This window comes from Scleropages formosus, chromosome 10 (assembly GCF_900964775.1).
Source record: "Scleropages formosus chromosome 10, fSclFor1.1, whole genome shotgun sequence".
In the NCBI taxonomy this organism is placed as follows: Eukaryota; Metazoa; Chordata; class Actinopteri; order Osteoglossiformes; family Osteoglossidae; genus Scleropages; species Scleropages formosus.
In genome coordinates this window covers 21,398,033-21,460,698 of record NC_041815.1, presented here as the reverse complement: position 1 = coordinate 21,460,698, position 62,666 = coordinate 21,398,033, and the positions used below count along the sequence as shown (strand labels likewise).

The following is a 62,666-nucleotide window of genomic DNA, read 5'->3' as shown; positions in this document are numbered from 1 at the left end:
AACCCCTAAATTACTGTGATTCCACTTGGCCCGAGCAAGGCCAGGAAGGGTCACTGCAAAAGAAAGGGGAAATATAGACTTCAGGGACAGATCATAGCTGCTTGCACACAGCACCATCACTTTGTGCGGCGTAGATACAGCCGTGCAGCACATCCACGCAGCATATCCACCAGACTCTGGATCTAATATATATATATATATATATATATATATATATATACACAATATCCTGATTTTCCCAAGAGTTCATCTCTGTTAACATAAGGGTAAACTCCAGCACATACAATCCACAGACAACCTGACAAAAATCAAGCTCGGCTCCGTTGACCACGGCGCTCATTCTGCAAGTGCCCAGAGCAGCCCAAGCATTTCCTGTAGGCAGAAACACGTCACTCCTAGTGCTCTGAGAAAAATTCTGGGCATATTTTCCTGATATATATTCTTGAATAAAAATCATCAGTTCCTCAACACCAAAATGAGTTCATAACGCGTGATGGGTACAGTAATATATTTTAATTCCAGACCCTAATATGTTGTTTCAATTATAAGAGCTTAAATATTAAATGCTACTTCTGATGTCCTGCAGTCAGCAGGCAGATCAGTGTGTTTTGTTTTTAATTATATGTAGATATGGTATTTTTCGTTCTTATTGCAGTTTATTCATGTCGACTTTATTTATTCCTGGTTATCAGTGAGGCAGTGGTGTCAGGATAAGGAGCAGGCCAGTTAAGTGAATTGAAATCAGGGACGTCCTCCTCCAACCAGTCGCACAAAAGAGCTATGTGGAAACTGGACGGAGCCAGGAGACAATCCCCTTTATCTACCCACATCACCCTGCCCGTTTTCTTTTCTACAATTAGATCCTGCTTCTCTCCGCCTCTTCCCCTCTCAACATTATTTATAACCAACAACTAAAAACTTGTGTACATACAAAACGGTTTTGTATAAATAACTATTTTCGTCATCTCCAGAATAAACCAGGGCGCAGCTTAAGGTTTCGTGTATCTAAAAACGTGGGGTATGAAAAAGAAATAAAAAATAAGAAAAAGAATTTAGACAATAATTTCTGAATGGGGTAGAGTAACCCAGAATAGGGAATAATGTCTGACTCTTACTTTTCTCTTTTTTTTTTTTTTTTTTTTGATAATTTTATTGCATTTCTTTTGATTTTATGTTACTGACTGTTTTTTTAAGGTCTTTTATTTACATTTTTTTTGCTTTTCTTGAAGAAAAAAGGCATTGCATGCACTGAATATTTTGCTGGTTAAAAAAGAAAAAGGAAAACAAAACAACAAAAACTGATAAAGAAAAAATACAGAAGGGATTCCTTAACTTTTATTGAAAAGTTGCTTCTGTTTGCAATTGCTTGTGTTTAACTATACATTCTTTTCTATAAAACCAAACAAAAAGAAAAAAAAAGAGTATTCCAACACCTTGTGCAATAAAGCTATCTTTCTATGAATGAGGTCTTTTGTCCCTCTTGTAATTCGGGATGCACTGTGTGGAGGCTGATAACACCGTGTCTCAGGTCCAGAATAAAACATAAACCAGTCATTTTGGGAACACATACTATGCGTCCCTCTCTTGCCTATCCAAGCAGCTGACAGCATGGGAATAAATGTGGGGTATGAGGACCATAGCCCCCCCCCCCCCCCCCCCCATAGACAATTTTTACACAGCAGATGAGTATCCTAAGATGAAGTTAGCAGGTAGCACAGTGGACAATGTATGGTATGAAATTACATGTTGTGGTGCCTTAAATAAAACCAATAGATCATTTGAAAAGACTTCTATCGATGTGAATATTAGTACCTTTATTTCATTATGTCTTTCACGCCTCCCCATACTCCAATAAACTGAAATCTGGAGTTTGGACACGATAGGTTATATGTTCACCAAGATCATGTGCTCATGTGGAGTCTATAAGTATGCTGTTGGCATCTCGCTCAGGGAGAGAACTGCTGTTCTGAAGACCTGATGCAAGCAGGATTGTTGATGGCTTTATTTAGGACGAAACCGAAGGTCTTCACCTGATGCGAAAGCATCTTTCCTCTACACGGCAGCAGGGCCGCACTTAAAAACAGCGCCCTCGGTCTTGTAGAGGTAGAAGATGTACACACGCTCACACCTGAGCATGGAAAAAACACTGCGTTGTCACTATGAACCTGCACTGAGAAGCACGATGAAAACATGCATCCTTTACCTGTTCAAGGCGCATGTGGGTTCTTTCTTGCACTTGTGCATGTGGACAGTTGTGTGTGTGTGTGTGTGTGTGTGCATCTTCCATGTTCAAATGTATCTATCTATGTGGAACTGTGAATGTTTGCATTTGTGTGTCAGCATAATGGTGAGAGGAGTTCTGATCCAGGTCCTGGTGTCCCCCAGTGTATGTTGGTCTTCCTAGCTGAGCTGTTAAGTTACCTTGAAAGACCTGGTCTTCAAACAAATCACACAAATCACAGGCAAACTGAATACATTAGTTAACAGCTTCCTAAGCTTTTAATATTGTTAAACAAAATTTATACTGAGAAACATCCACGATGGGTAAGACATGAGAGAACTTGCTGGTACATCTGTGCCAATAAAATATGTTCCTTCTATTTAAAGGAATGGTTTATTAAAATTAAAACAATAAATTAATTCTGAATTAGGAATAAAGTGCTCGCTTGTGTTTTCAAATCATGAACTCTACATTGGACGCATTTTATGAGGCAGAAAGGGAATATAGAACGTGTTCTTTTGCTATTATAGGTAGTCTAGCAGGTCCTCTGCTAGAGCTGTTGGGTTAACGTGATTTAAACTGTCTCATTAATTTACTGAGCCGCTCAATCAAAGCTAATTAATTACAAGTTCAGCTGCAACAAAAAGCCAGCATGCACAGGGCTTGGTGTGTACATGAAGCGAACGCGTGGGTCCCAGCGGCAACAGACTGGCGGGCGCCTCTCTTTCACCACTGGTTGTGGTTCTGGTTCTGTTTCTTCTGCTGGTACTTCCTGTACTGGGTCTGGATGGTGGTGGCAGCCTTGTCCTTGCAGCTCGGCCCTATAGGACACTGACAGGTGTTCGATGACGAATCTGTGTGAAGCAGGCAGAGAGTGGAGACCGGCTGTTTAGTGATGCTCGCTCTTACAGATTTCAGGTGATGCACCTCGCTTAGTGAAATACCAGGTGCCCTGAGGTGCACACACACACACACACATTTTCAGAACCGCTTGTCCCATACGGGGTCACGGGGAACCGGAGCCTAACCCGGCAACTCAGGGCGTAGGGCTGGAGGGGGAGGGGACACACCCAGGACGGGATGCCAGTCCGTCGCAAGGCACCCCAAGCGGGACTCGAACCCCAGACCCACCGGAGAGCAGGACTGTGGTCCAACCCACTGCGCCACCGCACCCCCCCCCCTCCCCCCGAGGTGCAATCTCGGTCAAAAGTTAGAGTACACTTGCTTGGAACTGCTTTTTTTTCTTTGTTGGCAACGTTTTACGTACAGGTCAATAGCTGGGGTTATCCTTTACTTTTCTTCTTTGCCACATAGCTCTTGTGCACTTCTGAGGTGTGCACAACTAGCTGCAATCCTGGTGGAAGGGAATGCCTCTGAAATATGACAAAACAGCCAAGCTAATTGAGATCACAATGGTCTTGGTAAAGATCGCCAACTGTGTGACCAGCAAAGCAACCCCAGACCATGACAATGCCCCCTCCATGCTGGACAGTGCAAACCACACAGGGATATTTCATGTACTCACCCTCTCTATGAGTTGCAAGTAGTCAGCAAACATGACAAATTTAGACTCATGCGCCCATAAAATAAGTCTGGTTTTAAGCATATGTACTCAAACTTTTGACTGGCATTGCAGCATACAGTTAGGTTGACTTTCATACAGCACTTAAAAGCTAAGGCTCAGTGAAAAACCTCTCCAGCTTTTAGGGCTGGACCTGTGCAACCTTTCTGTAGGCTTTTGCAGGAGTTCTCGATGAACATTTGTGTTGCACAGCTTTACTCGATCACCCTGATAACTGTTCAGTGCCTCTATTTGTCTCCATTTGGCTCAGACTCTTTTATCATAGTAGCGCTGATTTTCTTTCAACATTTCCAAGATCAGGAAAATATGCTGGAATTAACCTTTGTAATTTGCTGTATTGTCTCTCAAACCTGGAACCGCAGAGGTGTTCAGAAGCGAGCTCATTTGAGCACTACTGCAGATGCAGGAAACCACATGATAACACGTATAATCCTTTGGTGAGAAATCGGCAGGGGGAAGCCGATCATTTTAGTCCAGCTGTGAGACCTTGGTTCAGCAGCAGGGTTATTTTTTCCGAAGAACAATTTCAAAGACCATTCTCCATTGTTTTATTTTAGCGGCTTATTAAAAACTCCCATCCTATAGATGCTTTTCATTGTTAATGTCATAAACCTTAGGGGGGCTTGCTGAGCTTTAGAAGCTGTCCACTAAATTCTGCAATTTATGGGTTTGCTTTCAAATGTTCAAATGTTTCAAAAGACTACAGGTTAAGAGATCAGCAACCTAGGGCCCAGAGTAAAAAAATCCTTACGACTAAGGTACTTTGTTAAAACATCTAGTTCTGGTCTTACATTGATGCTCATGTGATTTGTCGCATGACTATGTCCGTAAATGACTACTATGGATTAATCAGCAGACCTCATATGTAAAATATTTCATGAAGAAGATGTTACAGCACACGTAGCTAGTAGCTTCACCGTTTTTTTTTTCTTAGCTACATCTTTTTGGACGAGCTCTGACATTGGCATTTGTGTGTCCCCAGCTAAGCCAGCTGGAGCGCAGGAGTGAGATCACAGCCACAGGGCCGCAAGGAGGGGAGCCGAAGGAGACAAACCGGGAGACGCTCAATCCAATTAGAACCCGTCTTAGTGCAAGCTGCTTGACTGCTGAGGATTACGCGCCACACGCTGGCCGTGTCTCCTTTTAGGTTGCAGCCAAAGCCACATTACCGTAAGAGTGACCATGCGCTCAAAGTAAACATGTGACTTTCCTTGAAATCCAGTCAGAGATAGTCAGACACAAATTGTACCACTTATCCACGCTAACTGCTCAGTGACAGTCATGAAACTGCTGTTACTACTAATACTTTTAACTACTACAACTGTTACTAATACTACTACTACTTCTTCTGCTACTACTATTCTTCCACATCCACTATTATTATTATTATTATTATTATTATTATTATTATTATTACATTTACATTTGTTCATTTAGCAGCTGCTTTTCTCCAAAACAATGTACATCTCATGGAAGATATGATGTGTGCATTACATTAGCAGGAAGAGAGACTTAGATGCAGGCGTGTGATTCTAAAGAATAGCTTGTTACTTTTCACCATGTGAACCCATGTACATCACACCAGTAGCTGCGTAAAACTTTATCCGAATATAGACAATTCCTAATCACATTCCCAATTTTATATAGATATAATAAACATTTACATTACACGAGTAACTGCGTGAAGGTTTATCATGTTCAGCAGGTATGATCTCAAAGTTATAGAGCATGAACATTTACACATTACATGAACTTAAGAGATCATGGGAGAAGTAAATTATTATATTCACTATTAATAATTAAGGCAACAATAATAATAATAATAATAATAATACACACACATTTTCTGAACTGCTTGTCCCATACCGGAACCTAACCCGGCAACACAGGGCGTAAGGCCGGAGGGGACACACCCAGGACAGGACGCCAGTCCGTCGCAAGGCACCCCAAGCGGGACTCGAACCCTAAACCCACTGGAGAGCAGGACCCGGTCCAACCCGCTACGCCACTGTGCCCCCTACAGTAATAATAATATCATCTTGCAAATGGTACGCATGCAAAATTTTATCTGTGGGATTATGGAACTTAATCATTCTCCATCTTAAAACAGAATTAGACATTCTGCTTTTTGTCGCAGATGTCTTGGTTCTTGCTGGGGTTTACAGTAAGGAAGTGAATCATATCCCTTTTGAAACCCACCCTTCCTGAATCCACTCCCACTGTTCCTCCGGAGACCGTCAAGCTGAAAAACACAACACACACTGTTAGCACTGAAGGCATGGGTTACAACAGGGTACAGCACATTTTTCTCCATGCGTGCAAATTTCCTCTTGAAGTATGTGCACTCTCTCAAAAATATCACCTAGCAGAAACGATTATATCAATGTGAGATCATCAGCTCAGACCATCAGACAGAAAGCTGGAAAAGTGGCAACTGAAGAGTGATTCAGACGATTGAAACACTCACACCTGCTGTTACGTCACGCCACCCGCACACATATGTGCGCAGGAAGTGCTTTTATTCACGTTTGCTCTGCCTCGTGCGCCTTATCACAGAAATGATTAGTGTTTTCCGGGAACAAACATCACACTCATACTTCTCATCATTAATCTGAAAACCATGACTTCTTTGCATACCAGCAATACATCGAGGGATCAAGAATGTATGCCCTGACTTTTACCTTCATGCTTCTAATGTCTGAAGAGCCTCACAGTCAGTAGAGCTGTATTTTATTTCTTGGCCAACTGTGAAATTATATCATTGAAATATAATTGATCATAGTCCAGTTCATGGGTATTACTGCAATGTATTTGTCAGTCAAGAAGCCACACGTAGAAATTATGCCTATGGTACATTGCAATACACCTTATACTGCTGGAGACAGATAGCTTAGATGATTTTATTCCTAGACACACATTCTTATAAATAACCCTCCGGGCATCTGTGTAGCTAGCAAAAGGTGACGATTAACAATTTTGCGTGGGGGTGAAATTCCTCTTGGATAAAAATGGTTTTATGGCCCATCTTCATTTGAACATTTTTGTTGGCTGCAGGAGATGAGAGCAGGTAGCTTGACGGAGACTGGAACCTTTTACTCTTTCAGTCTTTCTCAACTCATCTCACACACACACACACACACACACACACACACTACATATGTAGTATGAGACAGCTGGTAGTGCTGTGTTTAGAGGCGTTGCTTTATCATACCCTATGATGCTCCAGTAAAAAAAAAATTCCCAGCTGTATAAACAGGTGAACATTTATAAGTAACATTACAAAACATTATAACATCATAACTTGCTTTAGAGAATAGCATCAGCTAAAAGATTAAATTAAAGTTACCTGAGCAACATGCAAAAATTAATTTCAGATCATAAGTGACTGCAAGAATGGAAGTTGTGTTGATCAGATTTGAAAAAAGGTTTGGAAAAAACTATTAGTCCAGAGATGTCCGATTATGATAAACTATACCACTGCTTAGTTGATGATCATGTCACGTCTTAATTCGTCAACTTGTACAATGGATAGTCAAGTCATACCTTCGATTGGTCATCTCATGCCTTTGTCTGCTCAACTCAAAGTTTACACCTTTAATGGGTTAAATCATGACATTGACTGCTTAAGGATGGTCATGTCCTTGATTGCTCAACTCATATTCTTCAGTGGTTAATTTACACTGGTCATCTCATCTTCCTCACTGATCTGTTCAATTGGCAACGATAGTCCATTTCAACTACACTGTGCAGCACAGACCAGGCTGAGCACACAACTAAGTATCAGTCTGAAGGAACTTCTGAAACATGTATCTATCGCATAAGAGGACACCTGATTTTTTGCTACTGCTTTGCCAAATGACTATATGCTCCTCCTACACTCTGGCTTAAACATTTTGGTTCTTGAATCATCTGGCCCTACATGCTGAGCTCAACACTGATCTGTTCCCTTCACAAAAACCTCCTACAACAGCTCCACAGACTCCTACATGAGCTTTCATAACAGCAGTTATTTTTTTCTGTTTAAATAGACATGGATGGATCTACAGAAGAAATCAGTGCTTGTGCTCACCATTGTATACAGCTCACCTTTCTTTAAGTCTCATTTATTAGTTGGACCTGAGTAAAGAATGATGGCACTGACCTCTTCTGTCCGGCTGGTACGACGACTCTGGGAGACATAATGTACCTGCCAAGGCATTGGCTGGGACACCATGTAGGGCAGCCTCTCTTGACGCACCCACCGCAAACCAAACTGGCAGAGGAAAGGAAAGAGAAAAGTCGCAGTTTGAATCCTTTTAACTAAAAAGTCCCATGCGAAAGAGCACCAGAATCAAATGCTAGAAGATTATCAGTTTTGACTTCATTGTGGTGGAATGAGCTTTCTGTCGCTCAGAACTGCTGAATCCCTCCTAACTTTCTAAAAAAAGGGTCTTAAAAATGCCACTCTTCCAGATTCACTTCTCTCCTGGTCTCTTCTGCTGCATAAACTTGTACTACAATTTTCTGTTGAACAAACTGTATTCTGTATTAGTTCCATGTGCAACTACTTGTGTAATATGTGCTGACAAAAACAGTAGTATTAGACAAACTGACCGAAGTTTGAGAATCAAGTGCCCAAGACAATCCATTAGTCAAGTACAATTTTGTTTACTCCAAGTTGCTGTACGTTGCTTAGGAGAAAAGCATCTGCAAAACAAATAAATGTAAATGTAATATATTTCTCTAGTTGGCATTTTAGAACTAATTCAGATGTTCTCATCAAGAAACTTGTTCATGGGTGCAGTATCAAGGTATCTCGTGGCTCTTGAGTCAGCGACACTATGTTCCTAATTTACTAAGCAACCAAGTAAAAATAAATTTTGAGGCTCCTTAGAGCGATAGCCAGTACAGGACAGCTATTATAATTTAACTGAAGTGATGTGACTAGACAGAGTGCATCATGAGGACAGTACATGTTAGTGCCCTACGCTGTATCGACATAGCCTCTTACCTAACTCTATGGTCTGAGAATAGCTCGTACAGCTTCCTGGACACTCAAGTCTCCATGAGGCTTAAAGCGAAGACTCATTTGTAGGTTATTTTGAGGTTTTCCGGAACTTCTTGTTTCTATGTGTGTGCACATTCATGTGATATAACCTTCTACGACAGCTCCGCAGACTCCTACGTGAGCTTTCCTCGGAGCTCTTTTTTTGGTTTTAATGGACATGGATGGATTTATTAAAGAAATCAGTGCTTGTGCTCATCGTTGTGTACAGCTCACCTTTATTCAAGTCTCATTTATTATCGGGACCAGAGAAAAGAATAATGGCGCCGACCTCTTCTGAGGTTCTGCAGAACTCCTTGTTTGTATATATGTGTGCACATTCATGTGATAATGAGGTCTGTCGGGATCAACTAAAATTTAAAATAGATTGATCATTGTCATAATCATCATAATCAATACTGCTGTCGTCATCATAATCATCACCACCATCATTATCATCATCATAATAATACATATATCGTATATGTGAAATTAAAGTGTTTTCAGACCCTTATTTTTGCAATGCAAAAATATGTAAATTCTTTATAGGAAATGGTGGCCATATAACAGGAAAGAAAACATAACAGAAAACATTTTGTGTCGAGTCCTGCAGATTCTGATGGGCCATTTTTAACGAAAGCACTAGAACATGAAAATAGTGCACTGACATGTACAACCCAGCAATGATTATTTCTGTGTAAGAAAGCATTTCACTTAAGACAGTACAGTAAATATCATAATGATAAAATGTTAAAAGCAACAGATCTGAGCTCAAAGAACCCAGCATATGTTCTGCTCCAGCAAAGCCAGCACCGGGTGGACGTTCTCTCAGCATTTCACAGCCCATGTGTAAAAAAAATCATCTCTAATACCCAGCTGACCCCTACAGTACTCTACTTTGAGCATTTTTACCAAACACCAGGTGTTTCCAAACACCAGCTTCAGTGTTATTCTCACTTATGCTCAGATCTGGTTTTCTGGGACTTCCCGCGAGCATGTGCCGGCCGATGTGGCCTTGAGACCATGCGTGCCTCGTGTGCCTCGTGTGCGGCTGCCTCTGTTATTCCCATCCAGCTTCCTGCGCATGCCGTGCTTTAATTAGTGTTAAACCACCATGTCCCCAACTTCATTAAAGCGCTCTCGTGTGGTGCAATATTGCCGAGTGAAGGAACCCAGTGAGACAGCTGGTACCCAGTCATCTGACCTCCCCCGGTGGGCAATGACCTGTGTGCTCATGCAAAATAGTCATAGAACTGGGTCCTTCTCCAGCTCTTTGAACTTTTCCAGAAATACAGTGGCACAGTGAGTAGCGCTGGTCTCACAGCACCTGGGTGGTGCGGAAGGATGTGAGTTCGATCCTCCCTCAGTCTCTGTGGGTTTCCTGTGGGTGCTCTGGTTTCCTCCCACAGTCCAAAGACATGCTGTTTAGGTTCCCCCATAGTGTGTGAGTGACAGAGAGAGTGTGTGTGTTCCACTGATGTATGAATGAGTGACCCAATGTAAGTAGGGTATCTAGCAGTGTAAGTCACCGCGGTGAATAAGGTGTGTGGGCTGATAACACTATGTAGAGTTCATTGGAAGTTGCTTTGAAGAAAGGTGTCTGCTAAATAAATGTAAATATATAAGTAAGTTGCGGAAAGTAACACTACTGATAATCAGGTTTGAGTGGCATCCTGACTTCTTGAGAATGAAGGAAACCTGTTTGACCGGGAGCTGTAGGACTTCTAATGGCCCTGTAATAGGAGCTTTTTCACCTCATCGCTCTTTACAGTACACTAACTGCATCTATCAGACTGGTATAACTACTATAAATGAATAAATAAATAAATTTTAATAGCCCTCCCACTTGTTGTTCCCCTGTATGGATTATGCCACTTTCTCCCGAATAATGTTGTCAGGTGCATTAACCACTAGCAAATGAATAAGGCAATTTAACAGATCACAGCTAAATATATGCACTTAGAAACAGAGATTGATTATATTTATTGATTACCTTTTCAGAGATTGGTTGTATTTAATAGTCACTGCCTTCACAAGTCCACCGCTGCTCACTTACCTGCTCTGCCACTCTCACCATCAAGTACATGGCCGTCAACATAGTTGCCAGCATCTTCAGACTTTGTGGTCGCAAGCGTCTCTCTCGCTCTCCCCGCCTCACCTCGCCTCGTATCGCTTGTGTCCGGGGGACGGCAGCACAGGGACCGGAGCAGGAGATGCTGAGCGACTGAGAGAGCAGCACCGCTTTGCAGTGACGCCTGTGCTCCCTCGCTGCCTCTCCCACACACATCATCATGGAGCTGTAAGTCCAGTAATAAGCTTTGCAGTACATAAATAGAGCTCTGCGTCGCTTTAGTTTTCTACCTCATTCAGAGCGCAGACTTTAGCCCTGTTGTGATGCCGTTCGTAGACCGGAGGCATAATGGTTTAGCAGGTACTGAGGGACACCTTTGATTTGCATTTTACACATATCCTCCATTATTCATGGCCTCCTTTACGCATACTCTACAGACCACTATACAGCACTTATGTATTGTGCTACAGTCAATTCTCAGGCTGTTACAGAAATTTTTTGAATAATTTGATCTTTTGTATTTCACTGTCTATGACTTGCAGTGTCTTTCACATTTTGAACATAGTTTCAACTATTGATTTTGTTGTGTTGTTACTCATCTGCAGTGTATATTATTATTGCTATTAGGGAACATCTGGTAGAGTAGTAGGGGGTGTGGTGGCACAGCAGGTTTGGCAGGGACCTGCTCTGTGGTAGGTCTGGGGATCTAGTCTGGCTTGGGTGACTTGTGATGGACTGATGTCCTGTCCTGGTGTGTCCCCTGGTGTGTCCCCTTCCCCTCCAGCCTTATGCCCTGTGTTGCTGAATTAGACTCTGGCTTGCCGTAACACCACTTGGGACAAGCAGCTTCAGCCAATGTGTGTGTGGTAGAGTAGTGGTTAGAGCTATTGCCTTTGGCTCCAAAGGTCACAGGTTTGATCTCTACCTTTGGCTGTAATACCTGTGAGCAAGGTACTTACTCTAAATTGCTCCAATAAAAAATTACCCAGGTGTGCAAATGGGTGAATAATTGTAACCTTAACACTGTAAGTTGCTTTAGAGAAAAGCATCGAGTAAATGTATTATTATTAGTAGTAGTTGTTCTTTTGTGAATGCCTAAATATTAGTTATTTATACATTTTCTTTTTACATAATTTTCACTATTCCACTATTATGAAAGGTACAAATTTATAAACTAGGTAGAGTTGCTGCTTTTGGATACAAAGGTTGTAGGTCTGATCCCCACCTCCGGCTGTAGTACCCTTGAGCAAGGCACTTACCCTAAAATTGCTCCAGTAAAAAATTACTCAGCTATATAAACGGGTAAATAATTGTAAGCTTGAAACTGTAATAATTGTAACCTTAACATTGTAAGTTGCATTGGAGAATAGTGTCAGCTAAATGAAAAAATGTAAATATACTACGTCATTGTCGTTGGTAAAACAGTAATTGCTCTCGCAGTGTGTTCTGGTAATGGTGTCTGTAAAATGTCACCGAAGAGTTCCATTAACCTTCACCGCGCCTCGGTGACGACGTGTCGGCTGCACCGCAACATTCCAGCCACAAGGAGGCGACGGCAGTCTCCAAATCCAAATCTAGAGGAACAAGGGGAAAACCAGGTGGTTATTCTCCAGCTCAGAATATAGGTTGTTATCACTATGCATTGTTATGTCACTATGCATTCTTTGGTTATCCTGAACTCTATCACTTTCTGGTGCTTTCAACGTGAACCTGTCGAATGAGGAGAGTTTTATTGTCCTTACATGTACAAAACGAACCCTCTTTTGCAGTCCATTTAGGGTTGGCTCCATTGACATGAATTCAACTCAAAGTGATCACGTGCATGGTTTTCCTGGCAAGGGTTACCTCTGCCTTCTTCTGTGCTGTCAGCACAGGCAGAACATGCAAACTCCACACACCTTCAGCTGGATTCAACCCTACACCCGAACCAGCAGCTCAAGAGCTGTGATGCACCAGGGTACCTGCTGTGCCACCATGTCACATTTCATACTGCCAAATTTACCATCTATAGCTGAGAAACTGAATGCTGTGGTGTCACAAAAAAAAAATCCTTCCACATATCCAAATGATGTTTCTGTGTGTGTGTGTGTGCGTGTGTGCGCGCCTGTTTGCGTGTGCACGAGAGACTGAGAGAGAGATACTCTGCACAAATTAGAGCTACATACAGACAAGTTCCTTATCACATAACTTTTGCAACAGTGCCTCCGCAGGTACACAGCCACTCGGACAGGTGGCCACCTTTGCGCACATAGCGCTGTTTTCTCTCACAAGGAACTGTCATTTCATGGCTTCAAGGTGAGATTTTTCACTCTCCATTCTTATCGTTTTTCTTGTTCTTGTTTTAGAAGCAAGCTAATAATTTGGTTCAACTGTGTTTTTTATTGTCCTGCAGTATTAACATTCCAACCAGGGGGTACCCTGTGTAACATATCACCCAGTTTTGCCTGGATAGGCTCCAGACTACCACGACCCTGCCTAAGGGTAAGCGGCTATCGACATTGAGTCACCGAAAGCTACTGTGTTTTTGCTGTCTTACGCTAGTATAATTAGAAAGATTTAGTCTTTCTATGACTTTTGTTAACATATGATTTATACCAATTGAGTATAGAGTATTCTTATGAGGACAAAAAATTCTTGGCAGTGGTATTGTGTGTATGTCCTAATACACTTCTGTACTTCTCCAAGAAAATGCCTTTAATTACTCTGACAAAAGCAAGGGCTAAGTGCAAATTGTAGGCAGCTTACAGAACACACGGCTATTGGTGTCAATGTCTAACTTCTCAGCTCAGACAAAACATTTTGTGCAGTTTTCATTTTTAAAAAGAAAAAAGGACCCTGTGGGATATTGTCTCTATTTTTTGTAGCAGAAGATCCCAGAATAATTCTCCTATGTCACGTACAACTGAAAGCGCAGTGTTCGCTCTCATAAGTGAATATCAGGTGGTCAAGTTCAGCAAACAGTGTAGTGGTTCAGTTTATAGTAATCTGACAGTGATCAGTTGGAATCTCAAGACTCTTCCGCTGTAGTACCCTTGAGCAACCTGAACTGCAGGAGCTGAATTGTGGCAGAATGAAACTGCACTTTATCAGTGAAGCATGCCAGAGGCAGAGTGGAAAAACCTGTTACTTCATTCCATTAAATACAGTCTAACTCTTACAGAAAAAATAAATCTGTACTTTTTAATAAATTACATCTGTTCAAATATTGTCAAGAGTAATCAAATAAAAATGAACGTACTGAAGTATGGGTAGTCTGCTCTGTGAAGGGATAAACAAAAGTAAATCACTTTGGATTAAGGCGTCAACTGAAAAGCTCATTTATTACATAACTGCGCATTTCAATCAAAGACTATGGATTTTCACCCTAACTCAAGTTGCCAAGGTGCTGCTATAAGTTTGCAGTAAAAATGGCTTCATTAGATTTAGTGGGAGAAATGTGAAATAATAAATTGGAAAAATTCAAAAGTAATGAGAAGAGATTGTCATAAAGGGAATAGATTTAGACAATATTTCTTTCTTTACAAATGTTCCCAAGCAAGGCTAAAAAGTATTTATGCCAAACCCACCCCTGAAAAAGTACAATTTCTCAAGACGGTTCAGTAGTAGCATAAATGTAACTCATTGTTAGCCTTCTCTGCTCACACTTCACCTCTTGCCTCCTCCATCGCATGGATAAGCTTTTGCTCCAATGTTAAAAATACTGTTAATGTCCATTTTAGTTGTACAGTAAATTAAAACTGGATACTAATTTTATTTTCAATATGCTGAAATGTTTTCCCGTATTGCAACAGGACAAATCAGTAAGTACTAGATTAAACAACATGTAACTGAATATTTCAGTACTGTAAATATGAGTTGTATAGTTTCTTCATTTTGTGTTAACCTGCGCCACTTGTGTTTACTACAGCACTTGTGATTTTGACCATGCTCACGTAAACTTTCCGTGTCTGTGCTCATGTCACAAACAGCAAATAATTATTAAATAAAAGAATAACTTGTTCTTTCCTCTCAGCCCTTTCCATGCTGTAGGCAAGGATCTATTAAATAAACAAAACAGATTTCTGCACACATTAATAAAGAAAACAACCACAGGACTGCTACTCCTGAACTGCCAGTTGCCTATCTGGAAGAATAAAAGAGAGAGAGCCTGGTAATCATGTCTATGAAAAGCAAAAGAATCTCACTGAGGCGCAAAAGCAAAAAAAGTAAGTTTAAGTTCAAAATCATTTTATTGACGAGAGTACATTTCTGCGTGTGGCACAATGTTATTCTTCACAGCTTGAGGGTATGGTACACAAAGTGACGTAAAATGTGTTTTTTCATCTTGGGTTTCACCGGTATGTGCTACATTCTGTCTATTACTTATGAAAAAAGCATCATTCAGGTACAAAGCACATACTGTATAACTAGCTGACTTGTAATAATGATTGTGAAGCAAGTAAGCCACTCCTCTCCTGTTTTAAAACCGTTTCTCCATGTCTTCCCACACAAAACCTAACAGTATTTTAGAAGTATTCAGTCTGTATTTGCACTACAGATTGATAGCAGTTTGGTGTTTTTACATCTTAAAACTTTGCCTTTCATTTTACATATTACATCAACGCACTTATCAGAGCTTAGCGGTTGAAATGGTTATGTAACTGAATGGAAGAAATTTTTTCTACAGAACAGTTGTCTCCAGAGGAGCATGTGTTGAAGACTCTGGGTCTTGAGGGTTGCCAGGAAGAGTCCCTGGACCTGACAACCATGTTGGAGATCAATACCTGGAATCCAGAGGATCCTTCCCCACAGGCTCCAACCGATTTGCCTTCCTCATTTTTGAGGCGTCTCTGGCTTCTAAGTCCACAGGCTCGGAGCACATGGTGCCATACACCAGGCGATACTACAGGACAAGATGCAGATTTTCAGTATGCAGTTAACCCTTTAGATCTTGTAACCTCTGTCTATATGTCTGCCAGCTACTTTCTACGGCAGGAGATGACCATTCGCATGTTCCAGTGTCAGTTTGCTGTGCCAATGTTGTTGCCTCATGGTGGATCTAAAGGCCAGGAAAACTTGCTCCTGCTTTCGCCTCTTCAAAGTGTGGTGAGGTGGTATAAGCCTAATTCGAAAGGTGAAGGAACAGATAATTTGGAAGAGAAGATATTCAATACCCAAATTCCTTTTTTGTCCTTCATCAGGCTGGGTTCTTGTAACATCTCCAAGTCCCAGGTGTTGAACCAGCTCATCAGTGGTTCCCAAGGCCCATGTGAATCCTTCGTGCACTGTGGCATGAATGGAGGAAAACTAGACCGAAAGCTGTCAAATGGCCTGGTGGAGGTCATTTGGTACCTATCCTCTAAAGATCATAAATTAAAACTTTTCTCTGAAGCTGTAATGCTAGCCAATCTTCGGGGCGATGCCACTAACTTCAGGAAACAGAACAATTTCCTCAATCGCATTTCTTCAGTCATTCTTGTGTTCTGTGGAAACCTTGATAAAGAGGAGTGCCATCTGTTGGCTTCCTGGAAAGGGAACAATAAGCATTTAATTCTTGTAGACTGCTCTCAAGCTGACAAGGAAGTAAATGGGGAACAACAGGAGGATAGGAAGCAAGTGACTTTGCAGAAGCTTGCAGAAGATCTGGAGATAACTGTTCTGCCAGGGAGCAGGGCTGGTGCAGAGCAGGAGCTGGCAGATAGATTAATTGAGGCAGTGAATCAAATGATTCCAGAAAGTCTGCATTCTATGTCATGGAATGATATGACAGATATTGCAAAGGACCTAGGTATCACAGTGGATGAAAATTTGCCCTGCCATAATGCACTGGCCCGGGTGGATGAGGTGCTGAAGGGGGTCAAGGAGCAAGGAAGGACTAAATATAAAGAAATCCAATTACCCCTGCAGACTCAAGAATGTAAGAAACTACTCAGCCAAGAATATGATGCCAGACCAAAAGGCAACAAGACCGAGTTACAAAGAGAGAACAACAGCCAACATGAAGAACTTAACAATTACAAAATGACAGCAGCCATATCAAGTTTTATTAATGCACTGTCAGCACAAGACAAACAAGAAAGAGCCTTCTTCTTACAATGGATTAAACTGGAGCTGGATGCTTTGTCGCAAGAACTTTGCCTTTCTGTTCAACAATCAATAAACAGTATAGATGAAACACTTGACAAGAGTCCAGTGGAGATCAAAGAAGGCCTAGATTCTGTGTTAGAACTTGAAATGCAGCAGCAGGATTCCTTCCTTGGGCTTGAGCACTTCACTCAAGAGATGCAACTGATCTTTGAGTTGTCACAATACAGCCCTAACATCATCCCACAGAATGCCCTTCGCTTACCAGCCCTTGCTGCTGAGCTCCTCTTTTTTGGTCTTCCTCTAGAGCTGGTTGATAGAGAAACTTCCACTATTCCCCAAACGTGGTTGAACCAGGTTTTAACAGAGGTACATAAGCGGATACCGAAGGGAAAGCGATTGAGAGTGTTGACAGTACTAGGCTTACATAGCGCCAGGAATTCCTCTGTGCTCTCTGCCTTATTTGGCCTAACTTTCACCATAGCATACACATCCAAGAGAAGTGCCTACATGATGATACTTTGTGTACCAGAGATCCTGAGAAAGGAGCTAGATTTTGACCTTCTTCTTCTGATTAACACAGAGAAGCTGAAATGTCCAGATGTATTGCAGCAGAAGGATCGGTTCAAAGAAGATAATGAACTAGCCACGCTGCTCATTGGCCTTAGTGACGTGACCCTGCTCAATCTACCATTAGAAGAAGAAACTGAAATACACCAAACTTTGCTGGTGATGACAAATGCTTTTCTACGACTAAAGGAGACTGACAGGATTCCATTTTTCCTATTTGTTACTCATGGCAGTGGCATGGACAAAAAACTCCTGGGTTTACAGTTAAACCGGTTCACTAAGGTCTTGACAGCTGGGATGAGCAATCCAGCAGGGTCTAAATATTACAGCTGTCAGGACTGTGAGACTGAAAGTCACTGTCTGTTGACATTGTGCCAAAACCCTGCTCCCATGATGCAAATTGATCCTGGCTATAGCAAAGCAGTACTCAAGCTGAAGCAGCATGTCCTGGCTATGCTTTCTAAACATCCATCAAAATCTCCGAATGGGCTGCTAGAATTTATGGATAGCACATGTCAATTGTGGGAGGCAGTGAAGAATGACAATAACATTTTTGGGTTGAGAACCACTCAGGCTTTCTGCAACTTATGTGCTGAAGTCTCCTACCTGGAGCGAGCTCTTCTCAGGCATATGGATGATTGGATGGAGCATGCTGAGAATCTTGTTTCTCAGTTTAACATTTCCACCCCTGCCCCAGAAACCAGTGATGGAACCAAAGACAGCGATAGCCTGTTATCTGAATTAAAGGAAAAGGCTTCAAAAGAAATAATGTCTGAAACATCCAAAATTATTTCAAAAGTGGAGGAAGTCTTTAAGACAGACAATAGCCTCTCAAACCTAACAGATATTTACCAAGATAATTTCACCAGCAGTGTTGGCAGGCTGCAAGAAGAAGTAAAATGTCAAATAAATAACAAGTTGGAGGCTAGTGTAAGAAAAAATGACTTGTCCATAAAGACAAAGGATTTCCAGGCAACACTTGAGACCGCTCTAGAGGCCAAACTGAAAACTTTGCTCGAGGAAAGCAAGACCAATGATGGCATCCTTGAGGAGAAACAGCTGAATGAAGAGTTCACTAAATGTTGGAGTGAAACATTATCTAAGCTAGGCCTCAAGCCTTTAGCAACACAAAACATTACAACAAAAGTGGCTGATCAGCTGAAGGAGAATCTTATGAGCCATGGAATCAGCAAGCATCTGAATAAACTTAAGGACATCGTTAACCACGGGACTTCCCCCTTTCTTGTTACTGATGAGCATTTTAGCTTCCGTAACAAACTGAAGAAAATGTTTAACGAAGATGACAAAGTTGACGCACAGAAGTTTTCTGACAAGGTGATAAATGAATGCGATAAGTACATCGAACAGACACTGTGTCAGAAGGAAGACTACCTAGACAGGTATATAGATGACGTGCTGAAAATTGTTGATGATGCCATGAGTAGGAAGTGGTTTGATGTCAGATCCGTGTTTGAGGTGGATTTGAAATTGCATATCTGTGCTAAAGCTGCAAAGTCTTTCCAAGAGATGCACAACAACTTTATCAGGAAGGCAGACCCCCTCATGCATTTTGAGGGACTCAGAGAGAGACAGTTCTGGGAATTTCTTTACAAGTTCCTCAAGAGAGACAAGTGTCAGAAGGCAGCCAGGGACTTCACTCTTCTCTGTCTTAAACCAGCAGCACTTGACTACATCCATGGTCCACTGGGGAAAATGATTATAGAAGAGATGGTCAGTGGTAAGGGTGCAGTTCTTTACCATTCTCCACAAAATTTCTGGTATAATATCTTAAAGGAACTGCTCTTGGAGGACAATTTCAAGAACTTCTTGGAGTATCTGGTTAACTCTGAGAGCTTCCTTCAGAAGAGGATCCGACAACAAGTGGTGGAGCACCTTTCCAGCACAGGAATGTTGGCGGTGCGGAGGCAGGAGCGTTTTGAACAAATCATGGGCAAGATGGATAGAGCGGTGAGGCAATGTTTAAATGACTGGACTGGGGTGCAAGGTGATACCAAACTGCTGTTGGAACATGTGTGCAAAAACCTGGAGAGTTGTGGGGATGTGGTGGTACCTCAGCATGTCTTGCAGGGCCCTCTCTTTCAGTACAGCATGGTGTGGAAAGATGTTGTGGCCTGCTTGCTGCAGTCGCTTGGTGAGATGTGGCAGTCCCTCACCCAGGAGTTCTCCCAGCTTGGCAACAGTCCTCTTGGAGTCTCTAAAACCTTGGAGGGCCTTTCAAGCAAACCTGAGGATGAGCTGTATCTCAGAGTGCGGGGCTGCGAAAAACAGTGCCCCTTCTGCAAGGCTCCGTGTGATGTGAGGGACACCGAGCACACTGAGCATAAATCCCGCCTGCACCGTCCCAAGGGCCTGCTCTCCTTCACCCGCACAGACTCCTCCTCCTTGTCCTACAATTCTTGCAACTCTAACGTGGCTAGTGACAATATGTTCTTGAACAAAGACACAGATGGACAACCGGTCCCTTATAAGGACTATCAGACCATCTACCCTGAGTGGATCATACCCCCAGAGACTCACGGAGTCAACCTGTATTGGAAGTACGTGCTTGCGAGGTACAATGAAAGGTTTGCCCAGGAGTACCAGTCTCAGCCAGCACAGCTACCAGAGGACTGGAAGGAAATCACAAGAGAGGAAGCTTTGGAAAATCTGAACGAGATATTTGGTGTTCCTCAGCCGTGAAAGTGACTGGAGTATTCTACAATGTATTATATCACTGTCAGACAGAATATTTCTTTAAGGATTCATTTTTGTCAATATCATAATCTATTCAAGTAAACAATCCAGTTACAGGTCCCTTTGCAACAAATTAAGGTGAATCGTAGAACTGTTATTCAGGCTTTTAAAAATAAAAAGAACAATGTTGATTTAAAAATTTATTTATATTTCCATTACAAAATATTTTGAGTGCTCAGATTTCAAGACCTGTGACATGTCGTTACCAGTTAAAATAATTTCCCATCTAACTTTGGAAGATGTTTTTCACAGGAAAATTTTACATTTTCATGTTTGTACTCAGGGGGGCGCGGTGGCGCAGTGGGTTGGACCGGGTTGGACCAGGTCCTGCTCTCCAGTGGGTCTGGGGTTTGAGTCCCGCTTGGGGTGCCTTGCGATGGATGGGCATCCTGTCCCGGGTGTGTCCCCTCCCCTCCAGCCTTATGCCCTGTGTTGCTGGGTTAGGTTCTGGCTTGCCGTGACCTTGCTCAGGACAAGTGGCTTCAGTCAATGTGTGTGTATGTTTGAGGTCAGAACATTTTGAAATATGAATTAACACAAAATTAAAGAAAAACTGATGCCAAAATTGAACAGTCAAAATTTTTTTGACTACTTTTTCTTAAACCACGTCTAACAGTACACAAAACTAAACTAGGTGTACAAGGAATCATGTTTTTCGAAAAGTCCTTCTCTGCACAATAACATTGTTTCTGATGAATTTGAATGAAAAACCCCTTTCTTTTTAATATTACATCACTGTTTACAGAATTTCAGAGAAGATTGCAGCTATGAACTATGCTAAAGATGCTGAAAAGCACGATCACAAACAGGTACAAAATATAATTAAATGCACTGCAGATTAGTGTGAGCAACAGTGCACAGAATGAACAGAACTTTAAAGATGCAGAAAACTTATGGCCAGATTAGTAAAAATTAGAAATACAATAAGCCTAGTATAATCTGTTATTGAGTTATTTTTGTATTTCTTGTTTTAATCTTAAAATTGGAACAAATTAAGTGCAGTAATAATTAAGGTTACATTTGAACTTTTTAAATTCCATTAAAATAAATAAAAATCATGGGGGGCGTGGTGGTGCTCTCCGGTGGGTCTGGGGTTCAAGTCCCACTTGGGGTGCCTTGCGACGGACTGGCGTCCCGTCCTGGGTGTGTCCCCTCCCCCTCCGGCCTTACGCCCTGAGTTGCCGGGTAGGCTCCGGTTCCCCGTGACCCCGTATGGGACAAGCGGTTCAGAAAATGTGCGTGTGTGTGTGTATTTTTTAATCATGTACTGTACACTGGCACCTTATTCTATCTTGTCTCCATTCAACTTAAGAGGTAAAAGTGATTTTAAGACTTATGAACAGATTGAGTAAGTAAGAGACTTCAAGTCTCAATTGTATGTGTACGCTGAGGAGCCAATGCATATGAAAAAATTATATTTGTGAAAAACAGCATAAAAGTACTGATGATCTCTTACAGTCCTCCACGTGACAGCTTACTTGCATACACCCACTATTTACTCAGGGACAGGAAACACCAGCGTACTTGTCAGTGTACTCCGTAACTCTGGAATCTGTTTGACAGGGACTGATTTACCATCCTCTTTGATCACCCCATCATTCCTGCTCACATCATGATTGACATCCGTCAGGATGGTAAGAACATCCACACCCCTGAATAAACAAAAACAAATCAAAGATGAGAATAATTGTTACTGTAACTTTAGAGACTCAATCCACAGACGAAATTCCAAAAAAAAAAAAAAAACATTTTAAGGACTGCATCAAAGCCAGCCTAACATGGATATACTGACATGAAGACAGAAAACAGATACAGGACTTCTTTCTATAGAACCCTAAGAGTAGAAGATTTACATAACATATATAAGACTAGAAGATTAGACACTCACTTTGGACAGTGAGCTTTCAGCCTTTGACAGAGAGACTGGATGTACCAAGTCCCACTCCTTTCATTCCTCATGGATTTACAACCTTGAACAGTGGACATTCCTATCAGAAAGTCAGCCTGAACAGGAATCTTAATCAGGCCATCGTCTTCCAGGCTTCTGTCCCCAAGTGAATCTTCCTGGAGAGTCACAAAGCCCTGTCGATCACTCCCCTGACAGGCCTGGATGAAGAACACTTTGGGCTTTGTGAGGAGTGCGGAGCACATGTTCCCTTCAAATGGTTTAAGTATTTCCTCTACCGTCACAAGTCCACCATCTGTACCGCAAACTACTTGCCGCTTCCCGTGACTGAGCAGGCAAGCAACAAAGCAGTCGTTGTCAGTGCGACACTTTTTGCTGTAGTCCTCCATGATGGAGCGCATTCTCTCTGCAGTCTGATCTTCATACAGCTCCACCAGGAAACCCAGCCACTCAAAGGTTTCCTTCAACAAGACTGTAAGGGGAAAAATATCAAATCAATCACCTATGCATATCTAACAACTCGTGAACTTCATTGTATGACCGTTTTGGTTTTTGTCTCAAGACTTACGAGCATCCTGATCTGTGCCTTTCCTCTTTTTTAAACGAATGAAGTTCTTGTTGTTGATGATTACACAATAGCCACGAGGCTTGCTGGTCATTTTGTACACATTGGTCTGTAAAAACAAGGGCAAAAAAGGGTTCATTCTGAGCAATGTCATTTCAAAAACACTTTCGCTGCACTGCATTGGTATGTCCTTCTTCATCAACAGTCATCACTTGTGAGGGGTGTTTAACAGATACTACCACTGGTGCCACATGAAATATCATGTATATTATTATATTAGTCTATTTGATTGTTTTTAGGTCGAGCGCTTGAAGATGCAAAAGATTTGAAGTTGATACCCGGGCACTTTGGACATTCTTTGGTGGTTCTCTCAGGTGTAAAGTGTCTAAGCAGAAAAAAACTTGGTTAGTTAGAACATGGGACAGCGTATGTGAGTGTCACACAACATTTATAGTGCATTTCACTTTTATACATGCAGTCACCTTCACGTCAGTATACAGATGCTCCTCTACTTACGATGGTTCGACTTACGATTTTTCAAAGTTACGATTGTACGATAGCGATACGCATTCGGAAGAATCCGTACTTTTATAAACAAAGGAAAACCTAATTCTAATGAAAAAACCTGAACGTAGTCACCTGATACTGTAGTTTCACAGTTTGTCGCATGTGGTGTTACTATGACCGTCATTATTGGTTATCGCGCAACAGCTGATGGATGCTTTGGCAGGCGCTATATTTTATGATTAAAAAATTGTTTTTTTCAGTGTGGAATAAAAGATATTCAACATTCAATTATAAATTATAAAATAAGCTTTATTTTAGATCATTTTACCCAGCTGTAGGTTATGGTAAGTGTTCTGAGCACATTTAAGGCAGGCTAGGCTATGGTGTTTGGTAGGTGCAGTACTATATTCTTTTTCGACTTATGATTTTTCCACTTACGATGAGTTTATCAGAACATAACCACATCGTTAGTCGAGGAGCATCTGTAGTAGCTCCTTAAATTCAAATTTTTTTCACATATACTTGTAGTCATATCCAAGTTTTTCTTTTTTTTTTTTTTAAACAATGTAAGCTAAAAATAATTAAAGAATATCATCCTTTTATTGATTCAGTCATTAAAAAAACAAAAAGAGTCATAAAACTGGGAATATCAGACCTCCGATTAGAGAATGAATTTCAATAAACGTGATATTCACAGTCCATTGGCTTTTTATGTTAGTGTCCTTACATAAGAGGAAAATACTTTGTTTTAGTGGAATATCACTTTACTTGTTTTTTCTTTGTGCGATTTTAATATAAGTGGCGACAATATTACCGGTAGCATTCATAGGTTGTTCCTCCATTTGAGTTTCCTCTGCAAGAGTAAAAATATATTATAAAAATATCTCAGAAACATTAAGATGTAACTGAAGCTTCCAAGACCTTGCAAGAGTAAGTAACTGGTCTATTCCTTAACAATAAAGAAATGCACTTTATGTACAGTATGTTGTGGTTTTGCTGGTATTGCATTGTAATGTACTGTAATTTTGGCTAGATTTAATAAATAAACCAAGAAAATAATATATTGATAGAAGATTGTTTAAAATCTACAGTCCATACAGACTGTGAAACCATACCTTGAAATTATTAAGTATTTTAATGTAATATTTCCAACTCATCTTATTTCTCAACACAATGATTGTGCATAATGTTTGAAGACAAGCTGGCGCAGTATCAGAGACCAAAGGTTACCTAATTGTGCCATAAGATGAGGGTGATTCTCCATCAAGAGTTTATAGAATTTTGCCTTTACAATTCGCCCTCCGGAACGCATGGCTTCAAAAAGTTTTCTCATTTTCTTCTCGCTGGTGGGCAGTGCACAGATCTCCGAGTAGGCTTCCTGGTGGATCATGTTTTTGCTCTTCAGGGCCTCCGCAATAGCCTCCACTGCAGTTACATTTTGAATGAGCTCAGGCATGAATGTATCAACAAACTGGACGCCTGCAATAAGAATGGGGGAAAGACATCTTTTAAAGTCACCTGTTAGAGATGTTTCATGCTGAACAAACTGGGCAGATTCACAGCAATGACATTATAGTCGAAATGTCAGGCCCACAACCTCGTCCCGAACACCTGTACCTGCCCAGAATCAGAGCAGCAGGGTATAAGAGAAGCTTCACCTGCACTCCCTGGTTGAGGAATCTCATTAAGAGCCCCGTCCTCCTGCGTCCTCAACCCACAGAACCTACCTGTCCTTCTACGTCCTCTCCCGCCTCATCATCCCTATTCCTGTCTTCTACGGCTTCTTCTACGGGATTCTCCTCCAGAAGCACGTTTGTACATCGACCCTCGCCCGTCCACAACCACGACTCTTGCCTGATCCTAGTGTTTTGGAATAATAAAAGATCCTGCGATTTGGGTCCAGACACCTTGGTGTCCCACCTGCTCTCCATGACAGGAAAAGTAGTTTGCAAAAATTATTCAGACTCTTAGGGGGCGTGGTGACGCAGTGGGTTGGACCACAGTCCTGCTCTCCGGTGGGTCTGGGGTTCAAGTCCCGCTTGGGGTGCCTTGCGACAGACTGGCGTCCCGTCCTGGGTGTGTCCCCTCCCCCTCCGGCCTTACGCCCTGTGTTGCCGGGTAGGCTCCGGTTCCCCCGCGACCCCGTATGGGACAAGCGGGTCTGAAAATGTGTGTGTGTGTGTGTGTGTGTGTGTATTCAGACTCTTGCAAAATGTTTACATAATTACACTTTAACGTTTGCAGTCATGGCACCTTAGGTTTTAATATGTGACAAAAGAGAAAGAAAAACTGCAAAGTCCTTAAATAAAAAAGGAAACCTTAATTAAAGTGCATAAAAGTAAACGAGGACCCCCTGGACCCGGTTTACTAGTACAAGTAGTAAACTTAATAAGCTCCTTTTGGTTTAACCAGAAGGGGGGCGTGGGGGGTTGATCGGGCCCTGTTCTCTAGTGGGTCTGGGGTTCGAGTCCTGCTTTGAGGTGCCTTGCGACGGACTGGCGTCCCGTCCTGGGTGTGTCCCTTCCCCCTCCAGCCATACGCCCTGTGTTGCCGGGTTAGGCTCCGGCTCACGGCGACCCCCCTCGGGACAAGCGGTTTCCGACAGCGTGCGTGTGGTTTAACCAGTGGTTCTGCGCGTCTCCATCCCTCCGCTAAAAAGAAGAGTAGAACTTTTTTTTGTGGGTGGATGGAGGGAAGTGCCGCGGAGTACAAAGGACAAAAATGTGTCATGTAACACAACGAAGTCCAATCCGAGTCGCTGCGCAGTACTAGTGAGTAAAACGAGGAAATGCGCGCACTTTCCGTACAGGTAGAACCGCACCTGAGCCGCAAGGCCACCGACCGAGAGATATAGAGAAGAGAGTAAAAAGAAGTCGCATTTATTATTGAAAGAAAGAAAGAAAGAAAGAAAGAAAGAAAGAAAGAAACGGTGTGAAAGTGAAAGTAACAGTCTGAAGTCCATCGGTTAAAACTCAGACGTCGTTTTACGTTTTACTGAAGAAATCACAACTGGACAAAGATGCGTGCGTTTTAACAAACGATATAATTATTTTAAACAGAAAAGGTAAGAAAAAAAGCGAGAACGTGGCTGCGAAATAGTCCCCCATCCGTAACAAGTTCAAAAGAGAAAGTGTAACAAGTTTCTGGAAGTGGCAGAGAGAGAGACGGTTCGAAGTGGAGAAAAGGACGAAAAGCGGAATGGAAATGAAAGGGAACGAAAGCGAGGGATACACTTGAATACTGTTACCGTCACTAGATGCCATGTTTCAGCACTGCAAAGTAAAATTCAATGATCCTCGACGGACAACGGTGTGAAATACTACAGTAGTGTCACTCGCTTCGGTGCTTCGTCCACTATGAGTTTCTCAAGTACAGCATCCAATCAGACACGGGGTCGAGTCCGAATAAAAACCATTTAAGGAAATCCGTGGTGTCGTGTCCTTACTAGAGCAACATTAGGTACTGCACTTACACCGAATTACTTAATAAATATTCAATTTGTACTTAAAAAATCTTGCTATTGCCGTCTTTCAATGTCTTTCATGGTCTTTTGGCTTTCTGATAAGATTTTAGTTCTTAAATATGTTTTCTCAAAAAAAATTTACTACATTATTACACTGTTAAAAAATTTTGAAAAAAATGGTTCGTCTTCAGCAGGGGTGCGGTGGCGCAGTGGCGCAGTGGGTTGGACCGGGTCCTGCTCTCTAGTGGGTCTGGGGTTCGAGTCCCACTTGGGGTGCCTTGTGACGGACTGGCATCCCATCCTGGGTGTGTCCCCTCCCCCAGCCTTGCATCCTGTGTTGCAGGGTTAGGCTCCGGTTCACCGCAACCCCATTTGGGACAAGCGGTTTCAGACTGTGTGTGTGTGTGTGTGTGTGTGGTTCGTCTTCTAATTGTCACAAGCAGCTGGTCCATTAAGAAGAGTGTTAGCATTATCTTTATGATCATAAAAAGCAAAACACTTTCCCAGAAATTGATTTGCTTAATTTCCTTAAATATCTGAGTTTTCGTAAATCATTTCCAATCATTTGCTTTCCAAATTGTTCACTGTCACATCGGGACATCTGTTCACAATCACGGAATCTAATATCACAATTTGGGTAAAAACACCTTTGCTTCTGTCTTGTATTAAGTTCTAGCACAAAAAAAAGAAAATTCTTCATTGCCATCTATTCCCAATAACTGCATTTCTAATGTTCACCACGGTGGTCGAGGAAGAGTACATCCTGGATGGAGCACCAGCCCATTTCTGGGGAATCACACACACTCATACACTCACTGAGGGCAATTTAGAGTCACCATTTCACCAAAAAGACGCCTTTGGATGGTGGCTGGAAAACCAGACACGTGGAGGAAACCCATGCGACATGCAAACACTCTCAGACTGTACCAGGTTCACATGCTCCTTACAGATCAATCAGTGGCTCAGTCAAGGTCATCAGTGTATTGCAGCTAAAAAGCCCAAATTTTACTGTCACAGTCTAGTTACTGAATTCCCCTCCAAAAAGCACCACGGTGGGACAGCAAGTAGTGCTGTTGTCTCAGCGCCTAGGTGGTGTGAGAGGGTGTGACCTCGATGCCTGCTCAGTCTGTGTGGAGTTTAAACGTTCTCCCCGTGTCTGTGTGGGTTTCCTCCGGGTGCTCTGGTTTCCTCCCACAGTCCAAAGACATGCTGTTCAGGTTCATCCATAATGTGTGAGTGACAGAGAGAGCGTGCTCCACTGATGTATGGATGAGTGACCCAGTGTAAGTAGTGTATCTAGCAGTGTAAGTCACCGCGATGAATAAGGTGTGTGGGCTGATACTACATAGAGTTTGTTGGAAGCCGCTTTGGAAAAAAAGTGTCTGCTAAATAAATAAATGTAAAATGAAGCTTCCCAAAACAGTGAATGCCAGTTATCTTAAGGTGTGAAAAAAATTGATTTGGGGTGCAATCACTCCCTCTTTATCATCCCCACCTCTCTCTGTTCTAAGTGCCCTCCGGAGATGTGTGAGCTCACCGTGGGTCAAAGCGACCGCGGTGATAATGACTAACGTAGGTGACAGCCTGCCACGGGTGTGCCCCCAGGGCGCATGTCGCACACAGCTGACAAGTGGAGGGCTAGAACAGGCGCCGGTGGCTGACCTTTTGTGTCCTCTGACTTGCACCCCTCTTTTCCTTCATTTTTAGGTTGTTTTTACCAGGGCATCATTAACTAAATGAAAGTTCAAATACTGGGGACGGTGGCACAAGAAACGCAGGCTGTTGACGAGAAGAATGTAAATGAGCGAGGTTCAAGACCCTCACTTGTGTACAAGCCTCTAAAAGAGCCCCTGTGGAGCAGCTTCCTCTATTTAATGCATGAAAGTGAAGTGCGGGTAGTTTTATGCAGCCGGTGTGTTTTACTGATGTAAAGCACCCTATCATTCTTTATGCTTGAATTAAACCTCAGGTTCTCAGGCTGTTAATCGAAATGGGAATGCGGTAAATTGAAAGCACTCTGCAGCAGTGTTTCATTACTTAAGCACAGGACACACAAGCAAAGTGGGTTGTGCAAAGTCTCTTTGGAGGGAACATTTGCAACGATCCAAGGTCCAGGCGGAGTTGTGTTGACGGGATGTGTGCGGGAGCAGGTAGAATTAGGAATGGTAACGTCTACTTGCATCGTAGGCACACCTCGAAGGCCTGAGGGGCAGCAGCATGGTCATCCTCACGGTCTCCACCTCACGCTTCGCAGGGATGTTGGTTCTGCAAGCATTAATAAATGTCTGACAGGCCTTCACCATCCGACATAGTTTTTATGCTTAAACTGAAAAGAAAAAATTTCATTTCGAATGGAATTAGTAGCACTCTAAGTCAGCGAATGTTTCCTGCTGTCACCAGTTTAATTCATTTACATAATCAAATAAAGCATAATGCTAAAACAAGACCTAATATATAATATACAGGCATATAATACAGCAGTGGTAATAGCAATATAGCACTGTAATATTTCATTAAAGCTTGCCACGACCCCGCTCGGGACAAGTGGTTGTTGACACTGGTTGGTTGGTTGGTAATATAATAAAATAAGATAATATAGTTTCTCAGCATCATCTAGGGATCCTGTGCTGCTCTCGTTTGTGCTTAAAGTTTGAGGATGCTTAATGAATGTAATGGTCACTACAGCCATACATCTTTCCCCATCTACTCTTTCCTCATCCAACCTTTCTCCTGGAACCCAATACAAGAGTTGCGGCAGCACATTGCTTGCTTTCCCTCTAAATAGCGACAGGTGGCGCTATTACATAACATAACACCCTACACCAGTACACAAACACACTTGCCATACAGAAAAAAGGTAAAACAGCAGCACTGGCTGAGAACAAGGTTGCATCATAAAACAAAATTGAACTTCAAGAATATTTTTTCAAACTTATTCTTTTTTTTAACAAAAAAAAAAAAAACTTGCTTTATTAAAGGAAGTCATTCTTTTGGATTTTATAAGGCATACCACTTATTTCCATTTTGATGTCTCTGATCAATGGCCCTTGCTGGATAGTACTGTATTATATCGTAGTACACCACCTGATTGTCACTGTGACCCTTTTTAATGCTGTTTTTTTGATAAAATGTTATGCACTACTGTAACATTTACATTTATTCATTTAGCTTATGCTTTTCTCCAAAGTGCCTTCCAACCTGTTTATACAGCTGGGTAATTTTGCTGTAGTAATTGAGGGTAAGCACCTTGCTCAAGGGTACTGCAAACCAGAAACTTTCAGATCCAAAGGTACCAGCTCGACCTACTCCTCTGTCAGCTGCCCCCTATAAACTCCATACCTTTAGGCAAAGCACTAGAGTAAAAATCTGTGCAGGTCATCGGGAGTGTGCCGTGCTTGTCTTGTACGAGGTGTGACGTGAATTATTTAAGAGATTCTCTTCAGCGCAGGGTAAATCGATGTGAGTGGTGTAATGAGTAAAATGCCCAGGTTACCAGGTATCATAACACACACACACACACACACACACACTTTCTGAACCGCTTGTCCCATTCGGGGTCGCGGGGAGCCAGAGCCTACCCAGCAACACAGGGCGTAAGGCCGGAGGGGGAGGGGACACACCCAGGACGGCACCCCAAGCGGGACTCGAACCCCAGACCAACCGGAGAGCAGGACCCGGTCCAACCCACTGCACCACCGCGCCCCCCCCCCCCCAGGTATCATAACGTAAAATAAATTCAGACAAAAAAGGTAAAATCATGAACATACTGAAAAACACTTGAATACAGTCACACGTCCACGAATGAGCAACTGAAGTGTTTGTGAGCAGTAGCCGATCAGTGAGAGAAGAAGTGGGAGGGTATATGTGTGAGGGGGGACGCTAAGTCTAGGGACCAAGCAGCTGCCAGCTCTCACTCCATCACCGGTCCTGAGGCTGAGACTCGCACAGCAGCGGGGTGCCGTCTACAGCGACACACACACACACACACACACAGAGAGAGCCCTGTGCTGCAGAAAGGCAGAGCAGACTGATGATGCCTCACAGACCCACTGCTGGACCTGCAGGGAGAGAGCAACGATAAGGGGAAAGGACGCACTGAGATCACAGCTCCTAGACGTCAGCAGCAGCAGAGCGTCCGTCCACACCTGTAAATTGGAGACATCAATCTTCTGCGCAGGTATTGTCTCTAACTCCCTACTACACACTCAGCCACTGCTTGAATTCTGTGTCTCATTACTGGAGTGCTGATAGTTCGGAAAAAAAAAAAAAACCTGCATAACTGATCTGCCACAAACACACACGCAATTATAATCGTAACCATAAACATGTTGGATGTGCTTCAGAATGAACGGAACTGCATTGAGTAAAGGTGAGCAGAACCGTTTGTGTGAGATTTAAACATACATGGCTTTTCCTCTCTAATGAGTTAAATGAAAATCGGTCAAGTTTCCCAATGTTTCATTTGAGGAGTTTTAGGTCCGTGAGGGTGAAGGTGGCGCGCTGGTGTGAAAGCAGCTCTAATCCCTCCGGGGAAAATGCAAGCGTGTAAACGCAGGAGGGCAGTTTGCGCTGCGCACGACGGCACCGTTCCCAGTGCCACAGGTTAATCAATGCTGTTATGCTGCACGCCACGCGCTGCAACAGGCTGGAAGTAATTAACAGACTGTGCGTGCAAAGCATAACCATTTCTGGACTGATGTTCCCGCTCAGGAAATAAACGCAAAAAAATTAATCAAATAGCAAAAATTAATTTAACAAGAAAAAAGGCAAATCGTTTCATGAACGCAATACTAATGTCCAGCCTCGGTGGTCAAGGTGCTGCTGAGTGCTCCTTTCTCATGCTCTGATTTGGATCTAATTTGCTGTTTCTGAAAGCTCATTTGTTGCTTCACCTGCCACATGAACTTGTCCATATCAAGTAATTATTGTGTACAGTAAATTATGTCTTTCTTTCAATGCGTCTCACGTTTGCAGGAGTATCGCAGTGAGCAGCAAATTCAGGGGAACAAATGTGAGCCGAGCATGAAACAATTTCTCTTTGCATGCTCTTATTTTAAATTATACAAATCCGAGACCCCCTTTCATCATCCCCATTGACAAAATGTTTCCTGCACTGTTTTGCTTTATCGATTCAGAACCGGCCCTCAGACAGCATTGTACTGTGAGCATGGCATTGCCTCATTAGTGTGCCTGTTCATCTGATAGCATTACAAATATAATTCGACAATGCAACGTCCAGCCTACCGCAATAAGCAGAGAGAATGGGGAGAACCTCAAATGCTTTTATTAAAAAAAGGATTTTCTACCCTGTATATAATTTAGGCTTAACCAAGCTGTCAAATGTTGTAGGAAGACAATGATTTTCCTGCTGTTCTTTATCACAGAATATCTCTTTTACAAGATTTTAGTGTGGAAGATGTACCATCCATGGAGATGACCTGGGATGAGTTCTGAATACAGGGCATGGGTGGGCATGGGTGATAAACTGTAAGGAAAACAGGAAGGAATGGCATTGCAGAAAAATGACTCCAGTTATGTCCATTTTAGTTAATTTCAGGGATGGCCACTGATTCCACAAGTTCAGGCCACCAGAATAGGTCCCGTAGCTCTTTTTATTACATTTGACCCCTTTTTATCTCAATTTAGTTGTAGGTAGTGCTCACTTCATGTCTCCACCTCAAAGCAAGACACCCACATCAACTGAAAAAGGTGCAGCACTGGCGCAAAAATCCTATGGTGGGTGAGATCAGATGTGAAGCTACCCGCTTCTTCTCACTCTACGGGCTGCAGGCTTTATCAGAAAATTGTAACGCCCCTGAAGGAGAGCACTATTCCATCTATTCCGCCCATGGGGGCTTGGCAGATCCGCTGGGTGCAGATCAATCCTGCTGTATGCAGTGCAAGTTGTGCAATAACAGAGTCAGTCAACTTATAAACAGTGATGTGCAATCATCTGTTCACAACCCTAATTGATTTAAAAAATCAGATCATTCCATGCATTGGCGTGAATGAACCTTCCTAAGGCTCCCTGAAGGGACAGTTGGTAGTGCTTCTGCCTTTGGATCTGAAGGTTTGATCCCCACCTCTGGTTGTAGTACCCTTGAACAAGGTACTTGCTTTAATTTACATCACTAAAATGAACCAGCTGTATAAATGAGTAAATAGTGGTAACCTTTGCTTTGTAGAAAAGCATCAGCTAAATGAATAAATGCAAAGAGTACAGTGTAGACTATACTCACAGACTTCACACCTACCTTGGTTTAACAGCCTTACATTTGTCCTGTGTTTATGTTACAGGAATGGGAGACTTCATATACTGTACAATATTACTGTAACTGTGCACTTCTCACTATATGCAGCCCTCATACATCTGGGTTCCATACAACAAGAAAAACACCTACAATAGCTTATGAAAATACATAAGAAATTATACACTTCATACAAGAGGTTTATCATTCTGTATAGTGGCATTTTCGCTCATTACGTGGTCATTTTATACCCACAGCAGGTATTGTATCCTTTAATCAATGGCTTGCATGAGATGCTTGAGTCAGACGTGTTGAAACAGAACTACACATGTTGCCTAAAACCCGAAGGCTTTTGTCCTTCAGTGGTTAACTATTTTTGTGCTAAATTTGGCGTGCTAACTTTTAAATTACCCTGAAAACAATGACCACTACAGTACAAGTAGTGTTTGAGTGGAGGTTATTGAACTCCTTTCTCTTAGTATAGGGGCTGGATGGAGACAGAGCATCTTCCAGCAGTTTATTAATATAGTCGCGCTTCTTCCAGAGCAAAACCAACTGCACTATATACTTCCCATCACACTGACAGTCTAAGGCAGTGATTACTACTGATTAAGGTAAAGCTAAATGACAACTGAAATAGCAAATGCATTACTATTACTACATAAATTTGTTAATTTCTAAAGTGACTTGCAATAATAAGCTGCTTACAATGATTTAGCACTTTATACAGCAGGTAATTTTTACTGGAGCAATTCAGGGTAAGCACATGTATCACGGATACAACAACATGAGAAGATCCTTTCAGTGCAACGTTCCAAATAGTATGATACCTGTTACCTTTATATTCTTACACACACACACTGGCTCAAGCTGTTTGTTCCAAGCGGGGTCACGGCGAGCCAGAGCCTAACCCAGCAACACAAGGCGCAAGGCTAGAGAGGGAGGGGACACACCAAGGATGGGACACCAGTCCGTCACAAGGGACCCCAAGTGGGACTCGAACCCCAGACCCCCCAGAGAGCAAGACCCGGCCAAGCCCGCTGCGCCATCGCACCCCCGCCTTAATACTCATTTTAATATACATAATAATTAACTCAATTAGTTAAAGTATGTAAAAAATGCCTTTGCGGCAGCATAAATGAAGCCTTAATCTCACAATGAAATAAAGACTAGTCAATTACATTTGTTAGCTCTGCTTCAGCACAGTGTCTGCTAGCTTTGCAGAGTGAAAGAGAGGCAGTGACCTTGTGAATTTTATTTTTTTTTATATCATACAGAAACATCAGCAAAAGCATTACAATTTTTCCATCCACGGTGTACGCTACCTTATACCCCATGCTTCCATGCAGTCATTTTGGAACTAATAGAATCATCTTTGTTAATGAACTCATCGGCCTAAGGAAGAACCAACGCAGTGTCGCTCATGAGCAAGGTGCTGAGGTCTGATCCTGTAAACACCATATGGAGTGAAATCCTCCTGCTCTCTTTACCACCATTCAACACTGCTGTCCATAAGAGATAAGGGGTTTTGAGCTCATGTCTCTGAGGGAGCCAGGAGCAATGAAAGCATCATAAACCTCCCTTTGCTCAAACACCACGGTCCGTTGCAAATACCAGCAGTTTCTGCAGTGTATCTTAACCCTTCATACGTGTAAAAAAGCGTTCGGCCAAACAGAAATTGCATTGCTAATCTAGCAATACCTGCAGGTTTTTGCCAGTGATAATAATTACTTGTCTTTTACATAACTGATCGTGGCTTATTGTGACAAGATGGCAAATTGTCAGAACTGATTTGTAAGGATCCCCAGACTCATTTTTTGACCTGACAAGGTAACTAAATAATCCACCCATGTCCCAGACAGAAAGGTACATTACTCTAAGTGAGCTAGACACACGAGGGGTTTGTGCTGTTGCCAAGTAGCACAATCAATCAAAGTCTTCGTTAAAGGCCTTCAATTGTCCCACAGTGTGATCTGGGCAATTTACACCCGTAGACTCCTCATCTGTTCATATGCACCGGCAATCTCTTCCATTAGCCCAGGCCAGGACAGGAATCCATTCAGCACCCGGTGGGAATTACAATGTCTGTTGTACTTTGAAGAAAATTCTGTTTAGAATGAAACATAGTCACACTTATTGCCCTAATATTAAGCTCTGCAAAACAGTATCAGGTCTGCCACATAATGATCATTGTATTTTTGTATCACATGAAAATTAGTAATTAAGACTGGAAGAGAAGGGTTTTTTTTTTAATATTTTCCACTTCCAGCATATTTTTAATAGTAGTAAACAACACAAATTCGCACACAACTAAGTCTGATTGCATTAATACATCAATCAAACCAATCAGTCCCCGGTAGTGACCGCAGTGGGTTTCATGTTGATTACTCTTCTGCCATGTTTAACCCCGAGAGGGTAGCTGCTCCATGCTATGGCCCTGCTTTGCATTTAAGGCATCGGTAACGGTCATCCAGGCAAAATGATCCTGGAATGGCCCCATCAAGCAATTGCAAATGCTTAGCTCTCCTTAAATCCGTCCTTGCTGGTACTTTAGTGGTGCAGATGCGAAATGAGCACATGCTCAGCAGTAAAGTAAATGGGATCCTGTCTGTGTTCAACCTGCAGGGCAGTGAACGAGCAGAAATGGACCCGCTTCTGGAGCACGTCCTGAGCGGGGTCAACAGTACCTCAGGAACCACCTCCTTAAACCAGAGTGACCCGCTGGACATGTTCTCAGGCCTCCAGCTGCTGCTGCGCTTCAAGCCTCTCTTTGTGCCTCTCTACTGCCTCCTGGTGGCTGTGGCCTGCATAGGCAATGCCTTCCTGCTGGCCTGCATTCTAATCGACAAGAAACTGCACAATGCCACCAACTTCTTCATCGGCAACCTGGCCGCCGGTGACCTCCTGATGTGCCTGAGCTGCGTGCCTCTGACTGCCTCCTACGCCTTCGACGCCCGAGGCTGGACCTTTGGCCGACCACTCTGCCACCTGGTTCCCCTACTGCAGGCGGCCACCGTCTTCGCATCGGTGCTCTCCCTGACCGCCATCGCTGTGGACCGCTACGTAGTGGTGGCGCATCCGGTGCGGCGCCGGATCTCGTTGCGGGCATGCGGAGCGGTGGCGCTCGCTGTCTGGGCCCTGTCCCTGCTGCTTGCTGCACCCCCATCGCTGCACACCCGCTACTTGGACTTGCGGCCTAGCGGCATGGAGCTGGTTGTGTGCGAGGAGTTCTGGCCAGACGCCCGGCGCTTCCGCCTCCTGTACTCCTGCCTCATGCTGCTGGCCTCCTACATGATCCCGCTGCTGTCAGTCTGCGTCTCGTATTGCGCCATCACCGCCCGCCTGCGACAGCGCTGCCTCCCCGGCGCCCCCACGCACAGCCAGAACCGCTGGAACCGCAAGCGGCGGAAAACCTTCTCCCTGCTCGTGGCCTCCGTGCTCGCCTTCGCCCTCTGTTGGCTGCCGCTACAGGTGCTCAACCTATTGCTCGACCTGGATAGCGACTTCCACATTGTGGGCAAGCGCTATGTGAACGTGCTGCAGGTGTCCTGCCACCTGGTGGCCATGAGCTCGGCGTGCTACAACCCGTTCATCTACGCCTCCCTGCACAGTAAGGTCCGACTCCACCTGCGGGCGCTTTTGTGCCCCCGGCGCCAGCCAGGAGGATTCCTCTCGCTGCGGGCCTCCCGCCACACCGCCACGTGCCTCAGTCTGGTGTCCGAGCCTCTGGCTAAGGAGGGCCGTGACGGCCCACTGCCTTGCGCGGACAACCCCCTCTGAACACCAAGATACTCCAAACCCAAGGACACGTGCAGTGCTCAATTTGATTTAACCAATTACGCTTTGTGGTTTCCATCAAAGCCTGTCCACACTTCCTTCCTTGTTGCCCCTCACCAGCCCCCATCCGAGGCACATAGAACCTTGCCAGAATGTTGCTGTGATGTCGCAGAAATGGAGACAGAGTACGATGGGAAGGACAGGACATGACACGACACGACATGACACTTTAACCGGACTCTACCTTAGGCATCTCTGTGGCTCTTTTGTGATGACGGGTGTGATGACAGACGCACAACAGGCTGCTATTGACGAACTCACATATTGGGATTTTCCATATTTCCTCTGCAGCCCCCAGAAGAAGCTTAGCTTGAGAAACCGAGGATGTGTCAACTGGTGGATAAAAGCCAGATGGCTCTCGCTCTATTGCTCTTTCCCCTCTCTCTGACTTCTTTCCCCTCGGCGCCGAGTCACAGCTGAAGAGCATGGAGGGACCCCCTAGGCAGGTGCTGCTCCTTCAAACGGCGGTGACAATTACTGCTTAGCACGACGACTCTGATTGTTAGCTCCTGATGGGCGAGCAGACACTTCGCTGCTGATGGAATAGCCTCTCAGCATGAGCCTCGGCAAGTGGGGCGCACTCGAGGAGGGGAAAAAGAAAGATCTTCGAAAAGACACACGACGGACAAGGCCACGATCCGCATCAGTCGCAGCCTCTGCGTCCAGCATGACCTCCGCGATGGAGGCCACGCAGTCCGGAGAGCGATGGAATTGTTGTGCAGTTACACGGCTATTATTATTTCACTCCCAAGAGATGACGAAACGGACAGAACTTGCGTTCCTTGTGCTGACAAAGGAAAGACAATGTGAGCTTCTAACCGCCCCTAAATAAACATTTAATCAGCTCGTTTACGTACATTACCGTTTAGATCCTGCGCAAAATCACTGTATTTTCCACGTTGCGCGATTAACCTTCCGGTCGCACTCGTCTGACCTCGTCTTCAATCTACACTTCGTAACAAGGCCTGAAGAGTGAAACAAAATAAAAGCACGATTCTTTTATAAACGGGAGGCTTAATTGTTCCCGAGGTTTATGAACTGCAGTGTTGCCACGAGCTAATATTAGCGACTGTCGTCACTGCAGTTTGAGACTGACTGTTCCCTGTCGCCATTAGCGCAGGTGGGTGCTGAGGGCGATGCGACAGAGATGCTGCTGAATCAAACTGTCCGGCACCACAAAACCTAGCTGGCCGCCGTCTTCTCCTCGAGTGAAAAAATTAGCGCCGACTCCCTGCTTCGAAAAAAAGATCCCGCTGATCAATATGCAGTCACCTATTCATTCACATAAAGAGTATTTGCATATATTTCTCGGAGGTTTTTTGTTGCTTGTTATTCATATTTTTGGCGGGCTGAAAGTGTGCATTCTAAATTCAAAGGAAGACGTATTTTCCTCATTCATGGAGCTGTGGTGATAATTGCGTCTTGTGGATACCAAGTACCATCCTCCAAACCTCCACCAGTTTAATGATTCCATTACTAGGAGTGAAGCATTCGCTGTCTTTGGGCACAGCCTTGAAAGCTTAAATTTTATTAAACATTTTTACATACGTGGACGACCCGAGGAGCATGAATACATGGGCTACTTAACTGCATTTACATTTTAGAGTCACAACATCACAGTGCTGCCCAACGATTAATTTTTTTTTTTTTACTTTGTAGCAAGGCATTGTACTAATACATCCTTGTCATGTATATTTAGCAAAAAAATTGTACTATAAAAGAATAAGCTTTAAATTAGAAGTATTCACCATTTGTTTCAAAGACCACAATTCCTTAAATTTTTCTCTAAAACACATCTTTGCAGAGGGATATAACCAACAATTACCAGCAAAGAGGTGAACTGGGTACTCGGGGGCCATTTTATTTCTTAATGTAATAATGTATTGTAATTTAGTCTGCCATTGACTTTGTTCACCTGAATAATGTTCAGATAGGCATCCTTTCAGCTCTTAGAAAATGAAAAGCTAACTTATCAGTGATCGATGGCAGATGGCGTTGGCTCAGACCTGAGTGGGAGGAGGGGTCTGAGTGATAACTACAATGCAACCCAGAATAGGGCCCTTCCAGACAAGAGATTAGCTTTGATTTAGAATATTAAAGTCATTTTGGAGAACAGAATACACTCAAATGATGAGGCAATGCGCAATATCACCTTTGTGGATTAAATATCACTGTTGTTTGCCGATATTATTGCTTCTCATTATCAAAATATGACACTTTTGCTCAGTACTGAAGCTCATGTAATCTTTTTTGTTATCGGTGCCAGCCTCCACCCAGATCAGGATCTATATGTTAAAAAGGACTCATACCACGGAGGAGTGTATTAAACAGATTGTCAGCACTATTGTGCCGCACAACAGGTCCTGCAGGGGTGAACTAAAAAATTGATGTGATTTTCCGTGTGTGGATCTCTGTATGTGAAATGTTTTCTGAAATGTTTTTTCCAAGGAGCTCTGAGTGGCACACCTTCTTATGTGCACGTTTGAAAATTGCACTCCTCCTGTACTGTAAATAGGATAAACACCATTTGGAGGCCATTCGAAACACTGCAGATTTTACTATCAAAGCTCCAGCGAAGATGTGTTACAAAATAGTGAGGCCGTCTCCCACTGTACCGCGCCGGAGATGAAAGAGAAGGAGTATCCTTTCAACACTTCTCAAGTGGACAGAGAAATACCACGTCCATTAGGACGAGGTCGTGCGCGATCCTCGCACTCCGTATGCCTATGCACGGTTAGGCACACTCACGCCACACGCAAACACACGCATGCACGCGCACCAGCCCGAGCCTTGCCCTTTCCCCCTGTTCCGTAGTGCCGGCGTCTCGGTCGTCCGCAGTCGTTGATGGACTTAACTGCTGTGTTACCTTCAATGTCATGTTGTGCGTGTAAGTTTAGACTCCTCTCAGTTCACACGGGTTGTTTATATTGTGTTGAGCCCCTACTCATGTATTAGTATGGACCTGTTTCCTATTAAATAGTACAATAAAATGATTATATGTTGTGACTACATGTCTGAATGGTCATGCTGTCCTTAAACTGTTGACGCGAAAGAAAGGTGTAAACAACCATTAAAAAAAACGATCTTTTCAACAGAAAATCACAGGTATTAAAGGATATGAGACTGATTAACATTTGCACACTGCAGCGCCCACTGGATTCATAACAAACAAATACATTCGTAAGTGCAGCTCAGTTTAATTGTCTCTTTCCTTCCAACCTCTGTTTACCTGCAGATGGGCGCCACAGGGGCCGAATCAAAAGGAAGCGCTCTCAAAGAGAGCCCAAACAATCAACAGGTCGATCCTCACAAACGTCAGGAAAGCCAGAACTCCATGCGAGAGCGCATTTATTGTAGCATTCATCGGGCCGTATCGACGCTAATCGAATCACCGGGCGGTCTGCGGACCGGCCCGTTCTTCAGGATGCCGAACAAAGGGAGACACATTGCACCTAATGGAGAGAGTAGCTGGAGTACAAATGGCACTTAAGAACAGCAATCCCCCTCAGCGGTGCCCGGTCACTGCTGGCCACTGCTGAGTGGACCACGGCGCCTACGGCAGCCCCTCGAACGAGGCTCGTGGCTCATACAAAGACATGGCAGCTCCCATTTATGCGTTTTTGCCCCAGTTTAAAGAAAGCGGAGGCTCGCTTGCAAGTGGCACTGGGACAGCCATGCATCCATTGCCAGTAACTGCTTCTCTAATGCAGGGTCACAGTGTTCCAGAGCCTATCCTGGAAGCACAGGGCACAGTGTAGAGTACACCCTGGAAGGGGAGTCCCATCCATCACAGCGCAGTCACACGCAATCATTCATTCACACCGTACTCCACACATGGTAAGAGTGTCATTCATGTACTGTGAATAATTATTAATTCATCCAAAACACGTCTTTGAACTGTGCAGGGAAACCTCCGCAGAACTGCTAACTCCACACGGAGTGAGCTGGATTTGAACCCATGTCTAAACTCACATCTCAGGAGCTAAGTCACTAGTGCTAGCCTATGCCAGCTGGTGATGGAATATAACAGTGAAAGAATGTAATAAAAATAAAGAAATCTGAAATATTTCTTAAATCAGATACTCTTTTCAATCCAGTCTGTATAGTATTCTGGCAAATAAATATATGTATATATAAAAATATATACAAAGTTACATATATATGTATGTTTGTGTAGAAATTAAATTCAATTAAATATACATAAAACTGCAAAAAATATATATTACACACAAACACACACATAAAGTACACACACACACACACACACACAAAAAAGCTCAAATGCTGCCAGTACTGGACTTAAGGCAATTGATTTCAAATGTGTGCTCCATAAAAAAAGGGACATGTTTTATGTGCCCGATCCCCCCCCCCCCCCAACAACCCAAACTCCGTCACAAGTTCTTCTACTTTTTCAGGACATGATAGATTTACTGTGGCTGCCTACTTCCCCTAGAAACAAACCGTTTTCAAGCCTAGTCCTTGGGTTTCGTGCAAGGACTGTTGACTCTGTGTGTGTGTGTGTGAAAGAGAGAGAGTTTCAGAGGAAACAGGATGGAGGTCCATGTTGGGTCAATTGAGGAGGAAGTGGGGTCTGCAAATCTTAGTCATTTGATTTTGTTTTAGAACCTTTTAACTTACGTGTTGACTTGCCCCATAATACCAGCTTTTTAATCAGATGTGAGAGTTTAGAATGAAGAAATGTCTTTTTGCATTAGTGACCTCTTGGGGCAATGGGCAGGGGCTCCGCACGAAGATGCCCTTGGGGAATCCATCAGGCCCAACGCTTGCGCGGTTTCTTCCGCCGAAGGTCATGGCCACAGAAGTTAGAGCAGTGGCAGAACATTATATCTTACTTTCCTTTTTAACCATCACGTCAAAGAGGTGCAATGTATGACGCATGGAGCAGAGATAACGTCCCAGAGTGAGTTTTCATGTCACCAGCTGTGAAAAACCCCCAGTGAAAGGAAAGGTCAGAGTAAGGTAGTGCAATAACGTAACAATTGTGTTGGCTTCATCTTCGCGTGCTGTTGTTGATTTCAGCAGAAGCAGGATATGAGAAAAGGATGTTTGACGGGACATGTTATGCTTCCTCTTGTTTTCTTCTCATTCTTCTTGTTTACTATCGGACTGAAGCACATGTAGCAGTGAGACACCATTGAACTTTAATCTAAAATGGGATTCAGGATATTTGCCTTCAGAGCAAATGTGTCTGTTGAAATCAGTTTTTTGGGCGTATTAGGCACGTGGTTAACAGCCTATTGAGAATTAATTTAATTTAATTAGTGTTTTATTTCCAGTTATGATGGCAGGTAGTGTGGTCAGAGGCATTGCCTTGCTATTCAAGATGTTGGGTTTGAATCTGTGTTCCTGCTGTAGTTCCTTTCAGTGAAGTATTTACCCTGAGCTACTGCAGTAAAAACTACTCGTGTAGAAAGGGTTAAATAACTGTAAGTAGCTTAGCATAAAAACATTGTAAGACACTTTGCAGAAAGGCATTAGCAAAACTGAGTAAATAAAAGTTATTATATAATGTGCTCTAAAATCCCGGTTTCCTTCTGTTTATTTAATTTATGTTTTTTTTACTATGTAGTAGGATATTCCAGTTTGGGTAATTGCACTCAGTTGCCTTGTAACAAGTAAAATGTTGTATAATGTTGTAACACAACAAATGACAGAATTTCATGTCTGTGAGAGATAGAAATTGGTACGGAGTTTTGCAGGAGGTGGAGCAGTGGTGCAGCAAATGTGGCTGGATCCTGCTTTCTGGTGGGTCTGGGGTTTGAGTCCTGCTTGAGGTGCCTTGTGATGTACTGGCGTCCTGTCCTGGGTGTGTCCCCTCCCCCTCCAGCCTTGCGCCCTGTGTTGCCGGGTTAGGCTCTGGCTTGCCGTGAGCCTGCTTGGGAGCAGTGGTGTGTGTCTGTGGGATTTTTTTTAAGGAAGAAGATTTTGTGGGAAAGAGTGTACGTCAGGGGGTGTGGTGGTGCAGTGGGTTGGACCACAGTCCTCCTCTCCGGTGGGTCTGGGGTTCGAGTCCCACTTGGGGTGCCTTGCGACGGACTGGCGTCCCGTCCTGGGTGTGTCCCCTCCCCCTCCGGCCTTATGCCCTGTGTTGCCGGGTAGGCTCTGGTTCCCCGCGACCCCGTATGGGACAAGCGGTTCTGAAAATGTGTGTGTGTGTCACAGTTGTGCAGCGACAGCCTGGATTCAGCAGTAAAGGCTTTTCAGAGCATGGAGGAGGTTTCTGGGTTAAGCAGGGGGTGTGGTGGTGCAGTGGGTTGGACTGCAGTCCTGCTCTCCGGTGGGTCTGGGGTTCAAGTCCCGCTTGGGGTGCCTTGTGGCGGACTGGCGTCCCGTCCTGGGTGTGTCCCCTTCCCCCTCCGGCCTTACGCCCTGTGTTGCCGGGTAGGCTCCGGTTCCCTGTGACCCCGTAAGGGACAAGCGGTTCTGAAAATGTGTGTGTGTGTCCTCTAAAAATGCATAATTGCAACAAATGTAATTCACTTGATTTCTCTAAAGAAATGTCCAGTGAGGGGAGCTTGCATCATTCTGGACAAAAGCATATGACAATGAGTATATTCGAAACAAGAAATTCTGCTGAAACACAGCACTAAATATTCCATTGCAAAAGCCGATGCCTTCGGTTTTTCCGTCCGCACAGAAATATAAAATTTACAATTATACACAGCAAAGACAGACAAGTCACAATGATGGCTTAGTGGATGCAAAAATGTCAGATTAATTTAAAAAGCTATGATTATTAAAATTGTCTGTCGTAAATATGTGTACAGCTTCTCTAAGGCTGAATGCTTGACTTGCATTACCATAATGAAACATTTATGAATATGCACAAAATCTCATTTCTTACACAAGTTAAAGAGTGCCCATCTTTGCCCTTGATGACATTCTAGGTTCGATGATTGTAAAATATTGTCTCGTTGCACATAAATTTTAGAATCATGTGTTATACTGGGGTGTGGTGGCGCAGTGGGTTGGACCAGGTCCTGCTCTCTGGTGGGTCTGGGGTTCGAGTCCCGCTTGGGGTGCCTTGCGAGGGACTGGTGTCCCATCCTGGGTGTGTCCCCCTCCGGCCTTACGCCCTGTGTTGCCGGGTAGGCTCTGGCTCCCCGCGACCCCGTATGGGACAAGCGGCTCTGAAAGTGTGTGTGTGTGTGTGTGTGTGTGATTCTTCCACAGTTACTTTATGTATGTGTGTTACTGTCACAGCGCAGGGAGGTGAACCGGCTTTGTAAACTGAGTTCAAACTTGGCAATCGCAACATTTCTTCTTCCAGAAACAAAGCCACCAAACTCATAAAGAAAAAACATTTTGACCCAGATGCTCATATTTATGAATGTGACAGCTGTGAACTGAGGTAGTTGTCCATTTGGGAGCAGTGATTCACTGACGCATGTCTACAGGGCACAATTATTAATTAATTGTATAAGTCACAAAAACACCTAACCCTTGTGTGCAACAGAAAATGTGCACGCTTCAATACCCGTATAAATGCACACAAAACCCTTTGGTGAATTCAGTATCCACACAAAATCTATTAATGTCACCCACAGTTACCTGTCTACACTTTCTCGATATATTTATGGGCATGAGGTATGGGATATTAAAAGCAGTGAATATACAATACCTATGCATGTGTCTGCATAACTTTACATCTTCAGTCATTGAACCATCACGCACACCTTGTCTGAAATCACTTGTCCTGAGCAGGGTTGCAGCAAGCCAGAGCCCAGCAACACAGGGCACAAGGTTGGAGCGGGTGGGGACACACCCAGGACAGGACACCAGTCCATCACAAGGCACCCCAAGCAGGACTTGAACCCTAAACTTACCAGAGAACAGGACCTGGCCAAGCGCACTATGCCACTGCACCCTCCTAGCATTGAAACAGCCATTAAATAAAATGTATTTTTTAATTGCTGAGGAAAGCCATTACCATGAAGCAAAAACAGAGGTCCTCTATCTTTTCAAACTCATTCAAACAATATTGGAAATTGGTTAAAAAAAAAAAAAAAAAACCGATTCAAGTTTAAGGATACATGACACATATAATGTAGGACAATGAGAAAGGATGCACATACTTGTCAGGGTAAATGGTTCTCTCTCTTTTATCCAGTCCTTGAAACACTCAGCATAATCGGAAACAAAACCTCGTGTTAACACGACAATTGGTTTCAGTTTCCGCTACAAATATCAAATCTAGAGTATTACTTTTTTGCTTTATAAATACCCTTATCCAAAGCAATAACCCAAAAACTGAAAATTAAGGTCCAGTACCTTATGAAGAGCACAACCTTGAGCCAACCCAGAACCTTTACAAAAGGACACAAATCCTTGTGTCATCCAAAGATTTACCCTGCATTTACCCTTTTTATATTTTATCATAATATATTGCACTGCTTCAAGATCATCTTATGAACAGACAAATCACATGAACAAATGGATGAACAAAGCATGCTAATAATGAATGCATTATATTAATCCATTTAGCTGATGCCTTTAACAATGATATGACAGCATGTTAAAGTTATTCACAATCATATTCACCCATTTATACAGCTGCTACATTTTTACTTTAGCAATTCAGGGTAAGTACATTGATTGAACCCATCTCCTACAACTGCAACACAACAGCACCAACCTCTATGTTAACACTGTGTTAGTACTTTCAATACTTTTTTCTTATAAAATTTGTATCTCTCCATATTATTCCACCTTCCTTACTTCTGGTAGTTGCCATTATGGACTAAAGAAATTGTCTTACTAGGCACTTCAAAAATCACCAAGTTGTGTAATCATATGCACACACACACATTTTCTGAACCGCTTGTCCCATACGGGGTCGCAGGAAGCCAGAGCCTACCCGGCAACACAGGGCGGAAGGGGACACACCCAGGATGGGACGCCAGTCTATCACAAGGCACCCCAAGCGGGACTCGAACCCCAGACCCACTGGAGAGCAAGATCCAGTCCAACCCATTGCGCCACTGCACCCCCTGCTAACTATATGTAATATTTTCTAGTATTATTTAGCCATTTAACTGATATTTTATACCAAAGGAACTTCCAAATTCATCCTGAAGCAAAACTGGATATGTTCAATGGAGAAGCAAAGCACTTTTCTCACAGGTACAGCAGTAGGGCCCCCAGGTCTTGAACAGTTACCTGCTGCCCTGAACAATATCCATGTCCATAATGTCATTTTTCCGGTTCACTGATCATGTCCCACAAAAACAAAAGCACAGTGTGAAAATAGCTGAATGAACCTAAGATCGTGAGCATGGCCATGGAACCCCACTGTTACATGTTGTACGGAGCAATTTCTTTCTGGAAGCTCATCTCAGCCATCGAGTGTCCAGTCACTAATGCGGTATTTCACCCTCCTGGAACAGTAAGGACAGTCACGGACATGCGTATGTAATGTAAACGCGGCTTATGTAAGACTCATGTTATCTGTGCAAGTGTGCTGTGCCATGTCGTGTCGCTCAACGAGTCCAACGTAGTTCAAGTCCAGCTGTTGAATGGCTTCTCAGAGACCCTTGACTTCCAATCAATCCTGTCTCTTATCATTCTCCACCAGAGCCTAAGACGGAACGGTTCACCCGTCCCCTCAATATCCCTGTATGGTCTGCTTTCATTCAGTTCTTTTAAACGGGACCGGACTTCATTACTAATCTTGCTAAAGCCCTCCCTGTGCAAAAAAATTCCAAGGAGACTTCTGAAAATACCGCAAATAATTAGTTTAACACTGCAGTAATTGCCATTTCTTGACTTAATTTTTTAAATAAGGAATGTATGTGCAAATCCATTTTTGTACCTATTTACAGAGATGATTGGAACAGTTCTGTTTCTGTACTTAAAGGCAGCCCAAAAAATTTCCCCAGTCGAGATCTGAAATATCAGTCTAGTGGCGGTTAAACATTGGAAATTATTAAAGTTCCCCGGTATCTCTAAGGAAGATCAGCAATGGTTTGCGTTTCTCTGCAGTACAGGTGATATTTGGCTGTCTGAGAGAGTCTTTATGAGAAGATGTAACACTGGGTGTGAGGGACGTGTGTTGTAATGTGAGATGCAGTAGGTCTGAAGGATGCTTCATTTCTGTCTGTAGTAACCAAACACACACACACACACACACACACACACACACATCATCTGAAACCGCTTGTCCCATACGGGGTTGGGGGGGGCCAGAGCCTAACCTGGCAACACAGGGCGAAGGGCTGGAGGGGGAGGGGACACACCAAGGATGGGATGCCAGTCCATCGCAAGGCACCCCAAGCGGGACTCAAACCCCAGACCCAGCAGAGAGCAGGATCTGGTCCAACCCACTGTGCCACTGCACCCCCCTTAGTAACCACACAGTCATCATGTATTTGTCAAACTATGCGAGGAGCTGTCATAATCAGACCTGCAGGTGTCAAAGCATTTAAGGACAGTGTGCATGTTCAAGTCCCTGAAGGCTGCTCTGATCATAATCCCTTAAACAAAGTATTTAGCCAGAAATTCTACACTATACATTAATCTGTATTATTGGTAGAAATTGGTTGCTGAATTTAACAAGTAATAATGAAGGTTAACAGGGCAGCGGGTAACATAGTGGGTAGTGCTGTCGTTTTGCGCTCTGAAAGGACCTGGGTTCAGAGCCCCGCTCTTGCTGCAGTACCCTTGTTCGGGCTAAATGAATAAATCATAATTATTCCGCAACGCACGAAGTTTGCTTACAGTTCCACGTGAGAAAGAAGAGCAAATCCTCAGATTCAAACAATTCATAAGCATTAACGCTCCCACGTGGATATGCTCATGAGGACGGTACACAGACCAACGCATCAAGCCGTAGCAGAGATCTCAGGCGACGAGAAATAATCATTAACACGCAAGCAGGACAGGGGTGCTCAGTGTGGAGAAAAACTGCGCAATCTTCACCCTGTGACAGAGAAAAAGGAGAGGGAGTGAATACTTGAGTAACAAAACTAACAGAGCGGTGGATGATAATGAGGGAGTCTCTTCGTGCCTCGGTTGTCATGGCATCGCTTTAAGCCTTGCCGCATATTGGAAAACACTTAGTAAACACACGTACGATGGAGCGCTTGTCCTCTGTGTGTGTGTGTGTGTGTGTGTGAGATGCACTGAGAGGGCCAGCTTTGGCGCCGAACACTGAAAAGGGCATGCGGAGAAAGAGAAATGAAAGACCGGCATAAACAAAATAAATTTTATTTGCATTTGTTCTTCCAAGTTTTCAAGTCTCATTTTTGTCCCCCATATGTTCACCTCCCTTACTGAAAAAAATCAATATCGCCGAAAACTTGTCTCTGCAAATATCCCTGTCGTCGAAGATAGGCCTATTTTACTCTTTCAAGTCACTGGTATTACTGTGAAATTGTTAAGCTTGGTATTTTTTTTTTTTCCAAAGAAAAAGAATGGCAACACGTCACAATAATGATTGATAATACACTACCAAAATAAATGGATTGATAAGATGAAAATGATGATGCTACTTTGGAGTGATGCACCGTGTTTTATAAGCTGTATCAAATTCTGTCTCACGCCTAAAAATGTGACATCTTGCACACAGACACCCCAGCCCCTGTTTAACCTCCAATTTCACTTTGCCCCAGTTCTGCCCTCTGCACTATTTCCAGGTGCAGTACACCCATCCCTCACACAGAGGGGTCCCATTCAATGACAAAACCACTAAAAGAGCCCCAGAAAATATATAGATTTATTATCCACCTATTTTGAGTAACTGCTTTGTTCTGAGCAGGGTTGCTGGGACCCATTGCAGGGTATCCACACACACACACACACACACACACACACACACACTCACTGATCCATTCACACACTATGGTCAGGTTAGAGTCACCAATTCAGATTAACCACATGTCTTCGGACTGTGGGAAGAAACAGGAGCCCCCGGAAGAATCCCATGCAGACACATTTACATCTACGTTTACATTTACATTTATTCACTTAGTAGATGCTCTTCTCCAAAGCGACTTACGATGGATACTATGTAGTGTTATCAGCCTGCACACCTTATTCACTGTGGTGACTTACACTGCTCGATACGCTACTTACAATGAGTCACTCATCCATACATGAGTGGAACACACTCTCTCTGTCAGTCACACACTATGGGTGAACCTGAACACCATGTCTTTGGACTGTGGGAGGAAACCGGAGCACCCGGAGGAAACCCACGCAGACACAAGGAGAACATGCAAACTCCATACAGACAGAGCAATAATGGAACCCACGTTCTCTCGCACCATCCGGGCAAAAGCAGCAGCACTATTCGGTGCACCACTCTTCTGCCCTATTATTATTATTATTATTATTTACTTTAGCCGCTGCTTTACTCCAGTGTGATTCTTATTACAATTACTTACCCATTTCTACAGAAGGGAGCTGGGATTTGAACCTGGGTTCTTTGAGATTTTACAGAAACTACCTATAAACACCTAACTCTTTGCTAAGTTACTTAAATCATTCTAGGGTGCCGTAGTCTTTCAGCACCTCCTCTCAAGGTGAGGTTGAACTCAACACGTGTATGAAATGTGTGTTTTTTTCATGCTATTCACAGCAACAGCAACTGGTGAGGGACAGTGAGGGGGTTGACACAGGAAAGGTCGAAAAAGTGCGTTCTCTCTGATGTAATTCTCAGGGTTGCACGCCCTCCTGCTGTTGGGGAAACTTTAAATGGATGGTGATGAGCACATTGTCCCTTCTCCCTTCATGCTGCAGTGCCATTATGAAAGCATGTTACAATCATATTAACATCTTTCAGGCATTCTTGTGATTTGGGGGGGGGGGAGATTTTTTTGTATTAAATTTTACTTTCACATTTGCTGAATTCATTGAGCAGATGTTTTTATCCAAAGGGACCTACAGCTTAGCAAAAACAAAAGTGCATTTCACCAACAGATGACTAGAGACATAGAGACGTTGTAGCGTCCGGACGGGAGTCCGACACGGACGCGGGTTGCTATTACGTCCAAACACAGACGAAATATAAAATGACCTCACGTGCAGTGTGATGTTAAAAGTGCACTGTGCGTATTGTAAGACACTCGGTGGAAGTGAAACAGGAAACACGAGACCAGGAAACACACACGGTGTTTGAACTACGGTGAACAGTGAAACGCTACTCTGTGAGTATGACCGCAACCCCGAGACGTGACGAAATACCGGACAGGAACGATGGACCAGGACTGGAGAACAAGAGGCAGGAACTGACGGGACGGGCACTCGGGACTGGAACATGCACACCTAGGAAACAGACTGAGGGAACAAGAGACTACGAATCGCCAAGAGAGCACAATAGAACCGTTGATTAAGAATCCGCAAGTAGTTCTGCTCCGCTGGCTCCTTTTATACATCCGTGTCCTACGAGACTGTGAGGTGATACGTGAGCGTTAACTAGCGGCACTGAGTGGCGCCGCCTCTGACCAGGAGGGGCAGTGACCCCGTGGGACGTGACAGACGTGATTCTTGAAGTACATTGTTTGTATGATGACACAAGGCCATCATAGTATGACCTCTATACAAAGCATTAACTGATGTAGCAATCTACCTATGGCAACCTCAGTTACAGATGAGGGACCTGCAAATACTCAACTGGAGTGACTTACTGCAGAGACAAACACATGAACCATCTTTTAATAACTAAACACACTTTATTACAACACACATAACAATCCATACAAAATAAAGCTGGGATTGACTGGAGCCCTGTCCAGAGTGTATCCTGCCTCATGCTATGTATCCTGCCTCATGTTTCCAGGATATGGTGTGGATGACTGTCACCCTACACTGGATGGGTGATTATTGATAACAGATAGATACAAGAACATTCATACTAAGAACAACTAATTTACAGTCTTACATTGTTTCCTCTGCTGAAGGTCCAGATCCTAGGGAATCAGAAAGAAAAAACCAGTAAGTGTACTGATACAGGTTGCTTGGACAAGGGGGCAGAGCCTCTGAATCAGGGTCAAAGGGGTGGCAGATGTTAGCGTTAAAGGGATGAAATGTAATGGACGTCAGCTGGGACCTCAGAAGCTTCGCATTTTCAAAGTTCACTGGGGCCTTTTGTGGGGGATACCTCCATGCACTGATGAGCCGGATCATCTGCCATTTCTAAATCTCCCATGTTGTAGGAGATACCTCAGATGACTGCTCTAGTTAACAGCCTTATACACCCTTTGCATGGCTTGCTGTAACCTGTTTATTGCAAAGGATCAACGTACCATTGATAAGTCAGAGGCATGTAGCGTGAAAAGACCAAGGTGTCTTGAAGAACCTCACAGATTAGCTAGGTTTCTTGAATACTTACCTGAAAAATAGTTGAGGACCAATGCACTATAGGCCAGATAGACATGATGACATGGCCATTGCGCATCTTTTCCACATACAGTCTTAGCAATCTCACCCTAGACAGTGCAAGTTAAATCATATTACAAGAGGAAAGAGGCACTGCAATTTCTGCAGTTTATGCATGCTGAGCTAGCAACACACATTCAAATTGCCTGCCCAGATAAGGGTGTGGTGCCATCATTCTCAATGGATTTGATGTTGAAGAGTATAGTGTGGCATAGATATGGTAATTTGAGTGTATGGATAAAGAATCAAAATCGTTGAGGAAGGCTCCAGGGTGGCCTCAACAAAGTGACGTACTTGTCTGCAGATATTCAGGTGAGAAATACGAGCAGTGACAACACAAAAGGACTAGAACTGCAAAATGGATGCCAAGGGACAGTGTTGTCATGGACAGGAGACAGATATGACTGACATGTTGAGACTTGCTGACAAAAATCCAAAATGACAGCAGTGGTAGAGGCCCCAAAGAACAATGTGATGGCACAACTCAGAGCCCCAGAGCGATAGCAGTGACCTGCAGGCAGATGATCAAGGAGAGACCATGAAATGCAGGACACGAAAGAGCAAACAACGATGAATTACACTGCACTGGGGTTTTTTGTGACAACTAGGGTGAGCTTTTTGGAAAGGATAAGACACTACGAAGTTCCCACCCATATTATGATGCGAAAGTTTTCAAAAACCTGCTTTGTCTCTTGGTGAGAACACTGGTGCATGAAAAGCTGTTCATCTGCATGCATGTGCAGAGTCCAGAGGAAGAGGACGGAGTCCAGAAGTATGCGAGTGAAAAGAAAGTGAAAAGAGAAAGAGTAAGAGATACTAATGTATGCTGCTCAAAGTACAGGTCTAGGGAAGTGCTAAGTGTGTAGTAGATGTGACATCTCTGATAACATGTTAATTTGAGTGTATGGATAAAGAGTCATATGCCAGTCATACACATCCATGGTGGGATGGTATTTCAGACCTGTGGTCTGTGACTGAACATGTGACATTTGAGGTAACAGTGGACGTCAAGACCAGTGACAGTTGTGATCAGTTAATAGATGAAAGGGGACCCAGGTGTCTGATGGCACTGGCAATGTATTAAATGGCTTTTGGAGAGCTTTAGCTTTTTTGACCTGCTAAACAAACTCTAGTGAATACAGCCTTGAGGTGAAAGAGGTGCTGCTTTAAAAACATTTCTGGGATAAGTAAGACTGACAAGCTCACGAATGCCCCAAACAACTAACTCAATAAGGCATTTGTGTCACAGGGAGGCATTAGTGATGCCCCTCGGCATTTTATAAGCACCTACTGAATGTGGAAGGGGTCACGTTCAGTCAAGGTCCCTTGACTGTGGTAATGTTCGCACACCTTCAGTCGATGAAAAAACAGCTCAACTGAACATGGGCTGTAAAAGTCCTCAGTGATTCTGAGCAGAAAGAGTTCGAAAACTGCCGTCATTACGACAGTTGCCTTTGCAGGTGAGATGTGGTGCACTTGTGTCTTAATGGGAGCTATATTGCTGGTATTGATCTTTTCTACTACTGTGAGACTCAGACATAATTGTTCTGTAAATTTCTGTAAAATCCAGTGGAACGCTTTGTAACTGGCATGTTTCAGTAAGGTTGTTAGTAAGCAGAAGTGTAAATAAATTCTGCAGCTACTCATCGCTCCAAGAGAGCATGGGGATGGCTGAGATGGTCACCTTCGGAAGAGATGTTTTATGGATGGGCTGATCGGCCCAGTTTGTGAGTGTTGCGCTTACAGCTAGACCTCCCCTAGAACACTTTGAGGTCATAATAATACATATACGCACGCTGAAAAGATGTATTTTTAGCAAATACCTATTTTTTAATCTGTGAATGATGTAACATCATTTTGTCTTGAAAGAGAAAAGTGGATTAAATGAGCACAACTGTTAGAGTATGGATTTTCCTTTTAAAAAAGGCTTAAAGGTCTGCAGAGATGGAGTTTTGATTGCGAATCGCATTACACTTATGGGAATGATGGCGCAAACAGCCATATGTGGACTATTTGCTTTGACACTGAGGCACATAGTGCTCTGGATGAACTGTCATGTGAGGAGGTGATACCAACTGCATTTAGAGACAGCCTCTCCTCCAGATCTCGAAAACCTCAGCCAAGAGGAGAAATCATGAAAGCCACAACTGATGTAGCAGAGGAAATTGATGTTTGCTAGTTGGTAATGTTCTCAGAAAAGTTACCGCTGTAACAAGCAGGTAATTGCTTGCATCCTTGGTTTAGCTGTTTCCTCAGACATTATAACAATCTTACAATTTGTCTTTTACTTCTGAGACTTGAGGTTGCTGTCAGGTTATGGTGTCCATTAGCATGTCCCATGTCACACTAATGAGAAAGCATTTTATCTTGAAACAATGGACATTTACATTTACATTTACTTTTATTCATTTAGCAGACGCTTTGTCCAAAGCGACGTGCATCTGAGCAAAAGTACAATTTATGCATTACATTAAGAGAAGGAGACATAGCTGCAGACATGAAAGTCTCAAGCAAACCTAGTTTGTTCCCTACCACTTGCTGCACTGAGGTTCATCGTTCGAGTAGGAGCATAAGACGCAGGATAGACAAATCCCGATGCCCTTCCAGCATTTTTTTTTTTTTTAAATATTGTAAGATACACAAATGAGCAAGTACAATGCCAGAGTAATGGCTGAATAAAGGTTGTATCTGGAGATGCTTATGTGCCACGCCCACACCATCGACATAACCAGATATACCTGGGACCCAGCAGGATATAAGGCAGAAGCAAACGTAGAAGGAGCTTACCTATCGCTTATGCTCCTTGTTCCCTGCTCCTAGTTCTAACTCCTGAAACCCCGTTCTGTGACCTGATCAGTTTTCTCGTGTTTGACCTGTTGCCTGTGTTCACCGACCACAATTCTGGATTTCCTGGTGTGCGACGTTTGCAGTCCGAAGACCCAAGCCTGTCCTTGACTACGGTTCCTGTCCAGCCCCTGAATAAATTCCTGTGCACTCCGCAATTGAGTCCGCCTTCTCCTTCCCAGACGAAACCATGGCATTATGGAGTTACGATGCGTGAACAGTTACACCGTAAATGAGCTGGAGAGATCTTGGGCGAAGTGGATCTGGAAAAGGTGGGTTTTCAGACCCTTCTTGAAAATAAGAGTTTCTGCAGTTCTGAGTGACAGGGGAAGGTCATTCCACCACAACAGACCCAGAACCGAGGACCTCCGAGCTTTGCCTTTCGTGCGTGGGACCACCAAGCGGGCAGAAGTAGCTGAACGAAGGGGCCTGGCTGGGGTGTACCGGTTGATTAAGTCTTGTAAGTAGCTGGGAGCAGTTCTATAAACGCAACTGTACACAGTAACCAGGGTGTTGAATTTGATTCAGGCAGCTATAGGAAGCCAGTGCAGAGAAATGAGTAGAGGAGATACATGGAAGCGCTTTGGCAAATCAAACTCAACTCGTGCAGCAGCATTCTGTAGAAGCTGCAAAGGTTTGATGGCATTTGCAGGAAGGCCACAAAGGAGAGAGGTACAGTAATCCAGACGGGAAGTCACCATAGCCTGGACAAGTAGTTGAGCAGAGTCAGTTAGAGACAGCCTCTCCTCGAGATCTCGAAAAGTCAATATGGAAAAAAGCATCAACTAAAGTGTAAAATTTTAATAATATTCAGCTGGACTTTGCAAAACCATGTCAGGATACAGATTACTTGCAGAAGCAAATAAAACTAGCATGCAAGAAAATCAAAGCACAAGCATTTGCTTGTGACAGATTACTCAGTGCTGTTGTTCATCCTCTTTAAGCTGTAGAGGAAACAGCAGACATAGCAGGTAAGAAATGTCATTAGTCATTATTCTGACCCATTAGCAGTAAAGAAAATGGCCACAGAAGGTACTGGCTTGTACATCTCTGCTTAAGACAATGGAGTAACTGATCTACTTGGTAATTTTTTCATTGCACTTGAAGAGCTGTCTGAGCCAATGCGAGCTGGGAGTCAGCACACACTGGCCGAGCCGTCCGGGTTTGAAGCGTACCGTGGGCGATCCAATTAGATGGCTCTGCAATGGCAGGCCTAACACTTCGGTACGGCAAACCAAGTTACTTGAAATCCTCCTGTTCAGAGACCCCAGATCATTAAGTCTCAAGAACTCTTGATGAAAATATAGGTGTCACGGCTATTATAGAAATATACGCACTCCCCTCCCCCCCACTATTTTATACATAGCTAATCCCTCCAACGCTATTGCAATGTCATAAAACTGTTCACGCTTCTCAAATAGCTAGTATCTGATGATTGGTTGTTTATAGTAAATCTGTTTTTCTTGCACAAAACATGCAGTGTTAACATAACTTGTTGCTGTCACACCCCTCACAGCCACCTTAGATAGCGGATTTCTCCTAACAAAAAGGTATAACCAACTTTTTTGATCTTGGATGACTTTCCTACTGTATTATACATTAACACAAGTAGGTAGCGCAGCATTTTATAATTTTAAATTGTATTTTATTAATTCAAGCATCACTCCCAGTACATCTTTATTCCTCTTGAAGGTATTTATCCAAAATTCCTCCAGTATCATTCATTACCATAAATGGGTAAGGGATTGTATTGTAATTAAACAATGTTTGTATTTACATCTTTATGTAGTTTCTTAAACACACTAATATCTCAGATTTAAAGAGCAGTTTATTCTCAGAAAAAAACTGTATAAAAAAACATTTAACTCACAACACACTGTCTGAAGCTTCTTGTCCCAGACGGGGTCACAGCGAACCGGAGCCTAACCCAGCAACACAGGGTGCAAGGCTGGAGGGGGAGGGGACACACCCAGGACGGGATGCCAGTCCACCACAAGGTACCCCAAACAGGACTCGAACCCCAGACCTACCAGAGAGCAGGACTCGGCCATGCCCGCTGCACCACTCCACCCCCCCTAAATATTTAACTGAAATACCTAATATTTTAAAGGAAAAAAAAAAACAAAACTCTTTCCTGACCCACAACATGTCACCACAATTTCTCTTTGATTCATCAAAAACAATCACTTGAATAGCAGTATTACAATAGTCTGAGTTTTGTCATTAACAACAGTGGTTCTCTCATTAGACACTAGTCATGCCTAACAAGGCTGGTATGGTTTTGTCTGTTGCTGGCTCTTCCTAAAGTTATTTTTCAACTTCAACCATTTTCTTTGAAATGGAAAAAAAAAAAACAAATAAAAAATTATCTTACTACTGAAAGTACATCTATACCAGGGGTCACCAACATGGTGCCCGCGGGCACCAGGTCGCCCGCAAGGATCACATGAGTCGCCCGCGGGCCTGTTCTAAAAATAGCTCACCATAGCGCCACTTACCAGTAAGCTGCATCTAATTTTTTTTGTTGCTATTCTTTTTAAATCACACTTGCATTGGTGTAAATTTGAAAATGACAATATTAAAAAAAACTTTAAAAAATATTTCATATTAGATTAGCGCTGGCTGGTCTCCACGGCAACCATTGGCGTTGCCGTAGAGAGCAGCTAGCGGGCGCAGTGAAGGGGAGGAGATGATTTACCCCCGAAAACATGGCAGAAAAAAGAAAGAAAACATAATTTTCACAGTGAATGGGAGGAAGAGTTCTTTTTTACCACTGTGAAAGATTCCTGCGTGTGTCTCATTTGCGGGGCGACTGTGGCGACGGCAAAGCGGCACAATGTTGAGAGACATTTCAGAACGTGTCACGCAAGCTACCATGCTAACTACCCACCGGGCAGCGCATTACAAGTGGAAAAAGCCCGCGAGTTAAAGGCAGGTTTGTGCAAGAGCAGTCTTTTTTCACGAGACCGGTGAAAAACGCCCAAAAAGCAAACTGGTAGCCCTTCACATTAATCGGTACCCAAGAAGTAGCTCTCAGTTTCAAAAAGGTTGGTGACCCCTGATCTATACCATCTACGTATCAAGGAAAATTTCTATACCCAGACTTGGGTGACTTTAGCATAATGGCAGAATATATTTGAATGGACTGCTTATTCTGTCTTAAATTAGTCGAGTATAAAACTTTGACATGATACTTAAAACTCAGAAGACAACAGAGTGCACTGAAGGGAGAGATAGATCTTTCTGACTTTTACACCACTTTTCACATTTGAGGACTCTGAAAACAAAAACTGTGAAACACAGTAAAGCACATATACACGTACAAAAGCAGGGTGGTGCGTCAGATGATACAGTTGACCGATGATACCCTCCTTTACATTTTTTTATTAGGCACCAGTGCCTGGGTAGAGGTGCCTATTGACTGGCTACCATGAAGAAACTTCTGAGCAGCGATTCTGTGCGTGAATCTTAATTAAGGATCATTTCAAACCATTATGACATTTCAGTAATATTTACACTTGGTGTGCTTTGGTATGCCTAAGAATCAAGGTAAAACAAAGTGGAATATCAATGAAAGACAGTGCTTCACATCTAAACACAGACTAACCTGATCTTCCATACTCAATGGAAACTATCAAATTAACGTTCAAAAGCTGTCGCTGTCTGCAACACATTACAGGTCGACAGGCTGCTCCAGACTCAGGAGGAGCTGATGAGCTGCACATGGTTCGTGGCAAAACTCTTGGTTTCCAATTTGCCCCGTCTCAACCGCACCAAGCAAAGTCGAATGTCCTTCTTTACCCCATCGCTGGACAGCACGTAGAGCACAGGGTCCATGACGCTGTTCAGGCTGGACACGGCCAACGCACAGGAGAAGAAAAAGTGAAGGTTCTCTTCAAAGTGGCAGTAGTCCTTCATCGGCATGTAGAAGGCGGCTAGAGACCGCACTGTTAGCAAGAAGTGGTACGGAGCAAAGCAAATGGAGAAGATGGCAATCACAGCCACCGACAGCCTCCGGACCTTTTGCTTGGCTTTTTGGTCAACCCCTTCGCTGTGCCGCACTTTACGGATGATCTGCCAATAGCACACAGCCAACACTAGTAGCGGACAGAGGAAACCCAGGCTGGCGCGGATCAGGTTGAAGCGAGCCACCGGTAGGGGCATGGGATAGTGTTCATAGCAGCGTTTGTTTTCATCTAGGGGGTAACTGGTGTCGAAAATCAGTATCAGACAGTGTATAGTCATCACCACAAGACCGACAAAGGCAGAGATTATCAATGCGTAACGAGAGCTGCGTACTGTTCTTGCTTGTAGAGGGTATGAAACAGTCAGGCAGCGATCTATGGAGATGCAGCACAGTAGACCAATGCTGATGTACATGTTGGAGTAGAAGAAGAAACCAGAGAGTTGGCAGGTCCACGGACTCATATTCCAGTGATGGTGGTTGTGGTAGTAATATATCCAGACCGGCATGGTGAAGATGTAGAGCAGGTCCGAGAAGGCCAAGCTGAGCAGATACACCCCCAGCACATTGTGGCTACGCACTTGCTGAACTATCGGCCCCAGTGTAAACAGGTTGGTTATCACACCAAGCACAAAGGCCAGGATGTAAATGGTCATCAGCAGGTCGCCACTGGAGCTGTCTGATAAGTCCACACAGGTCTTGTTGACTGTGTGATTGTTCATGGTCTGGGCTGGTCTTTGGGCAGGATTCACATGAAGAGACACAGGATGCCTTAGAAATTCCGCTGAAAAAAGTGAGAAACATATTCATTTAGCTGTCAGACCTGCTAAAAGCAGCTTGCAGTCATTCATTTGCGTCACTAAGGGGGTGCAGATCGCACCGGGTGACACCAAAATGGCTGTATAAAATTGTGCAGTGTTCAGCAGAAATTTATTTTTCAGAAAAAAATATCCTTGTAGTTTGTTATAACATTTTTCGCAAGCCCAGCTTACATGTATCGATATAGCTACGAGGCTAAAACTATGCTAATTTACTTTTTGTACCTTCAAATCAGTCAGAGCTGTCATTATTAAATACTCAGTTACAATGACACTTCAAATCACGTGGTTTTGGCGGCACGCGCTACAAGCACACACTGCTGGTGTTTTTATAGTCGCTGACTTTGTCAAATTTTCTGATGTTCTCGCTACAATACTGTAGTGATCACTTTTTGTGAACCTGTATCAATACTGCTAAAATAAACAATTTTGATGTAGTTCTTAAACATTTTTACTTTGAAATGAAACTAGGTAAATGTAAATACATTTAGGCTGTGCGTATGATATTGTAATTTAAAGGTGTAATTTTAATTTTGCTAGTTGTAATGGCAATAGTAGTAACATAAACATTTAGTGATATGCAGGATTTACGATTTACGAGTGACATTAATACGAAAACATTACTAAGGATTCTGTATGGTCTGGTATGGGAGGAGGTGACACCATGAGTTCCCACAGTGGGTAACACCAACCCTAGTGACACCACAGTTCTTTTGTACCAATAGACACTAAACTGGAGGTGCTTTCAGGTTAGGCACATGGTACTCGAGGGTCCCTGAACTACAGCAAGGCCCTCGTGGGACCTGAAGCAGCAACCTCCCTGTTACAAGTGTGCCTCTTTAACCACCTTACTTACATGAAGACAGAGGCACCGGCCCTTAATGAATCCGTGACCACTTTAAAGATAGTGTGCATTAACTGATCGGTGTCAGACCACAAAGCAAGAAACTTCTGTATGTTACTGTAGAATTTCCAGGTGGTAAATCCAAAAAGAAAACTCCGGGCTTCTCCTGCATCATTGCCAGCTAATGGTTTTGAAGTCTTTGACCATACCTTTTGAGAGCGATGTCATCCACAAAGGACAACGCAGGTAAGGCAGAGCACAGGTGTGTGTTTTCATCTTAGAAAAGGCACCAGACACAGTATCAGGAGGCACAAACAGGACCCCCACTTGGCAGCAGAGTCGAGAAAAGTGCAACCACAGCTGAGACTCAGCCTTGGGATTCCAAGGTTGTTCACAGTGGAAGCAAAACACTACCTGCATTGCAGTCTAATGTACAAGAAAAGCCCACTGAAGACAGTTTATAAGTACATAACAATCATACATAGCACAGAGGACCAAATCATTATTTAAGCACGAAGTACAATTTCTAAGATGGGGAAATATGATTTGCCCCACTACCTCATATAGCTGTAGGCATTTGGTGGTGGGATATTTCCTACAGTTTTTAGTCATTGCTGTTCTTTTCTATAGGTTTAGTCTGAGAAGACTGATTAAAGAAGACACAAATTTTGTTATTCCGTACAAAATTACTGCGACGGAATGGTATACCATTAAGGGTTCACACGAGGATTTAATTTTGGGCCCTGTGATTCTGGAATAGGCTCTGGCCTATCATGACCCAGAAATGGACAACTCACTATAAACTGTGAGCGACTGTAAAAATTTAGTGGCAGATCAAATGGTTAAAAGCATCTTCTGCTCCTCAGCCCGTGCTCCCCTTATCTGTGGAATCACTCCAACGATCACGTACAAGGCCCGACTGTGGGTTTTACCACACAGTCTTTAGAATTGTAAACATACTGAAGTCAATACGCAGGAAGCCTTGCCCCGTAAATGCAGGTGTTCTTCTTCAGTTCCTGAAGCTCAGCATCTCTCACATACACTGTACAGTTGTGGTATGAGTTAATGTGTCACATGCCAATACATTTCCCTTTTTCAGTACATCTGATACAAACACCAGAAAATTAAGTAATAAAAATATTCATTTTAAATTTTTTTTTATTTAAAAGAAACAAAAAATTTGTCATTTTTCCAATTTTTTTTCCCTGCGTGAAATTGAGGACTGCATCTGTCACAGATTCAGGTGAATTTCAATTACTGTTTAGGTTTAGGAGTACCCCGCTAGAAGTTCTTACCCCCATTTCCAGTGTGTCTACAAACCTTGAAAGTGGGGAGAAGGGGTGGCTGCAATTAAGTCATATGGTGTTTGGGAAACACCTGACAGAAAATAAGCAAGGCATATTATAATACATTCTCGAAAATGTTTTATAGTCCATTTCCTAGAGATGAGAAATAGTGAAAGATTTTTAACTGAAAACTCTTAAACGTTCCACGTTTTTCCTTCATCTCAACCTTTTTTTAATAAAGTATCTAGCGTCTCAAAACACCATTTGAAGCTGAACTGCTACTTTGGACTTAAATATTATACAAATATGAATAAAGAGTTTTATTTATTATTAATTAAAATAGTAATTTTAATAGTAAAATAGTAAAAAGTAATTGTTGAAAAAAATACACACACACACACGCACGCACGCACGCACGCACGCACACATTTTCTGAAACCGCTTGTCCCATACAGGGTCGCGGGGAACCGGAGTCTACCCTGCAACACAGGGCGTAAGGCCGGAGGGGGAGGGGACACACCCAGGACGGGACGCCAGTCCATCGCAAGGCACCCCAAGCGGGACTCGAACCCCAGACCCACCGGAGAGCAGGACCGTGGTCCAACCCACTGCACCACCACACCCCCAAGTGTTGAAAAAATATTCAGGAATAAATGTAATAAGTGTCAAATAAATATTAATAAGAAATACACACACATTTTCAGAACCACTTGTCCCACACGGGGTCGCGGAGCCTAACCTTGCAACACAGGGTGTAAGGCTGGAGGGGGAGGGGACACACCCAGGACGGGACGCCAGTCCATCGCAAGGCACCCCAAGCGGGACTCGAACCCCAGACCCACCAGAGAGCAGGACCCGGTCCACCCCACTGCACCACCGCGTCCCCCATTTAATAAGAAATATTTTTTACAAATGTTAATATTAATTTTAAAATATTATTAAAATTTATTTGACACTTATTAAATTTATTCCTGAATATTATTTCAACAATGAATACTTTGATCTATGACTTAGAAGGAATATTTCATCAGAAAATGTTCTGCCAGAAGACCAGGGCAAGTACAGTTTTACTACTTATGAGATATAATAGATGCTTTCAAATAGTCCGGTAACTTAGCCTCTGTCTGGGACCCGCAAACATTTAATATATCGCTCAAAAGACTGGAAAATCATACCCAGTGCCAGAGACACCACCATGTGCTAGAGCAACTAAGCCACGACACGTGTGAGAAAGAATTAGTCAAACACATGGTCATCTTAAAGAGGCCTGCGATTTCAAATTTTAGCCAATATATCTCCTCCCCCTTACCTGGTTCACTAGGGTGAAGAGAGATATTCATCCACCAGCTGTGCGACCCTGTTCAGATTGTAGCAGGTCCTCTTGTGAAGGGATAGGTACAACAGAGAGAGGCAGAGATCGAGAGAGCGTGCGAGTGAGTGAGCGAGCGAGCGCACAACTCGTGGTTTCAGTGCAAATGTTCCGGAGATAATGACTATGAGGAAGGAGAGACTGACGTGAATGAGAAGAAAAAACAGACACAAACAGCGGGCCTTAACGGCACCAACCACAAGCTCTCAGCGCTGAAGAGTCAAAGCAGCGAAGTTGGGCGTGGTGAGCACGGACGATTTTACACCGCCTACAGCATGCTGATGCGTTTTCCTCCACAGCAATGAGGTGCGCCAAAACAAGTGGAAAGCCACTG

General features: G+C 43.3%; 4 protein-coding genes across 4 annotated transcripts; 2 read left to right on the top strand and 2 right to left on the bottom strand.

Annotated features, from left to right (window-relative positions):
• The first annotated feature begins 13,110 nt into the window (after positions 1-13,110).
• On the top strand, positions 13,111-20,578 carry gvin1l2 (GTPase, very large interferon inducible 1-like 2). Its single transcript, XM_018748426.2, has 4 exons — positions 13,111-13,192; positions 13,290-13,378; positions 14,910-15,102; positions 15,564-20,578. Exons 3-4 carry the CDS (start codon positions 15,054-15,056, stop codon positions 20,228-20,230), a joined length of 4,716 nt encoding a protein of 1,571 aa, XP_018603942.2. The 5' UTR covers positions 13,111-13,192; positions 13,290-13,378; positions 14,910-15,053; the 3' UTR covers positions 20,231-20,578.
• Positions 20,579-21,538: 960 nt separating this feature from the next.
• Positions 21,539-26,617, bottom strand: LOC108932283 (caspase-8-like). The gene is made up of 7 exons (XM_018748539.2): positions 26,510-26,617; positions 24,493-24,741; positions 24,077-24,115; positions 23,094-23,140; positions 22,759-22,864; positions 22,173-22,662; positions 21,539-21,936 (listed from the first exon to the last, which is right to left on the bottom strand). Exons 1-7 carry the CDS (start codon positions 26,523-26,525, stop codon positions 21,780-21,782), a joined length of 1,104 nt encoding a protein of 367 aa, XP_018604055.1. The 5' UTR covers positions 26,526-26,617; the 3' UTR covers positions 21,539-21,779.
• An 8,999-nt stretch (positions 26,618-35,616) lies between these two features.
• LOC108932183 (prolactin-releasing peptide receptor) lies at positions 35,617-36,753 on the top strand. The gene has a single exon (XM_018748425.1). The coding sequence runs from the start codon at positions 35,617-35,619 to the stop codon at positions 36,751-36,753; it is 1,137 nt and encodes a 378-aa protein (XP_018603941.1).
• Positions 36,754-56,791: 20,038 nt separating this feature from the next.
• Positions 56,792-62,440, bottom strand: gpr184 (G protein-coupled receptor 184). The gene is made up of 2 exons (XM_018748400.2): positions 62,273-62,440; positions 56,792-58,799 (listed from the first exon to the last, which is right to left on the bottom strand). The coding sequence occupies exons 1-2, from the start codon at positions 62,301-62,303 to the stop codon at positions 57,751-57,753; spliced, it is 1,080 nt and encodes a 359-aa protein (XP_018603916.1). The 5' UTR covers positions 62,304-62,440; the 3' UTR covers positions 56,792-57,750.
• Positions 62,441-62,666: the final 226 nt, after the last annotated feature.

Coding starts and splice junctions, on each gene's coding strand:
- gpr184 (XM_018748400.2), bottom strand. CDS start 62,303: ATGAATATCTCTCTTCACCCTAGTGAACCAG. Junction 58,800..62,272: donor TCTTCACCCTAGTGAACCAG/GTAAGGGGGAGG, acceptor CACTTTTTTCAG/CGGAATTTCTAAGGCATCCT.
- gvin1l2 (XM_018748426.2), top strand. CDS start 15,054: ATGTCTATGAAAAGCAAAAGAATCTCACTGAGGCGCAAAAGCAAAAAA. Junction 15,103..15,563: donor GAGGCGCAAAAGCAAAAAAA/GTAAGTTTAAGT, acceptor TTTTTTCTACAG/AACAGTTGTCTCCAGAGGAG.
- LOC108932183 (XM_018748425.1), top strand. CDS start 35,617: ATGGACCCGCTTCTGGAGCACGTCCTGAGCGGGGTCAACAGTACCTCA.
- LOC108932283 (XM_018748539.2), bottom strand. Junction 23,141..24,076: donor ACAACCTATGAATGCTACCG/GTAATATTGTCG, acceptor TTTTCTGCTTAG/ACACTTTACACCTGAGAGAA. Junction 22,663..22,758: donor AGGCACAGATCAGGATGCTC/GTAAGTCTTGAG, acceptor TTCCCCTTACAG/TCTTGTTGAAGGAAACCTTT.